The sequence below is a fragment of the Ornithodoros turicata genome, chromosome 1, assembly GCF_037126465.1.
Source record: "Ornithodoros turicata isolate Travis chromosome 1, ASM3712646v1, whole genome shotgun sequence".
NCBI lineage: Eukaryota > Metazoa > Arthropoda > Arachnida > Ixodida > Argasidae > Ornithodoros > Ornithodoros turicata.
Window position 1 is genome coordinate 165950460 of NC_088201.1, and position 72089 is coordinate 166022548.

The following is a 72089-nucleotide window of genomic DNA, read 5'->3' on the forward strand; positions in this document are numbered from 1 at the left end:
TGCGAATAGAAAAGAAGAAAAAGTATAATCCGTGCATATATATGTAAGTATTGTCTATTGACAGATGGTTGATGCAACGTTATACCTTTGGTGTTGAGCACAACTGCATTGAGCAGATCGAAGTCCCTCGGTGGCGGCACCTCGTTCATCAGCGTTCGCGTCAGTTTTTGGCCTTTGTACAGTGCTGGACAAAAGTTTACGGAACGCGCGAGCGGCGTGTTTTCTCTGGGCAGAGACACCATAGCGGCGAGCGGAAGCAGGCGAGTCCACCCGTTCAGAGGGATGGAAGAGTGCGCTTGTGGCGCCCCACCGTGGTAGCAGTGGTAACTTTGCTTTTGAGTGTAACAAACGCCAAAATGGTTTCGTTTTCGGTCTACTGCACCGTGCGCGAGTGGCTATCGCGGGAAGGAAGTCTCCCCGCTATCGGAGAGATAACGGGGCGCTAAGATGAATTGAGGTGACAACGGGCTCGCAGTGCTTAGCTTTTTTTCTTTTTTTATTAGACAAACAGAAGAAAAGAGCGTATACCCTTGAACACACACACACACAAAAAGAGGCAGGCGGAGACGATACTGTCTCAATACTTTGTCGGCCCCCTTTCGCAGCAATAACTGGGGCCATATGCACAGGAAGGGAAGCGTATAGCCGACGGACAAGGTCCACGTCTTCACGTAGCAAGGGCCACTCTGCTTCTATAAATTCCCAGACTGCGTCCTTGCTCCTTGTAGGCGTCCGTCTTTTGCTCATCCTATTCTTCAGGCTGCCCCAGACGATTTCGATGATGTTTAAGTCCGGGCTCTGCGCAGGCCACGTCAACTGCATTACGCTGAGGCGTAAAAAAAGAAAAAAGCTCGGCACTGCAGCCCGTTGTCACCTCAATTCATCTTAGCGCCCTGTTATCTTTCCGATAGGTTCCTTCCACTCGCGCTCGGTGCAGCAGACTGAAAACGAAGACATTTTGGCGTTCGTTACACTCAAAAGCAAAGTTACCACTACTACCACGGTGGGTCGCCACAAGCGCACTCTTTCATCCCTCTGAACGCGTGGACTCGCCTGCTTCCGCTCGCCGCTAGGGTGTCTCTGCCCAGAGAAAATACGCCGCTCGCGCGTTCCGTAAACTTTTGTCCAGCACTGTACGATCATGGGAGGATCAAGAAACCACGTACTGCTGTTGTCCTTCACGATTTTGTGTTCCTGAGGCCTACCACGATGAGTCCACACTTATTTTGACCTGTGTTGTGATCTCGGTCGACGGTCAACCAACTCCGGAAGAGACAGACAGTAACTATAAAACAACTTGGAAGTGACCAACCATGTTGCTTCAGGAAGTAGAAAACTTTACACACACTTCTTTTAACTACATCAGTATATTTTTAGGTTGAATTTCAGTCACCTTGTTCTGATAACTTGATTCATCTGTGTTTATAACAGTGTTTGGCGCATTATGACCTTTGTAGTCGCTGCGCCATAAAAACCCTAATTATCATCATCATCATCATCAGCTCCAGGAAGTGTCATCATTCTCTATACGTTGAACAGAGATTTTGTCACTAGCAAAAATGACAGACAAAATTGTCGCTGTGTGGTGTGCAACTGCCCCTGTACTTGATAATAGTACTGATGCCTTTCCTTCAAGAGCAGGTTGCCATGACCATCGGTGGTGGAAACATATATCTTTTTTTGCAAGTACTGCATCCGCAGGGGAAGGTGACGGTGCTGAAAAAGGGCACTTTACTTCCACGACCATGTCACCACCAACAAGTTCATCAGGGGTTACCGCAAGGAATGCAAGCTCCCGGTCAACGAAGTTGAAATATATTTATTAATGCCAATTGTGAAAAACCTTCACGACCTGTAACAGAAGAAACACAAGACAGTACATGTAAAGGATACATACATTTATTATTCTCTAAATATTTCGTTCATGGTATTTACAGTCACACTTTTTATGAACTCTTTTGTTTCAGATCCTGAAAGAAAACATAAAATTAACGTCGTCACATTGCTTACCACACGATAACTCACGTTGTGCACAACACTGACCCGAAAAAGTGGTTGTTATTATTATTATATGAAACCACACTCACATTTCAATAATACATACATTGTGGTGGCGGCGGAACCCAGTAGTCTGTAAGTGAATCTAAATCAATATCAACCTATTCATTTCAATAATACATACAGTTGATCGGATCCAATGTTGGGTAATCTGAAAAGATAGTCACATTATCAACATCCATACTCGTTTTATAATAATACATCCATTCCGGTGTCGGACTCCAATGGTCTGAAAGAGAATCTCATTTATTGTAATCGTGTCCTATAACTTTTACTCTCATTCGGGGGTTGGTGGTGGTACTGGTGTATGAGCTGAAAAAGATATTAACAATTAATAGTAACTAAACATACACAACTATTAAACAAATTCGAATAATACATACATAACGGGGGAGGCGACTCTGGAGCTGAAACAAGAAATAAAATTTAAACACTTTTTCATATTCATTATAATTTCTTATTCTTCAAATAGAACGGGCCTTGGAGTAAATACTGAAAAAGACAACAGTCATGAGAAAAAAAGAACTACGTTGCGAAACAAAAACTTACCACTATCGTCGGACATTTTTTTGGAATATGAGTCAGTCAAGTGAGGAAGAAACTTTTAAACGTGCCACATCCTCATTATCATACAACCTCCTCTCCACTGTTTCCCATTTATTACCTTTCGGACGAGCCCACCTCCTCATTTTCCTATTCGTTCCCCAAACTAGCAGCTTTCTCCCTCCCAAAACACGAGAAGTGTGGATGCTTCCATCCTGGTATGAGTACGCATACACTTCAATTTGATTCCGTTCTTCAAGTTCTGCAACCTCTGAATACGACACCGGGCCATCAGGCCACCATCTGACTCTAGCCAAGGGATTCGATCCGAGATCACCCAAATACTTGCAATAATATGTGATGTATTTGAAACCCTCATTGTCAGGGCACTTTAAACTTGTAAGTGTTGTTTTTTAAATTCAACCGGAATCAGAGTGTCACAACCAACTTTCTATTTTAAATCCTGCTCATATTTCGTTCTCAAATAAAGAAAGGAGGTACAGCTCGAAGCAGAGTTAACTGGAACGCCGCTTCGACCAGCGGAGCAAGGGGGGCGCCACCCTGGTGGCGTCTAGTAGAAATAAAGGGCGAGGAGGTCTCGACATTTCCATTCTAGTCGGAGGGGTGTTCGCTGTGTCGTGCCGAAGATTGCGCAATCAGGTTGGCGTTATCAACGCTGCACTCGTTTGTTTTGGGCGACCGTGTCTGAGGGATTGCGAAGAATCGACGATATCCCGATGGCGCGCGCCAGGTTAGCACGTGCGAACCAGTCGTCTCTCACTTCTCCTAAACTTCCAAAATTAAAATTAAGGTGAAGTTATCCAGATGAGGAAATTTTTCAGAAAAAGAATTGATGTGGGGAAAAAAAATCTAAATGAGATTTACGAAAGGTGGGAGAGGCAAATTTGGGGAACGTGCAGTCGAGGTAGGAACAAACCTCTGCCGACGAAAACTGAAGTAAGGACAAAGGTCATGGTGAATTTGTCTAGCTCTGTCATTCACTACACCAATAATAGAAAACCTTCACGGTGACTCCCTGAACTGTGTGCCAGCATGCAGACAAATATTTGAGTGCACTAATTGGCTGTTCTTCCGGGAAACTCCCGAGAAACGCGAGATGCAGAGACATGCAAAGAAGGGTCATACACAAAAAAGTACAAGTGAACATATATTTATTATGCCAATTGTAATGCCAATCAAATTGAGATATATTTATTAAAGCCAATTGTGCTGGGAATTGTGCCTCTATATAGTTCTGCCCGGGCCTGTTCTGCCTCAGTTTTTAGTTCCTCACATCTCCTCCTGCGGCCGGCCTCTTTCATGAGGGTCATTTCCAGGAATCGGATGGTCTCCACGTGTTCGAAGAATATCTCTCTGGTGATCCTCTTTGTGTCGGTGGGTATTGAACTCTCTATGTCCATATCGGCCTCTTGTAGGTGTTTGAGTCGCTGAAAGACATCAATTTTTTTGTGAGTCCTGGAGCCCTGGGGATCCTATCCCGTTCCCCGCCTCAGGGGTTGTCTGTGGCGTGGCCGTGTCAGTCCCTAAGTCAGTCTCTGGTTGGTTTGGTAGAGCCCAATGAGTATACTTGTCGAACGCTTCTTGGACTTGGCTACTTTGCCCCGCCTCATGCATTTTGTTGTTGATGTCCTGTCTTTTGGTTACTAGTTCATCTAGTCCTTCCACTGATGGGAGGTGCCTCTCCGCCATGGAGGGGTTAGCTTTTAAGTCTAGAGACTCTTTTGTCGGGTGGACTGGCTCCCCGTGGGTGCTTGCTTCCAATGTGTTTCGTATCTTTGCGTTGCAGGGGCATTGAGGGGTGTTTTGCAGGGGCGTTGGGTGCTTTCACCTGATGTCCTTACTTGGTTTCTGTGGCAGCGCGGTTTGTGTTTCCTAGTGTGGGCATTTGTAAGAAAACAGCACTGTTTGTCGGTCTTTTTTGATCTAGAAAAGGCCTACGATACGGCATGGCGGTATGGTATCCTCCGGGACCTGCACGATTTTGGAATACGTGGGCGTCTGTTTCACTGCATTTCTAATTTCCTTCAGGGAAGGACTTTCAGGGTACAGCTGGGCACATCACTCTCTCGTCTCTTCATACAGGAAAATGGTGTGCCACAAGGATCAGTACTGAGTGTTACACTTTTTATTATCAAAATGAACTCTATTGCCAATGCGATTCCACCCTCAATTATGTACTCTTTGTATGTAGATGATCTCCAGATAGCATATTCGTCTACTAACTTGGCCATGTGTGAGAGGCAAATCCAGCTCACAATTAATAAGCTTGCCAAATGGTCGTCTCAAAATGGGTTTAAGTTTTCAGCTGCAAAGACAGTCTGTGTACCATTTTCTAGGTAAGGGGGTTATTCCTGGAGCCCAAGCTAAGCATAAATGGATGCGAACTGGCAGTCCAATCAGAACACAAATTCCTTGGTGTTATTTTCGATACAAAGCTCACCTTTGGAGCCCACATAAACAGCTTAAAAGTGAAATGCTTGAAATCTTTAAATATCCTTAAAATCCTCTCACACAGATCTTGGGGTGCAGACCGCGAAACACTATACCGCGTGTACACATGTATAGTCCGATCACGACTAGATTATGGATGCCTTGTGTACGGGTCTGCACGCCAATCTGTGCTGGGGGCTCTGAATCCGGTACATCACCAGGGACTGCGACTCGTGCTGGGGGCTTTCCGTACATCACCTGTTGAAAGTCTGTATGTGGAAGCAAACGAGTGGTCCTTAGCAAAACGTCGTTTCTTTCTTGGGACTCTGTATGCATTAAGGATAAGAGGTTACTCCCAACATCCTTCTTTATCTTGCATTAAGAACACACGTTTTAGGCAACTCTTCCTAAACAAACCAGCAGTTATCCCTCCCTTTAGCATGCGAATATCAGATGAGACTGAACTCTATGGCTTTACTGCTTACAGTTATATGATCGCAGAAAACAGTCCGAGGGTGCCTCCATGGCAACCACCGCTAAAATATAACTGCTACCTTACAAAGTACAACAAACATGTGACCTCTTCCTTAGTGCTACAACAGGAATTTGAGCACCTGAAGAGTAGTTTTCGGAACCGCACTGAAATTTATACAGATGGGTCCAAAACAAGCACAGGTGTCTCCTGTGCCATGGTATCCGGTTCATGTACTAGGATGCACCGCTTAAAGAGCATCACGTCCATCTTCACCGCTGAGGTTTATGCCATCATTTTAGCACTGAACTTCATTTTAGAAAGTAACATTGAATCATCTGTCATATATACAGATTCTCTTAGTGCTTTAGGATCCATATGTAATATCCAACCCCAGAAGAACCACCTTGTGCAGCGAGCTTTGTACATAGCCAGCAGGGTCGTAAACAGAGGTCTTTCTCTTATCACCTGTTGGGTACCTAGCCACAGAGGGATAGCAGGCAATGAGCTTGCCGACAAAGCTGCCGCTGCTGCGCTCTCTGCTGATGTGACGCCATTTGATATACCTTTTCAGGACTTGAAGCCCCATCTCAACAGGACGATATACAAAAGATGGCAGGAATATTGGGACACACAGATACACAATAAACTTCACCTGGTTAAAAATAACATACATAATGTAATAAACAACAACATGTAATAAAATACAAAACGCTCTTTTACCGTTTAGTAGAGTCTATAATTTTATTAGAGACACCGGTTTTTAAAACGTCTTGTAATTTTAACGATATTTTCTGAAAACACAGTACTTGAGCTAATTTGTATCATGCACTGATTTTAACCTTATCATTCCATTTTTAACTAGTGACATTTTTAACAATGTTTTGGCGCATTGTAGCCTCCGTTGCTGCTGTGCCATTAAAATACTAATCATCATCATCATCGAGTACGGTTTGGAACAACACTATCCCGTCCCTTCATCCAAGAGAACGGGGTGCCGCAGGGATGCGTCCTTAGCGTCACCCTGTTCCTCGTGAAAATCAATTCAGTAACTAACATAATCCCACCTACTGTCTGATCTTTGCAGTCCCTAACATGTCTTGTAAGAGCAAAATACAGTCGACCCCCGTTTATCCGGACGGTGCCGTTCCTGGCGAAATCGTCCGGATACCGGGGCATCCGAATAAATGAAACGACCGAATAGAAACGTCCTGTAGAGCAAGGTTTAATTAAAACACTGAAATCTCGTCAATATCATCTGTTACATAGTAGTGTAGGTACTCGATTCCTGCAAACTTTAGCTAATTGCATAGAGTTGAGCCACGCTGTTGCGCTGCTCGAAGAATGTCAGTGCGGACGCAAAGTGTCAATGTCGGAGCCTTGTTTCTCACTGGCGTCATCGGCACCGTCTTGCTGCGTATCATCGGAGGCAACAGCAGCAATCACACCGTCATCAGTCATAGCTGCACACGCGTCATCATCCTTATCAACGTCAATGTAGTCAGAAACCGCAGCATCATCTACGACAATCGCAGTGAGCCTGTGCATCAGGGATCACAGGTGAGCTAGGGGAATGTCTAGGTAGAAAACAGCGCAGAGACGGGACACGAAGAAGTGCACACACACAAGTGCACACACAGTGCTCTGTGTGTGCACTTGTTTCTTCTTCGTGTCCCGTCTCTGCGCTGTTTTCTACCTAGTTATGTACCAACTTGCCCAAATCTCCGCCTTAACTAGGGGAATGTCTTCATTGGCAAACGGGCCGTAAGCAGCAGGCCCTCGGGTTGGAGTTTTCCCCTCTAGAACCGGACAATTGCTCGAGATATTTCCAAATAACTCGACTGGTCAACGTGACCCAACGCACACAAATAGAAAAGGGGGTCATCATGCACGGTTGTCACCCCTACGGAGGAATGTAGGTCCCTGACGTGTGACGGGAATATCCCCAACACAGCGAAAGGGGTGACGAAGCGGGGTCAGCGTCTCCTCTTACTCACGGTAGTCCGGATAACTGAAGCTAGATTACAAGAATTTTCGACTTTCGTTCCCTGGAACTCTTGTCCGAGTCCGGAAGCTGAAGTCCGGATAAACGAGAACAAAATACATGGAGGAAAATCCGTTCCCGTGCTTTTTGTCCGGATATCGCGGGATCCGGATAAATGAAGTCCGGATAAACGGGGGTCGACTGTAACTCATACTTTTCAATCACTTGTTTATTTAGAGCAATTTACAAATGCACCATCCCCCATCCTCAATCTGCCTTTCTTCTGAGTGGTGGTTGAGTGTAAGGGACAAATTACAAAAGTTGGATTGTACATGGGCACATCAGTCGTTTGAGATATTGGGGGTAAAAGATTGCTGTGGCCATAGATACCCTGCTAGCAGAGTGCAAGGCATTGGTAATGGGAAGGGCTCCGAATGACATACACAATGTGAAGAGAGTCGTTCGCTTCCGGCTGCAAAGAAGATGGAAAAGCAGGTGGCATTCAAAAGTAATCATAAACATAAGCGAAGCAAAGCCAAGCCAAAAGCTGAAGCACTGGAGCCAAAAGAGCCCGAGACTGAAAGGGAAATGAGTGTGAGGTCTCCAAAAGGTAGATAGATATTGATAGTTTATTTGTCTGCCTGTACATTATGTGTTGTTATCTATGGGACTGCTAGGACAAGCCTGTTACGCAGTCCCATAGGTAGCAACACATAATGTATAGGTAGACGAATATAATCTTGTGAGGCAACATTTGGCATCTTAAGTAAATTAAAAAACTCCTGGATATAAAACAAGAGAAAGATCAAGACTACTATTATCGATGATACATGCTGTAATATTACAAAATTTAGCTTATCTTTGGTACGCAAAACAGTTATAGAACAACACGGGTGAAATCCAAAACCCGGGTGAAATCCAAACCAAGCAAAAATGCAAAAAGTAATCGGTGAACTCAAGGACAATCATACAACAGGCTTTTTACATGCACGCAAGGAAATACACTGTAACTTTCCTCTTGAACAGAAAATAGTTATTGATCTGGCGTACTATGATCTTAGTTGTCCGTGCGCCATAAAAACCCGAATTATCATAGCCTTGGTAGCTTTTGCGCCAATAAACCCTAATTATTATCATCATCATCATCATGATCTGGCGTATATGAAATGGCAGTCTATTCTATAAGTCTGGGCCAGTGTAATACAGTGAGTGTGTTCCATATTTTGCGTGTGGTGGCAGTAGAGAAATCCCGTGGTAGCAGATATGGGAAAACAATATTACGTACAGTTACAATATGCGGCATGTCAGTAGTGCAGATTAAACTATATGTCATTAGATTAACTTTGTATTTTGTAACTAATAGGAATGAGAAAGGAAAAATAATGGAATTAGCTGCTGGAATTCTAAGTGTTGTTCGTAGTGCTAGCTTTGAAATCAGTAACAAAGACCGTACACTTCAGCTGCACAATTAAGGTGCGAGTGAACTAAGGTGTGATAGATATTTCAACATCATTGGAACAGGAAGGAACCTGATTTTTGATAAGGCATGTAATGATGCAGTCGTTTTACTTTTCAAGTGCTGAACATGACTATGCCAATTGAAGCGCTCATCGAGGATCACACCAAGAAGCTAAATATCTGACACTCTAGGAAGAATGATTAATCAGAATGTAATGGCAAATGAATCTATCGTTAGTTTCTTCTGTGGTGGATGAAAAACAATGTGCATGACTGATGTTCTGAGGCTGGAACAATGCAATTTGTCTTCGCGAAGTTGGGAACTAATCTATTAAACGAAAGCCAATTCTTCAATTTTTCAAGTAAAAGATTTGCTTTTAAGAATAGGTCCTCGGGGGTTGCACCTTCCAAAAATATGTTCGTATTATTGACATATAAAGTACGATTATTCATGTAGGAATTTTGGTACATTGTTGACAAAAACAAGAAAAAGAAACCATCCTAATCCGCTTGGGGTGACCTGGCGTCGGGAACTTGGCGCCCCCATAGCCCGGCAGCAGCCGCAGTAGCCCCCTCCTGCACTCACGGTTGGGTCGCCGCAGGAGGGAGACCCCCACGTATAGCTGTGCGTGGCTTTCCCGTGTCTGGGGAAAGGGGGATCCTGGCGGTTGAGTGGACCCGGAGGTTGCTTAGGACCCTTCCGGGCCCCTCCGGGAAAGCAACACACCGCTTTGGCCCCTGCTTCCCATAGACGGGTGATCCTGGAAGGCCCGGCCAGGACTATTCAGCCTGTCCTCTAGTACGAACTTCGATCTCGTCCCTCTCTGTGACTCCTTATGATCTTTGTTGTCAATGCGCCATTAAACTCCCAATCATCAACCCAATCATCAACCTCTCTGTGACTCCGACTTGGAGGCTGGAAAACAGTGCTGATGTCTTCTCTTCATACTGCTCTGGAAGCATATCTGGACGCTGGCAGTGTTCCCCGTAGTGTGCATCAGAAGTAGGATGAGACACTTTTTTTTTTCTTTGGGATCACACCATTGTTGAACTCTTCTGCCGGTCGCCGTTTTCGAACGTTTGCTCTTTCCCTTGTGTGTTCCCTCCTGCCGATGAACTTTTTCAGCGATGCAGAAGGACTCTTGCCTGTAACAGATTGTGCACCCCATCGCTCGACCACGTTTCGTAGAACCGAAACCGTTGATGCGGAAGCAAGGTGACGCTGGTGTTCAAGTAACTTTTTCATACTGCAGCGTTCGCAAAAGCTGAAATAACAACGGCCGAAACGGCATGAGATTTATTGCTGTGAACAGTCAGGTCGAACCTTTCCAGTCTGTCTAGCCTTTTTATGAACATGTCATGCTTGCTCTTTTCAGTTGAGCCCTATACTTTATGCATGCGCGTACTTGTCATTGTGTGAACACCTGACTTCGAGGTTCACCTTGCAAATCACATTACGTGGGCTCAGTTCCAGTTAGATCACTAGAAAAAACTATTTCCCTACTTGTCAGTTTGCTTTTTCGCGGTTTCAGACAACCGTGTTCACTACAGCACACAATTATTTATTCAGTATGGAACATCAACATTGTCCCGGACCTATGACGACCTTTTTTACTTTTACTTCTAAGTTCAGTCATTTACAACCATAGTTTTTGGCGCTCTATGGTCTCAGTCGCTTTTGCGCCAAAAACCTCCAATTATCATCATCATCATCACCTATGACGACCTGGCGGGGACAACTTGAGCTTGAGCTGGAGCTGCGCCTCCTCTTCCTGGCTCTGCTCCCTTCCAGGTTACGAGCGTGGGCAGACGCTGGCCCTGCCACCTGGAGGAAGCGACCTCCGAGGAGGTACCCCCCCAGTTGGCAGTCACGGAACTGCCACTCGATGAGTTCGAGCCCGGGTGCCACGAAACTAAGCACCCGGTGCCTCCTTTCTGAGGCCTGCTTAGCCGCGGCTTGACCAATGTGGTGAACCGCGGCCCCGACGTGCCTCGCCACTTCGGTATTGGCCACCTCTCCCTTTGCCACCTCTCCCTTTGCCATGGCCTTTACCAAGGCAGCCAAAGGGTTCACGGATGCCATCAGTGAGCCCTCTATGTTCTGCAGAGCCCGGTCCACTGCTGGGGCGTCTGCGGTCGTCAGTCCCCTGGCATACGTGAAGACGTTGCTGTCCAGGACCGCTGGCTGCGCGAACTGCCAGGGGACGCGTGGGAATTCCTCCCGGTTCTTTTTGCACCTTCGGTCTTGTCCTTCTGGATGCCAGTGGCTCTCAAAGAACGCTTCTGCCTCTCGGGAGAACGTTTCAGCTTTAGCTGATGGCAGGTAGTTGTAATCCTCCTTCTCCTGTGGAACGAAAGAAATAAACTGAGTGCCTAAGCGTTGCACAGTTCCATGGCATCGGAAAAATTGAAGACAGTGTCTAAATACCCTGAAAATTTTCACACCAACATACGACATGCTCAAAGTTTCACAACTTATAGTAACCGCGTAAGTCTATAGCTGTGCTAACGCATGACAGTGTGAACATCGCCATAAGCTTTGCGCTCACCAAGGCGCAAACGGTGATGGTGAACATAAACCACAAATCATACCATTCTTGGGTCCAGAGATTGTCAAGTCGATGTCGGTGTCCAGAAGGCAGTCAGTGTCGGGTGTCCATAATGGTGCACTAATTCACTTCAACAAATGGTGTCATAGCTTTTTCTTTTATAATTAAGCTTGCATCAATCGGAAGAGAATTTCATCCTTGCATGTAGACGAGGCTGTAGATGCCAGCATTTCAGTTCTCTAGTGCCAGACACGGCGTATACGCGTCGACGAACGTTCAGTAGTCGATACATCGCGTCTGCCGGCATGCTAATTAACAAGAATACGCCAATTAACTTGGAAGACCAGGAAAGCCTTAGAATGCTCAGATACGGGCCAACGCAACTCGTAAATAACGCACGAAATGGCAGTGAAACCGAAAAAGGTCTTCTCAGAGCGCAAGAAAAAGATAGCTGATAGGAGTACGCGTAGACTACATTGTGGAATCTGATAAAATGACTGGGTCAAGGGCTCACGTTACAGTAATATAAAAGATATGGCCTTTGTAGCTGATGCGCCAATAAAACCCGAATCAAATCAAATCAAAAGTAATATAAAAGAGCTTTTCTTCCAACCCTTCTGTCACTCTCCGCCGAGCTTTTGCTGGGTGATGAGGCTCTCGTTCCCTTTGAAAATGTTTTAAATTTTTTTAGAGAGGTGAATGTAATCAACCAGTTGTGAAGTTTTAGTTCACCAGTTTTACCTTCCAATTTACACAGAAGTGTAGTTACACAGCTGTCCTTTTAATTAAATCACTATGCTCTTAACATAACCCATTCATGTATCATCATCGTATTTGGCGCACTATGATCTCAGTTGTTGCTGCGCCATTAAACTTACAATCAAATCAAAATCACTCTCCGCCGAGCGCTTTCAGTTTCGCTGTCTCATTTGCATGTGCATTATAAGTGATAAAGAAGAAACAATTACTACTTTTGTGGTATTTGATCTAGAAACAGGTGCTACATAACAAGTAGCACCCGTTTTTAGTGCGCAGAAAGGCTCGCTTATCGCTCTTTGCGCTTTCACTTATCGCTGTCCTTGTGACGTGACCTATCTCCATAAAAAAATCACTGTAACGAAGAAAGATGAAAGTCACTGAAAAGGTTAGCCAGCTGTAGGGATCGAACCCACATCTTCTGGATTGTCGGTCCAGGGCTCTACCAATAGACGATTTCAGAAATTGCATGGATGGCCCACCAGGGAGCGCAGTGTTGCGAAAGCCTCGCTGCACCTTGGGATTTAGTTTTCATGAGTCAGAGAGAGAGAAGAAGAGCGCAAACGGTTTCGGTTTTCTCTCTCCTTCACCTCCCGCACCTTCGAGCAACAGGCAGACGAGCACGAATGTAAACCATTTCCCACGACGCATTGCGCGATGCGCGTGAGTTGGGCGACGGAGGGCCCCCGTGCGGAGCACAAGGGCAATATCTGAAATCGCCTATTGAGCTAAGCTAACACGCCTCTCCAGCGACTTTCGGGGTGCGTCATCTGAAGGGACGACAAACCAGCCACTCACTCTCACACACCCTCCTTTCTCTCTTACATTTTTGCTCACTCATACACACATTCATACGACGGAAATCGACGCAAGCGGCACCTGTTGAACAAGAGATAAACTGGTTTATCTCTAAATCACTGTATATATGCACGGTGGGTCATTAGAAACTTCAACCGCTTCATAAGGCGAGCGATATACGAAAACCAGAGGCGAAATATTTTTGTGAGTTACAAACAGCTTGTAACGCGAGCCTCACAAAGATAACTTCCGGTTTCCGTTCATATAGGAAGAATTGTTGGTTTTAATTGTAACTCAACTCAGATGCTACATGCGTTATCTACTTTTGCGGATTCTGAAGTATATGACCACGTCAACGACATTCAAGACGGGAAACACAATTCAGTCACAGACCTGTGATCTTGGGCACTGGTCGTCTCTGGTGGGGCAAGGTACCTCTGGCTTGCCCTTGGCGTGCATGCACTTTGCAGGAACGGGAGGTCGGAATAGTGCTTCCATTTCGGCACATAAATGTCGTCGGTCCCCTGTCCCGACCGGCGACTGCTCAGGACCTTGTTGTGTTCCCGGTTAAACTGTGTTCGTAAGTTTCCCCATTTCTTCATTATCTTGGGAACTGGAAATTGGGAAGTGGCTGTACCATACACAGATGTGTGCTTATGGAATATGAAACTCACTACTGAATCGGCCTTCTAATTCGTCTTGCACTCTTCTGTAGCACCTTTCCTTGACGTCCTTTCTGTGGTACTGAAGATGCTTCAAATTCCATATTTCGGGGCACTTTTGACAGTGACACCAAAATGGAGGCACTCGAAAAAACAGTTTAACTTCATCATGTTCTGCAGTAACGGACCTGCAGCAGACTACAAGTGCTCTGCCAGTGACCTCTATTCCATTCTTCATCCACGTGAAACCAGTCTCAACGAGTTCTGTGCACTGTTTTATGAAGTCCTTGAGGAACACCTCCATACAAGGTTAACTTTCCCAAGCCAAACACTGAAGAGGACCACTTCACGAAACCTCTGGATGACCGGAAGTTCATTGATGAGCAGTTGTACTGGCCAATTTGAGTAGTATTTACTGTTGACACTGGAATTCTGTCAGTGTTGAAGGCCAAGGAGATGTTGAAAGGGTTTCAAAGCAGGTTGAAAACCCCTATGAATATCCACAAAATGCTAAAAAGACTCATCCATTCGTATCCTTTTGCCAAGCGGTTAAAATATCTGTCCACCTCATCCTGCACATGAGTGCAAAAAAAGCATATCTTTGGTTTTGTGGAACCGGAAGCTTCGTTCACCGTAGTTCCTAGCGGTCCCTGTTTCTTTCGACGACAGGCTTGAAGTCCATCTTGTGTGTCTGTATACCGGTGCGAAAGGACATAGTTATAACTGACAAGAATACTAGCTTCCATCGTAATTGACACAGCATAGTGAACAATGCAGTTGCCGTGTATGTCTCGGCTGCTTGATAATCGGCTGGATGATCTGCGCCTCGTAGTATCCGCCCTGCGTTCATTTTATGACGTGTAACAGAAAGAGCCAACGCTTCCGCATTTTATTAATTTCACTCGACGCGAACGAAAATTTATTTCACTCGACGCGGCCGTGCCTCTTTGAATTGCCACTGGCTTCCTTAGTGGCGTTCTTTTGTGGGTTTCTTTGAGAATATTACGCGTGCTTTAGCTTGTTTGGCTAGTAGAGTGTGACTTGTGTAGTGTAAGCATTTTGTGTATTTAGTTCGCCGAAGGTGACCGGGAGCAACGCAGTATTGGACTGCAGGAGCGCTCTGCAGGCTGGTGACTACCTACGCAACGCACGACCTCCTGTTGACGGCTGCGCATTTTGCCGCAATAACGGTGAACCACGTTCTTTTTACATGAGCCATCCTTTGTGGAACGTGTACAGCGCTGTATCTTGTCCAATTCTTCGGAACTACAGATGTCCGGTGTGCCACAACCCGGGCGGTGACACTGCACACACCACTCGGTACTGCCCTCTTAACAGGGGCCAAGTAGTAAGCGCCTCTTCAATCTGCACGACTTCACGCCAGTGCAATGGAGAATTACGCGGAGCTCGTTCACGCAAGCAGCCTTCTGCAATCAAAATCAACAAGCTGCAGAAAATAAATTATAATAAATTGATCACTTTCATTCTCGTTGACATAAGGCAGTCAGCAAGTGTGAGATATGTTTGTCTTGTGTTGGAGACGAGTCGTTATGGTCATTTCCCTTGTTTGTTAATGGAGAGGAGGCAAGAAGTACTCTTTCCTTTCTCCTTTAGGACAACCACAACATTTTGTGCGAGCTAGAGGTGGGTTCCTTAGGATAACGGCATTTACAACTGCAGCTTTCTTCGTTCTTCTCTTTCTTTTATTGATTTTTAATTTTTATTTTACTTTATTTTTTCATCAACACTCTTGTTGTCAATGCGCCATTAAACTCCAATCATCATCATCATCATCATCAACACTCCAGGTGAACCAATAAGAAAAATCGATCAAACGACTGCTGCACCATTATTTCTGCCCACGCAGTGAGGTACCATCGTCCCCGGACGAAAGTTCCCCGGACAAAATGTCCCTAGCTGACTGCGGAATGAAAGTTTGAGTTCTTGTTACACTACCGTTGCTAGCTTCCGCGACGATTAGGGAAGCGAAAAGCATACTGTACCTGTTGTCGCCATTCACCGAGCCCACAATACCCAGCAGCGGCAAGGGCGCGTGTCGACATCACAAAAGGAGAGCGGAGGATCATCTCTTGAGGATAAACTACCTCAGCGTCCTTATCGCCTGCAGTCCTGGGCAGTCCAGACACACTCACCGACACCAACATCGCTGGTTGTCCTTGTCCGTTCACCCTCAACGGACACAACATTCGCTCAAGGCGAGGCTGACAAGCGGCAAGACACAGCCGCACACGTTGCAACGCTCTAGGCAACGGCACTGTGTATGCAATGGCATTTCGTAGGATGGGACCACCACCATCATCTAAGTCCCATTCTGATCCAGGTAATGGACAAATGCCCCAGAACGCCACCCTCATGGCCTCTGGAGTCTCAGGGTTGGACAACGCCTCAACCACGCGGTCCAGGTTTTCTGCCGACACCAGAAAAGCGTCGAGAATCTTTCGACCTGGCTCGACTCTTCTCCTCGTTCCTGCACCATCACTAACCTCAACATCCGGCCTCTTTCAAGTCCAGAGAGGTAGGCGCAGTAGGTGGACTGATTGAACTCCACCACACCAGCTGAACCGACCAAGCTTGCCAAAGGCCGGAAGTAGACAGTCAAGCTGTCAAGGAGCTGAGCAGTCTGTGGCTCAATCATTACCATCGGAAAATGGATGGTAGGATCTGGCCGGGCCTGCTGGGACCTCAGTGCCTGGTGGAGCTGGTAGTCAAATAAATGCAAAGTCACAATATACAAGTCCTGCACGGACATCTGTGACTGCTGGATGGCCTGTGGACGCAACGCTTGAATGTGATCGAAAATCATTTGAACATGAAAACCAACAAACCGCGTGGTCACAGGTACCATAACCAATTTCCTGGTAGAACTTACACCAAGCCTCTCCACACAGGCAGTAATCAGACGGAACAGCTTCTCCGAACAGCCGGTCATCCAACTGCTGCTTTAACTTAGGCATGAACTTTGAGTTCGCCCTCTCTCTATCTCTGTTTTGCCAAGCAGATGCTCGCTGCCCCCTTCTTCCTCTTTTGGCCAAATGGGCAGATAAGAACGGATCGAAGTTATCCACTGAGAAAAGCGCCTGTGTTTGCTTTGCAAGCAAGCATGGTGTGCATACTGAACCCAGTGTATTGCTTCATGGCTCTTGTTTTGTCAACTGTTTCTTCTGGTGAAGGAATGGAGGCAGTACCGCAGTTATCAAGTTGTTTGCACACGTCGAATCGAGGAGGAAGCCTTTGTCCTACTCTGATAAAAAAAAATGACTTTGTCTGAGGCTCGTCCTCCATATCCTTTGCTGACGTACGTGATCATCCCAGCTGGAGAGATGCCTACCATATATTCTAATGTGTGCCCATGCTTGTAGTGACAGTATGCCCTTGCAGCACATTTGAGGTCTACAGGCTTGGTTGCTAGTGCCCCATAAGACCTCAATAATTATCATCATCATCATCATCATTTGAGTCACTTTGGAACAGTAAGAGAAACCGTGTACAGTCACGTATAGCTCTTGTATAACTCGTACCTGTGAGAAATTGTGAGAGCACACTTGCATGTTTTCTTGGATTTCTGCTGTTGTATTATCCATGGCTTTCAGGAATTCGTTTGTTGGTATGTCCGGGCCAGTAGCTTTTCCCTCGATTATGCTCATGCGCCAGTAAAACCTCAATCCAATCCAATCTTCTCTGGATTAGTTCTCTCTAGGTTTTGATACCATCCATTCACTGGCGGTTGAGCGGACCCGGAGGTTGTTTAGGACCCTTCGGGGCCCCTCCGGGAAAGCAACACACCGCTTTGGCCCCTGCTTCCCATAGTCGGGTGGTCCTGGAAGGCCCGGCCAGGATTATTCAGCTAGTTGCCATCTCTCTTTTCATCACCTTCCCTTTTCTCTCCTTCTCGCTCTCCATTTCTTCCCTTCACCTTCTTTGGCGGCTAGGGTCAACCTTGGGCAGTTCTTTCTATCTCCTAGAAACTGCACTTGGGTATCGTGCAGTGGCAAGTGCTAGCATGCGTAGCATGTTCCCTTGTTGGGGTCGATGGTGGCTGGCACACCATCTGCACCGAATGTACAACCATCTTTCATGGATTCCAATCAATTCCCTCCCTTAAGACATGATCGGCCTCGAAAGAGGGGCCGCAACGAGGTTCAAGCCATGCATCTCTTTGAGAAAAACAAAGAACAATGGTACCCTAAAATCCTGATAATGAAGTCTGATGATGAAACAAAGTCACTTGATAAGGTATCTCCCTTCATCGTCGCTAAATCTCTTGAACACGTGATTGGAAAAACATACAAGGCCAAAAAGTTGAGAAGTGGAGAGATCCAGATCGAGGTTGAGACCAGTCAGCAGAGTTCGGGTTTGTTGTCGATGAGGCTGGTTGGTGAGATCCCGATCTCAGTGACAGCACACCGCACTTTGAATACAGTAAAGGGGGTAATCTCCTGTGATGAGCTACTTTTGTGCTCCGAATCGGAGATCGAAGAGGGTTTGAGAGATCAGGGTGTCGTGAGCGCAAAGCGGATTGTTATTCGTAGGGACAACAAAGAGATCCCCACCAGACATCTTGTTCTTTCATTCCAACTTCACAGTCTTCCCTCCGAGTTGAAGGCAGGCTATGTAAACTGCCCTGTGCGCCACTACATACCCAACCCACGCAGATGTTTCAAGTGCCAGCGTTTTGGGCACCATTCCCAAGTGTGTCGTGGGCACCTAGTCTGCCCAAAGTGTGCCGGCGACGGGAAGGAACACACACCAGAATCTTGCAAAAACAGTTTTTGTTGTTCTAACTGCCACGGCAATCACCCGGCCTACTCAAGAAGTTGCCCAAAATTCCAGGACGAAAAGGAAATCTTGAAAATAAAAACAGAACAAAATGTGAGCTACAAGGCAGCTAGAGCACAGTTGGACTTCCGGAAAAAAGGAAAAAGTTTCGCTGAGTCGGTGCAAAGGGGAGTGGCACCGCTCAGTGTATCCGTGGGGACCCAGACTCTGGGGCCTCCACTCCACACTCCCCCCAAAAAACATGAGGATGCGCAAGTGTCGCGTTCCTCCTCCCTGACCAACGTGCCAACTGGTCAGGAAGAGGTGTCCACGGCCTCCTCTAAGGTCGATGGCACACCGTCAGTTTGGGACGGGGTCGTAAAAGCCCCTTCCCAAAAAGGCACCCAAAGTATGGAGGTCGACGATGACGACTGCATGTCGCAGAAGTCATCGTCGAGCCTTCCCAGCATTCCTTCACAAGGGAAGGAAAAACGAGAAAAAGGACGAGGAAGGGGTTTCAAAGGGAATGAACAACAGAAACAACCCCCGCGAAGGGTCCAACCCCCCTAAATGGTACAAGTCTTTTCTAGTCGGTTTCACCAAGTGCTGCGCTTTCTTTTCCTCCTTTTTAGTGTGACCGTTATGAACCACTTTCTCCAGTGGAACTGCCGTGGTTTACTTTCTAACTTAGACGACATTAACGATCTCTTCGACAAGTACAATGCAGCATGTTTCTGCCTCCAAGAAACATATTTAAACACACACACACCAAATCCAATTCGTAGACACAATCTATTTCGAAGAGATCGAATAGACGCCACTCGTGCATCTGGCGGTGTGGCTATCGTCACACGAGGAACTGTTCCGTCCAAAGAGGTCCACTTGGTTACAGATTTGGAAGCCGTAGCCGTGCAGATGTGTCTGGACAGAATTGTCACCATCTGCTCGGTCTATTTGCCACCATCAGGAAGTTTTGCACAGAGGGATATAGAACACTTAATCAGCCAACTTCCAACTCCATTTATACTCTTAGGCGACTTTAATGCCCACAATCTGCTTTGGGGCAGTGCAAGAAGCGACAGCCGAGGGAAAATGTTGGAAAGGGTCTTGTTATCAACCTCCATCTGTCTTTTAAATACAGGAGCACCGACGTACGTCCACTGTTCAAGTCAGTCTTTCTCGGTCTTAGATTTATCTCTTTGCAGTCCATCTCTATATCAAGATTTAGAATGGAGCGTGGAAGAAAACCCACTTGGTAGTGATCACTTTCCAGTGGTCCTGAAATATATGTGTGCAGTCAATAGTCTAACAGCATGCCCTCCTAGATGGAAGTTCCAACATGCCGACTGGGATGCTTTCTCCAAAAAATGTGACCTGTCGTTAATCCCTGTGGAGAGGATGACGATTGAAGAGGCCAACAATGTAATTACCAACGTCATCCTCGATGCAGCAACACAATCCATCCCCCAGACTTCCGGTCGTCTACCGAAACGACCGAAGCCATGGTGGAACAGCGAGTGCAAGGAAACTCGTAAACTTCAAAATCGTGCGTGGGGTACATTTCGGAGGTACCCCACATCACAAAATCTTCTTTTGTTTAAAAAGGCGAGAGCCAAGGCCAGATGGACGCGGAAACAAGCAAAGCGGTCATCTTGGCACAACTTCGTGTCTTCCCTATCTCACAGTACCCCATCCAAAGTGGTGTGGGACAGACTTGGCAAAATCAGAGGAGAACACCGCAGTTATACAATCCCTCTTTTAGAAGTAAATGGGCAGGTGTGCGGAAGCCTACAAGAACAGGCGGATGCGCTCGGAGAACATTTTGAACGCATCTCTGATTCATCCCATTACAGTCCCGAATTTCTTAGAGTAAAAACAAATGCTGAGAAACGAAAAATTCCAATGAGTGGTGGTGATGAGTACGCATACAATCAGCCGTTCACGATGGTGGAGCTTCAGCGATCTCTATTCGCTGCTAAAGCCACTGCCCCTGGCCCAGACAGAGTAACCTATTCCATGCTGTGCCACCTGTCTGATGACTCTAAAAAAATGTTGCTCCTTTTCTTTAACCGCATTTGGGCAGAGGGAACACTACCATTATTATGGAAGACTGCGACTGTCATTCCCCTTCTCAAGCCAAAAAAGGAAGCATCCAATCCAGCCAGTTACAGACCTATCGCCCTTACGAGTTGTATTGGGAAGACGTTTGAGCGAATTGTCAATAACCGGCTGGTTCATCATCTGGAACAAAATAACTGCCTTTCTGAATTTCAATGTGGTTTTCGAATGGGGTGCTCCACTATGGATCACCTTGTTCGGCTAGAAACCACTATCCGTGAAGCCTTCGTCAGAAGACAACATTGCTTATCCGTTTTCTTTGATTTAGAGAAAGCGTATGGCACCGCGTGGCGACACGGTATTCTGCAGGATCTTTACTCTTTTGGCGTGAAGGGCAGACTCCTTAAATGCATTTCAAACTTCCTCCAGCACAGATCCTTCAGAGTGCGATTGGGAACCACTCTATCCCGCCCCTTCGTACAAGAGAATGGTGTCCCGCAGGGGTCCGTTCTCAGTGTTGTCTTATTTATTGTGAAAATCAACTCAGTGACCAATGTCATCCCACGCTCCATATCTTTCTCCCCGGCGTCGGGAACTTGGCGCCCCCCATCGCCCGGCAGCAGCCGCAGTAGCCCCCTCCTGCACTCAGGGTTGGGTCGCCGCAGGAGGGAGACCCCCACGTATAGCTGTGCGTGGCTTTCCCGTGTCTGGGGAAAGGGGGATCCTGGTGGTTGAGCGGACCCGGAGGTTGGTTAGGACCCTTCGGGGCCCCTCCGGGAAAGCAACACACCGCTTTGGCCCCTGCTTCCCATAGTCGGGTGGTCCTGGAAGACCCGGCCAGGATTATTCAGCTAGTCGTCATCTCCCTTTTCATTACTTTCTCTTCCTTGGTCTCCTTCTTTCTCTCCTTTTCCCCTTTCACCTTCTTTGGCGGCAAGGGTCAACCTTGGGCAGTACTTCTTCCTTTAGAAAACTGCACTCGGGTATAGTGTAGAGGCAGTGTTAACGTGTGGGACACGTTCCCTCGTTGGGCTCCATGGTGGGTGACACACTTCTGCACCGAATAACTTCCCTCCCTTATGGATAACTCAAACCCTAAAAAACATGATCGGCGCCACAAAAGGCACCGCACCGATGTGCAAACATTGCAGTTTTTTAATTCCTCTCCAGAACCGTATTTCCCGAAGATACTGATCATTCATGCTGAAGATGAGACAAAACCACTAGCTACTATCTCTCCCTTTCTAGTCGCTAAAACTCTAGAACAAGTAGTTGGTAAAGTGTACAGTGCAAAGAAATTGAGAACTGGTGACATCCACATTGAGGTCCAGAGCAGGCAGCAGAGCTCAGCACTATTGTCAGTAAAACAGATTGGTAGTATTCCAGTTTCAGTAACTGCACACCGCACCCTCAACACAGTCAGAGGTGTTATCTCTAGCGAGGAGTTACTGCAGTGCTCCGAAACAGAGATCGAGGACGGCTTAAAAGACCAAGGGGTGATCAGTGCCAAACGGATATCCATCCGCAGGGACAACAAAGAAATACCAACCAGGCACATCATCTTATCCTTTCAGTTGCACACACTTCCTACAGAAATAAAGGCTGGGTATGTAAACTGCCATGTCCGACCCTATATACCTAACCCGCGTCGATGTTTCAAATGCCAGAGATTTGGCCACCATTCCCAAGTATGCCGTGGGCACCTGATCTGCCCCAAGTGCGCGGGGGATGGCAATGACCATGCTCCAGAGTCGTGTAAAAACACTTTACGTTGTGTCAACTGTGAAGGCAATCATCCATCCTATTCAAGAAGTTGCCCACGCTTTAGCGACGAGAAAGAAATCTTGAGAATTAAAACTGTACAGAAGCTGACATACAAAGCAGCGAAGACACAAATGGAGTTTCAGAAAAGAGGATCTTTCTCTGAAGCGGTGCGCCGGGGAGTGGCATCGCTCAGAGTATCCGTGGGGACCCAAACCTGTGGGCCTCCACTCCACACTCCCCAAACACAAGAAAAGTCTGCGGAGAGTTCGCCTCCGCAGGCTCCCTCCACAATCTCCACGGAGGTTGATGGCGGGCTTTCAGTTTGGGATGGGCTCACTGGGAGCTCATCGCAGACTGCCACACACTCAATGGAGCTTGACGATGATGACTGCATGTCGCAGAAATCATCGTCAAGTCTTCCATGTACACTGGACCAGAGAGCTCCTTCGCAAGGGAAGGAGCAAAGAGAAAAACCTGGAGGTCGAGGTAGAGGCAAGTCAAGGGAGAAACAGAGGCTTCCCCCGCCAAGGGTCACACCCCCTTAACGCCCAATGTGCAGACTCCCTTTGCTCTTCCTTATTTCCATCCTAATTATGGGACAGGTGTTCCTTCAATGGAATTGTCGAGGCCTCTACAGTAACATTGATGATGTACACGATCTGTTTGAAAAGTACCGAGCTGTCTGCTTCTGCCTGCAAGAAACATACCTACACAAAGAAAACTTAAACCCTTTCCGTCGCCATAATGTTTTCAGGAAGGACCGCACAGACAGCGCACGTGCATCTGGTGGTGTGGCTGTAGTCCTTCCGCAGTGCATACCCGTAAAACACTTTCCACTCGTTACAGACTTGGAGGCAGTAGCAGTCGAAGTGTGCCTCGACAGGACTTTGACAGTATGTTCACTCTACCTGCCCCCATCAGTGGTAATAGAGCAAAGAGATTTCGAAAATCTATGCAATCAACTCCCCCAGCCGTTTGTGATTTTAGGCGACCTGAATGCCCACAATCCTTTGTGGGGAAGTGCAAAACTAGATGCACGGGGGAAAATGTTGGAGAGGGTCCTCCTTTCGGGGTCACTCTGTCTTCTGAATACTGGGCTACCTACCTATGTGAACTCTTCGACACAAAATTTTTCTTGCATAGACATCTCGCTATGCAGCCCATCCATTTTTCAGCTTCTTGACTGGACAGTCGAACAGAATCCCCGAGGTAGCGACCATTTTCCGCTCATTATCAAATTTCACGGTCACACTAACAACATAAGAACACGTCCACCACGGTGGAAATTACAAGAGGCAAATTGGGACATATTTGAAAGACAAGCCAATTTCCCATCTTCTGTTTTTGAGGGTTTGAATGTTGAGGAGGCAAATAAGTTGATCACTCATACCATTATAAATGCCGCTCAACAGTCCATTCCGCAAACATCCGGCCGACTCCCCAAGCGCTCCAAGCCTTGGTGGACGAGCAATTGTGAAAGCACACGCAAAGAACAAAACCGAGCGTGGGGTGTCTTTCGAAGACACCCCACTATAACAAACCTAATTGCTTTCAGGAGAGCTAGAGCGAAAGCACGTTGGACGCGAAAGCAAGCAAAGAAAGAATCTTGGAGAAATTTCGTATCATCTTTAAATGCTACAACTCCATCAAAAATAATATGGGACAGACTAAAGAAAATAAAGGGCGATTATACAAGTTTCTGTGTACCACTGTTACAAATAAATGGCACCGTGTGTCAAAGTATGGAGGAGCAGGCCAATGCCCTCGGGGAACATTTCCAACGAGTGTCAAGTTCATCCCATTACAGCAGAGATTTCTTAAAGATTAAATCATCTGCTGAAAGGCAAACACTTGATAGTGGGTTAGATGAGAGGTGTGGTTACAACTCACCTTTTTCAATGGCGGAGCTACAAAGGGCTCTGTCATCCCCTAAAAACTCAGCACCTGGACCTGATCGCATAGTGTACTCCATGCTTAAACATCTGTCGTTAACTTCATTAAATTCTCTCCTGGATTTCTTTAATTTTGTCTGGCTAGAAGGTGTTCTCCCTTCTGGCTGGAAGGAGGCAATCATAGTTCCACTGCTGAAGCCAGGAAAAGATCCCTCGCATCCGTGCAGTTACCGACCCATAGCGCTGACAAGTTGTCTGGGGAAGACCTTTGAGCGCATGGTCAACAACCGTCTTATGTATTTTCTGGAAGAAAATAATTGTTTAGATCAATATCAGTGTGGCTTTAGAGCTGCGTGCTCAACAGTCGACCAACTTTTGCGTTTGGAGACTACCATTAGAGAAGCCTTCGTCAGGAAACAGCACTGTATGTCTGTTTTCTTCGATCTAGAGAAGGCATACGATACAGCATGGCGATATGGTATCCTTCGAGACTTGCATGCACTTGGTATACGTGGCAGAATGTTCCAATGTATTACCAATTTCCTACAGGGGAGATCTTTCAGGGTACAAGTTGGGACAACACTATCTCGTCCATTCATCCAGGAAAATGGTGTCCCGCAGGGGTCCGTACTTAGCGTGACCCTTTTCATCGTAAAAATGAACTCTATAGCAAGTGTTATCCCTACATCAATCAAGTATTCATTGTACGTCGACGATATTCAGATTTCTTATTGCTCCTCTAACTTATCGGTGTGCGAACGTCAGCTACAGCTAACAATAAATAAGCTGGTTAGATGGTCTCAGGAAAATGGCTTTAAATTCTCTCCCGACAAGACAGTTTGTGTTCGTTTCTCGAAGGTTCGGGGAATGTTCCCAGAACCCACCCTTTCTATGTGCAACCAAAGTATAAGCGTGAAACCTGAACACAAATTCCTCGGTCTCATTTTCGACGAAAAACTGTCTTTCTCAGCCCACCTGAAAACTCTCAAGAAAAAATGCATTAAGTCTTTGAACATTTTAAAGGTACTCTCACACCGATCATGGGGCGCAGATCGCGATACATTACACCGGATCTATGTCTCCACTGTCCTTTCAAAACTTGATTACGGTTGTGTGGTGTATGGGTCAGCACGACCTTCTACTCTGAAAATGTTGGACCCTGTACATCACCTGGGACTGCGCCTGGTCCTTGGAGCGTTCCGGACCTCGCCAGTCGAGAGCCTTTATGTAGAAGCCAATGAATGGTCTCTCGAAAGACGGCGGTTCTACCTGAGTACGTCGTATGCATTAAGGATTAGAGGCTACCCACAAAACCCGGCGATCCCTGCTATAAAAGACACACAATATAAACAGCTCTTTTTGAACAGACCTTCAGCGGTATTGCCATTTAGTATGCGCATGTCGCAGGAAATTGAGCACTATGGCTTTTCAGAATATAACTCAATGATCCTTGAGTGCAGCAAAAAAATCTCACCATGGCAACCTTATCCAAAATGTGATAAATCACTGACCAGTTTCGACAAACGTGATACGCCAAGCATTGTATTGAAACAGGAATTTGAGCACCTAAAGGAAACCTTTGGCAGCCATATTGAATTCTACACTGATGGATCAAAAACAAATACCAGGGTTTCATGTGCTATGGTTACTGGAATAGTTACACGTTCACACCGTCTAAAGAGCACCATGTCTATTTTTACTGCTGAAGTGTATGGAATAATTTTAGCCCTCAACTACATCCTACAAAATCACATAAGATCATCAGTAATATACACAGATTCTCTCAGTTCTCTGCAGGCTATTTGTAACATACACCCCACTAAAAACCTGGTAGTTGCTCGTGCAAGGAGCCTGGCAAGCACTATAGCTAATAGGGCCTATCAGCTACTCTTCTGCTGGGTACCCAGTCATGTTGGGATACCTGGCAATGAGCGAGCTGATCATGCTGCTACGGCTGCGCTAACTAGTGACATAACCCCTTTCGAAATTCCATATCAAGACCTCAAACTATGTCTAAAAAGATGCATCAATAACGACTGGCAGACATCTTGGGACCGGCAAACCAATAATAAATTACACAGTATCAAGCCCTATGTAGGCTCTAGTTCACCTGGTATGTCCAGTCGACTATATGAAGTGCTATCCTCTCGCCTTCGTTTGGGACACACATACTTGACGCATGGGTATCTTCTACGAGGAGAAGACCCACCGGAATGCAACCACTGTGGGGAACAGCTTTCGATCATTCACATCCTGATCACGTGTCCAGCGTACCAACATCTTCGTCAACATCATTTTGCTCCCTTTTATAGAACCTTCTTGCCCCTCCACCCAATGCTTCTGCTGGGTGATGACAGCTTTGTTCCTTTTGAGAACGTGTATAGGTTTTTTAAAGATACTGGCTTTTTAACGCATCTGTGATTTTAAATACTAATGCACAGTTACTCATTTTAGTCCTACACATGTACCTTTTAACTAACTAGTCTTCAGTGGTATTTGGCGCATTATGGCCTCTGTAGCTGATGCGCCAATAAAACCCGAATCAAATCAAATCAAACCATATCTTTCTCCTTGTACGTGGATGACATTCAAATATCTTGTTGCTCCGCGAACCTGTCAATATGCGAACGACAGATGCAGGTAGCCATCAATAATATGGCCAAGTGGTCTTCATCAAATGGATTTAAATTTTCAGCTGAGAAAACTGTGTGTGTCCATTTCTCTAGGATTAGAGGACTCTTTTCACCACCTACACTGCAGCTTAACCGACGAGATATCCTTGTTCAACCAGAAGCCAAATTTCTTGGCATCACTTTCGACTCGAAGCTGACCTTCAAGGCTCATGTCCAAAACCTAAAGATAAAGTGTGTCAAATCATTAAACATTCTAAAAATAATTTCTCACAGATCTTGGGGTGCAGACCAGGAGACACTGCACAAAGTGTATACTGCATGTATTCGCTCGAAACTTGATTATGGGTCCTTTGTCTACGGCTCTGCTCGCGAGTCGGTGTTGAAAGCCCTGGACCCTGTCCATCACCAGGGGCTCAGGCTCGTGCTTGGCGCCTTCCGAACGTCTCCAGTACAGAGTCTATACGTTGAATCAAAGGAATGCTCCTTGAAAAGACGGCGTTCTTACCTCGGTACGTCGTACGCACTTAGAATACATAGTCAACCCCAAAATCCAGCCTCGACTTGCGTCAAGCACACACGCTTTAAACAGCTGTTTATTAACAAGCCCTCTGTGGTCCCTCCATTCTCCTTGCGAATTGCATCGGAGTTTGATTGCCACGGTTTCACGTCCTGTGACCTACAAGTTGTAGAGTGGAGCAGAAAGCTCCCACCCTGGGAACCACCTCCAAGGTCTGACACCTCTTTGTCAAAATACAAGAGACAAGACAGTGCCTCATCAGTACTTCAACAAGAGTTTGCACACTTGAAAGACAGCTTTGATACCCATACTCAGATTTACACAGATGGGTCCAAGTCTAGTGCAGGAGTGACTTGTGCCATGATTTGTGGCGCGCACACAAGGTCTCATCGTATAAAAACATTTGCATCAATTTTTACTGCCGAGGTTTACGCCATTATCTTGGCTCTCAACTACATCCTTCAAGATTCCATAAAGTCCTCTGTTATATATACAGACTCCTTGAGTTCCATTAACGCAATTTGTAGTCAGCACACAACAAAGAACTTGCTTGTGCAGCGAGCAAGATCTTTAGCCAGTTTGATAAGAACAAAGGGGTACTCCCTCATCCTATGCTGGGTGCCCAGCCACGTAGGCATCAAAGGCAATGAGTTGGCAGATCAAGCAGCTGCAGCTGCTCTCCAAAATGACGTCACACCTTTTGAGATGTCCGTGCAAGACATGAGATCGGCACTCAAGAAATCACTGCACAGATTGTGGCAAGCCTTTTGGAACACACAGACAAATAATAAGCTCCACTTGGTTAAACCTCACATTCAGGATGCAGGAGACCGGCTGGAAAACCGCCTGTTGTGCACTTTACGAGCAAGGCTACGTATAGGCCATACTTACCTTACACACGGTTTCTTACTTCGGGGAGAGGAGCCACCTCAGTGTGCGCACTGTGGTCAGCTCCTGTCTGTCGTACACATACTCATCACATGCACACATCATGAAATACATCGCAAACATCACTTCAAGGTATTTTATAAATACTTCTTACCTCTTCACCCAGCCCTATTGCTTGGTGAAGAGGCTCTCGTCCCTTTTACAAGCGTCTTTGATTTCCTGAGAGACGTTGGCGTTATTAGCCTTTTATAGTCGCAGAGTAATGTTTTACACGTATACACTCATCTTTTATTAGTCATCGTGTTTACTCTTAAATAACCATATCATCACCACTGTCTCAATCATACCTCAGTTTATGGCGCATTATGATCTTCGTTGTCAATGCGCCATTAAAACTCCAATCATCATCATCATCCATTCACACTATTCAAGTAAACACTTACCTCATTGTCCCAATTCCTTTTCTGTGGTCATTATATCTGCCACTACCTAAGCCTGGTGGTGTTCAAAAGTTGCACAATTTGCCTTCATTAAGGAGCGATTTTTTGTCAAACCTGTTCCTCTAACTCTCACCTTGCTTGTGTAGGATGACTTGCCCACACGTTGCACACCATGTAGCACTGCCTGCAGTGGGGCACAACCCAGTGTTCTAACGATGTGGGCAACAACATTAGACTCAAGCCTAGAGTAGCTCAAGAAGAGCTTCTCCGGGATCGCATCGTGGTCAGACGTTTGAGACAAAAAAAAAAACTGTCCACAAAGTTGCAAACGGAGAGCGACCTCACCTTGGAACGAGCTGTACTGCTTGCCAAGCAAACCGAAACCAAGAGAATCTGAAACACTCCGCCAACACAGCGTCAGCTGAAACTCTCCATGTTGACAGGCTACAAGCCAAGTCACAACAGACAAAGAACAACACACCTATGTTTTCTTTCTTATCACTGTAGTCACAAAAACAGTCACAGCTCTTTTTAAACCAATGACACATAAGACCATTCTTGTCTTAAACCAGCATAGAACATGCAAACACAGCAGGGAAAATAAATCGTGTGTCTTGGCACTATTTGGCCCGAGTCGCTCTTAGACGGCAGGAGCCTTTACCTAATTCTTCACCTGACAAATAAGAACTTATGTGCTACATTTTCCATGTTGTTCACCCTAGGGAAACATAAGTTTGATGTTCCACCTAAAGTATAGTTAGAAGAACAGCATGACCTCCTTGGAAGTATTCATCTGTATTCCCCGCAGGGGGCACCGGCTTCGGCTGGTGTTTGGTGAGTGGCGCCACCACGGACCCCAGCCCCCAGTCCTAAGGAGTTATCCGTACCGTGCCGAGGGGATTTAAGGTGAAGGGTAGAAACCTTGAACGGTGGCAGTCGGGGACTTGGTCAAGCCCCGGCTGATGGGTTGTCAAACTCCGGGACCTTCCCGTATGTATGAGTATGAAATACGGGTGACCTTTTTGGAATACTCATTGATCAAACCTACATGGGTAAATATTCTTCTTCTACTGAGATCGTGGCCGCAAAGCGTCCACGGACCGAAGCCTTAAGGACTGTAACAAAACAGTTCACTTCAAAATACATTGTACTTTCTTCTTCAGATACAGAGAAAGAGAAAAGCACACCACTGGGAAAGATGTCACCCTTTTTCATTGAGAAAGCGGTGGCATCACTGTCTAAGTACATAACTGAAATCAAACGCATCAGATCTGGCGACCTTCTCGTAAAATGCACCAATGAAATAGACTGTGAACGCATTCTAAACACACATGAGATGATGGGTAAAAAGATTTCAGCTTCCTTGCACAAAACACTGAACACTTGCAGGGGCGTCATCGCAGTATCAGAACTGATTGACGTGCCTGTGGAAGAAATCCTAGAAAACTTGAAGGACCAGGATGTCATTGATGTACGCAAAATCAAAATCCGTAAAAATGGGGAGTACATCACCACACGAAATATAGTACTGACTTTTGACAGGCCCACACTTCCAACAAAACTAAAAGTAGGCTACCTGTCAGCAGATGTCCGACCTTACATACCGAACCCGTTGCGCTGTTTTCGGTGCAACAGGTTTGGACATGCTGCAGACGGGTGCCGTGGCTCTGCCTGTTGTGCACGATGTGGAAAGTCTGACCATGAGACTAAAGAATGCAAAGGGCCAGACTGCTGTGTCAACTGTTCTTCCAACCACCCATCCTACTCGAGGTCCTGTACAAAGTGGAAATATGAAAAGGAAGTCCTGCACGTTAAGGTTACACAGAACATCAGTTACCCAGAAGCAAGGAAAAAAGTAGCTCCCATCTTTTTCGAAAAATCTTTTGCCACAGCCGTAAAACAGAAAGTGAAACTAGTAACACAGTACACACAGACTGAGCAATCACTGCTGATAGAGACAACCACAAAAGATGTCCAGGGAGGTGCACGTCCACCTCCAGTCCCCGAAACTCCAGTGGCGTCCCTAACACCGACGCCACTTCTGTCCTCACAGTCCACGGAGACCACATCCATGGACTGCGAGGACGAGACGAGCTCTGAGCGCTCCTTCGCGAGCACGAGCTCCCAAGTCCTCCAAAAGAATAGAGCTAGTCTGTCGGGTAGTGGGTCACTCCCTGACATATCTGACAAGGAGCTTGCGGCTGCGCGGAAGAAACCCACAAGGCCGCGGGTCACACCTCCAACAAAAAATAGGTGATGAAAGCTTTTCAAAGTCGGCAAAAGTTTCTGACACACTTACTACTACTTCTTAGTACTGCAACTATTATGCAGCACACGATCCTCCAATGGAATTGTCGTGGGTTCCTTTCTAACTTAGATGATGTGAACGATCTCTTCGAGACGTATAATGCTACATGTTTTTGTCTTCAGGAAACATATTTGAACAACCAAACACAAAATCCACTGCGTAGACACAACATATTTCGAACAGATCGAAGTGACGCCACCCGAGCATCTGGTGGTGTAGCGATCATCACACGACGATCTCTCCCAACAAAAGCAATTCACCTAGTTACAGACTTGGAAGCTGTAGCTGTGCAGGTGTGTTTAGACAGGATCGTCACCGTCTGCTCGGTATACTTGCCGCCATCAGACACTATTACACAAAAAGAATTAGAAGATTTATGCAGCCAACTTCCAAGTCCTTTTATAGTTCTAGGTGACTTTAATGCTCATAATCCACTTTGGGGCAGTACAAGAACTGACACTCGAGGGAAAATGTTAGAGAAATTTTTATTATCAACATCCATCTGTCTTTTAAACACAGGGGCACCTACATACATACATTCTTCAAGTCAGACTCTCTCAGCCTTAGACCTGTCTTTTTGCAGTCCATCCTTGTTTCAGGAGATAGAATGGACTGTAAAACAAAACCCACTTGGAAGTGACCACTTCCCAGTGGTGTTAAAATACCTTACTCTAGTCGACACTCTGACGACACGCCCTCCCAGGTGGAAATTTGAAATAGCCGACTGGAATCAGTTTTCTGAAAAATGTGACCTCTCTCTGATTCCTATTGATACGGTGACGATCGAGGAAGCTAGCAATCTTATTAGTAACATCATCCTCGATGCAGCAACACAATTCATTCCCCAGGCTTCTGGTCGTCTCCCAAAGCGACCTAAACCCTGGTGGAACAGTGAATGCGAGGAAACTCGCAAACTGCAAAATCGGGCATGGGGCACATTTCGGAGGTACCCCACATCACAAAATCTCCTACTTTTTAAAAAGGCAAGAGCAAAGGCCAGGTGGACACGCAAACAAGCTAAGCGGTCCTCTTGGCACGCCTTTGTATCGTCTCTGTCTTGTAACACCCCATCCAAAGTGGTATGGGACAGACTTCGCAAAATCAGAGGAGAACACATCAGTCATTCCGTCCTTCTTTTAGAAGTTAACGGTCAGGTATGTGAAAGCCTAGAAGAGCAGGCGAATGCGCTTGGGGAGCATTTCCAAAGAATTTCTGACTCATCTCATTATAGTAAAAACTTTCTTAAGATCAAAGACACTGCAGAAAAGAAGACAATTCGAATGAGTGGCGGGGACGACCATGGATATAATCAGCCATTTACTATGATAGAGCTGCAGAGGTCATTATCTTCAGCAAAGGCTACCTCACCTGGTCCAGACCGAGTGACATATTCCATGCTTCAGCACTTGTCCGAAACATCGAAAGAATGCTTGCTTCGTTTCTTCAACCGAATCTGGGCAGACAGCACATTACCTTCCGCATGGAAAACTGCCACCGTTGTTCCACTGTTAAAACCTGGAAAAGACCCTTCAAATCCAACTAGCTATCGACCTATCGCTCTCACAAGCTGCATCGGCAAAACATTTGAGCGTATGGTCAATGGTCGGCTCGTCCATTTTCTAGAGGAAAACAAATGTCTCTCTGAACTTCAGTGTGGTTTTCGTGGCGGGCGGTCCACAACGGACCACCTGGTTCGAGTAGAAACAATGATACGTGAAGCTTTCGTCCGAAGACAACACTGCCTCTCTGTTTTCTTTGATCTTGAGAAGGCATACGATACCGCTTGGCGGTATGGTATCCTACAAGATCTGTACTCTTTTGGGGTCAGGGGGTGCATACTCAGGTGCGTCATGAACTTCTTACAAAACAGGACATTCCAAGTACGACTTGGAACGACGCTATCTCGTGTTCTGGTTCAAGAGAATGGAGTGCCACAGGGATCTGTCCTGAGTGTTACTCTCTTCCTTGTGAAAATCAATTCAGTAGCCAATGTAATTCCTCGCTCCATGTCATGCTCCTTATACGTAGATGACATTCAAATATCATATTCTTCTACAAATCTAGCAATATGCGAGCGTCAGATGCAGCTAGCTCTAAACAAGCTTACCACATGGTCCCTCGAAAATGGGTTTAAGTTCTCGCACGAGAAAACTGTCTGTGTTCACTTCTCTAGGGTCAGAGGAATGCTTCCTTCACCTACTCTTAAGCTGAATGGGCAGGACCTCACTGTTAAGAGTGAGCACAAATTTCTTGGGGTCACGTTTGATAGCAAACTTACTTTCCTACCGCACATTAAGAGCCTTAAAACTAAATGCATCAAGTCCCTAAGCCTCTTAAAGGTGCTGTCACACAGATCCTGGGGCGCAGATCGTGACACGCTGCATAGAATTTACATTTCGACAGTGAGGTCAAGATTGGACTATGGGTGCATTGTCTATGGATCTGCCCGCGAATCTGCTCTCAAGATTTTGAACCCAGTTCACCACCAGGGGTTGCGTTTAATAACTGGTGCCTTTCGTACATCACCAGTTGAGAGTCTATATGTCGAATCCAAGGAGTGGTCGTTGGAGAGACGTAGGTTCTACCTCTCAGCATCATATGCGCTTAGAGTGAAAGGCTATCCGGAACATCCTGCACTCCAGTCTGTGAGGGAGACACGGTTTAAACAGTTCTTTCTCAGCAAACCCACAGTTATACCTCCTTTTAGTATGCGTGTGCTACAGGGAATCGAAACGTATGAGTTCATTGAGTATGACACCCCAATTTTGCAAGCGTGTGTGGGAGCCCCGCCGTGGGACGTACTTCCAGAATGCAATTACTCTTTAGCTAAATATAACAAACATGGCGCTCCACCATGTGTGCTCCAGCAAGAATTCAGTTATGTAGCCGAAAGCTTTGGAGATCACACTGCCTTTTATACCGATGGGTCAAAGACACACACATCCGTTTCTTGTGCAATGGTTACTGAATCTTGCACGAAGTCACAGCGGCTTCCCAACTCTGCATCAGTTTTTACTGCAGAGCTATATGCAATAATCATGGCGCTTAGCTTCATCTTAGACCGTGAGATCAAGTATTCGATCATCTACAGCGATTCACTGAGTTCTCTTAAAGCCATCTGTACAATACAGAAACAGAAAAATCACCTTGTATTAAGGGCCCGATATCTTGCGACCAAGGTAATCAAAAAAGGTCTCTGTTTAGGTTTTTGCTGGGTGCCCAGCCACGTTGGGATACCCGGCAATGAACTCGCAGATGCAGCAGCTGCAGCTGCACTCTCTTCTGAAGTGAGCCTTTTGGAGTGTCCCTCTCAAGACCTTAGGTCAGTCCTGAGGAGGAAAATTAATGTGAAATGGCAACGAGAGTGGGCTACACGAGAAAACAACAAGCTTTGGATGTCAAAAAACACAATTTTAGGAAGCATACCGAGTTTTAAAAATCGTCTCCATTCAGTAGTTTTTAGTCGTTTACGCATTGGTCACACACACCTCACACATGGTTTTTTACTGCGCCGGGAGGAACCACCGGAATGTACGCAGTGTGGGGAGCAGCTGTCTGTGCTGCACATCCTAATCACGTGTCCTGCACATGAACCTCATCGTCACTATCACTTTAAAGAGCTTTACAAATATCAGTTGCCACTTCACCCAGCCTTGTTGTTGGGTGATGAGCCTCTTTTACCCTTCATGAGAGTTTTTAACTATTTTAAAGATATTGGCTATTTAAATACAATATAGTTTTACCCAGCGCTGCTCATGCATCATGTTTTACTGTCTAAACCTTTCTAAAACTATGGTTTTAGTTTAATCTTGCTGCTTTTACATAGTCACCAACCATCCCCATTGTCTTTTCACCATAGCTTTGGCGCACTATGACCTTAGTTGTCCGTGCGCCATAAAAACCTGAATCATCATCAGCAGCTTGACGAGGGCACGCCCCTTCAATAACGTACAGCAGCATCACAACAATTGTGCAACTATATAAAGCAAACTATAATAAAGCAAATCGCAAAACAAATCGCTAGCACTGCATCAATGTGAATTCACAATAACAGACATAACAAAACAAAAACTAGATAAATCTAACGAAATTAATCAGAAATAGAAGGTTTTGGTCTTTATATCACAACTTGTATCACAAGCTTAAGTTCTGAGTACCACAAGCACTCCAACACTGCGCAGGAACAGGAATACATTTAGCCTGTGTAATGGAGCCTGTCCCACATCCAAATACACCGCCTGTTGCACCCTTATCACACCCTCCTGACAATGTCTCATAAAAGGGTGTAATTCACCATAGTTACACCCTCGAAAATTTTCAAGCCAAGGTTCTAGGGTGTAAAATAGGTGTAATACATGAGAATACACCAATTTTACACCTTTAAAGGTGTGAAAATATTTAGAGTGTACAGAGTTCTTGTTGGTGTTGCTCTAAATAGCTCGGTGGAGGCGCTTCACTATAGGGAGGCGGTGGAGCCTCCGGGCCTCCCACCACGAACACTCGAATATGGGACCCCTTCTTTTTTGCCAGGCGCCCTCGTTGCTTATGCGCCATGAAAACCCGAATCATCATCATCATCATGTCCTCGACCGGCGACGGCGAAAGGTTGCTGCTGGTCGTTTGTTCGTGCGTGTTGGGCGCCAACCCTTGCCCGCGACCCCTACAGAGTGTTTGTTGGTGTTGCTCTAAATAGCTCGGTGGAGGCGCTTCACTATAGGGAGGCGGTGGAGCCGCCGGGCCTCCCACCACGAACACTCGAATATGGGACCCCTTCTTTTTTGCCAGGCGCCCTCGTTGCTTATGCGCCATGAAAACCCGAATCATCACCATCATCATCATGTCCTCGACCGGCGACGGCGAAAGGTTGCTGCTGGTCGTTCGTTCGTGCGTGTTGGGCGCCAACCCTTGCCCGCGACCCCTACAGAGTTTTTGTTGGTGTTGCTCTAAATAGCTCGGTGGAGGCGCTTCACTATAGGGAGGCGGTGGAGCCTCCGGGCCTCCCACCACGAACACTCGAATATGGGACCCCTTCTTTTTTGCCAGGCGCCCTCGTTGCTTATGCGCCATGAAAACCCGAATCATCATCATCATCATGTCCTCAACCGGCGACGGCGAAAGGTTGCTGCTGGTCGTTTGTTCGTGCGTGTTGGGCGCCAACCCTTGCCCGCGACCCCTACAGAGTTTTTGTTGGTGTTGCTCTAAATAGCTCGGTTGAGGCGCTTCACTATAGGGAGGCGGTGGAGCCTCCGGGCCTCCCACCACTAGCACTCGAATATGGGACCCCTCAGGTAATATGGGACCCCTTGTTTTTCGCCAGGTGCAAATGAATACAACATTTTGGGGGGAATGTCACCAGAGGTGCTTTGCAGCCTTGGAGTTTGCATTCTCCTCTGTCTTCTTTGTCCAAGGGCCGGGCCAACATTATCTCTGGCACTTTTCTGTGGCAGAAGCTTTGCAGAATGACCCAACTTCTTCTTCCTTTCATATTCGGCTTGAACAGTTCCAAGTGGTTTTCCTCTTCCTTTTATGGGATTCTTTCAGTCACGGAGACACAAATTCTTGGTGTCGGGCTTGTCACCTCCTACCGGAGAGGCATAAGTTGGTCACAAGCTCTGCCGTGTCCCATAAAACGTCCTATACAAAATATCTTACACATATTGATGTCCCGATTAAAGTCTGTTAATTTTGGCTCCAGGTACGCGCGTGCCGTCTTTTCCTGCTTGCTTATAGGAGTTCCGAGTGGCCAATCATGAATGTGGCTTGCCACAGAAGCCCCCTCGCCGGTTGCTTTATCCAGCTTTATCATCCACCTACTTACCTCCACACTAAAGTCTACTGCCGCGGGCAACGGAAGCAAGAAGGCAAGGGAAGCTCTGTTCCTTCAAATTCTGTTACATGTTTGAGAGAAATTATATTTTGTTCCATCTATATACATATATACAACATATAACATTCATGCACAAACAATTATACATACAAATATTTACATATATACACTTTCTTCTCTTGCGGAACTGGTTCCTCCGCCGCCAGCAGTGCTTCCATATGTCGCCTCTTGTGGACGTGCACAGCTCTGGTGACGACGAAGGTGCCGCAAGCTGGACACGTCTCGTGTACGTGCCCCGATGGTGCAGTTATGACCTCTGCTTCCTGCCCCGCCACCACTCTTTGGCTCATCCGTATGGGACGAATATCAAGGAATCGGCTGGCCGCGGGTCCCCGCGTACTCCCTGAGGCTCCATGCCCCAGGGTTCAGTCCACGCGAGCACCGTGACCCTGTTCTGCTCCCTCTACGCCATCGTCGCGGCGTCATGCATGTCCGAAACATGTCCAATGGTAAAGAGAGTCTTCCCTTTTTTCATCTATTTGGAAATATCACTTGTGTTAGACAGGCATTGTAGATGAGGAGTATGAGGTCGATCTGTTGTTGTACTAGTGTGGTGGTTGTTTTGTAGTTCACTTTGTTTATCCCCATTGCTGTTGTTGCCTTTATTTCGGATAGTGCCTCGTAAATATCGTGTTTAGATATTGGAATGTCTGACTGCGCCACATCGTTGTTTTCTATAGGTGGGCCCTCTCTTTCATGTGTGGTTGGTGGGAAAAGAAGTTGTAGGATTTCCCTGATGGAATTCTCTCTGGTGTGCGTTTTTGTGCCGTCTTCCCGAGTGATTGCGGGAGTTGTAGCGCTTTTTTCTTTAGATCTCATTAGTTTATATGGAAGGGTGTAGGGGTTGCCCAGGGTGATATTTTGGCATGATGATTTCCAGTACTCTTGTTTAGCTGCGATTATTGTCCTTTTGTATTTTGCTGCTAGTTTGCAATAAGTGCTTCGAAGTTCTGGTTCTTTTGCTGTTCCCCTGTTATTTTGTAGGTTCCTGCGCGCCTTCTTGGCGTCCTTCTAAAGGTCTTCCAAGGTCTTGTTCCACTACCGGGCAGAGTGATCCTTTATCTTTACCATTCACGTCCAGTGATTCACATGTCCGTGTGTTCTTTCTTTTATTATAGCGAGGGCTTCATTAATAGGGGTGTTGTCTGGAGCATAGTGTTCCAAGCTTGGCGCATTATGACCTTCGTTGTCGCTGCGCCAAAAATCCTAATCATCATCATCATCAGTATAGTGTTGTGTTATTTTCATAAATACAAGATCATTGGCTATTAGTGTTCTGAGGAGTTCTTGTAACTTTTTTTCAGCATATATTTGATTTTCGGTTGCTGTCTGTATAGGTCGAAAACGATATATCGGTGGTCGCTTGCTCGTGTGAGGACCTTCCACCCCAGGCACTGTTGGTATAGCACTGCGGAAGTGATGGTGAGGTCAATCCAGGATTGTCCATTGGCACTGCAGAAGGTTGGAGATGTGTTAGTGTGATTTTGTAGCATTGTAGCTCATTTGCTTGAACGAAGTCTAAAATTTTGTCTCCCCATGTATCACTTTCTCTAGGGTCCCATAGGTTATGTCGCGCCTTCAGGTCCCCACATATCAGTAGGTGTTCTGTTGTAGGGACCATGAAGGGGCTAATTTCATCCAGGGTGGCAAGTTCGGCAGGGTGGGGTGATGCGTATATGTTCACGACTGTTGTTGTTTGTTTGTTGCTGCTGAAGTTTATTATGATGCAATCTTTTGATATGTATGTTTATGACCTTCGTTGTCGCTACGCCAAAGAAATCTCAATCATCATCATCATCATTTTGATATGTATGTAGGGAAGATGTCGAATTTGTTGCTTCGGTAGATGATCGTGGTTCTTGGGTTTTCTTTTGCTGAGATGATTGAGTAAGTATGAAGGAGGCCATGCAGATATAAATTTCCATGGAAGGGTTCCTGGATTAGCACAAGGTTGTACATTTCTTTGATGATTTGATTGATTAGAGTTGGGGCCGCCGCTTTAGATCGGTCCAGATTGATTTGCGCGCATATGAGTGTGTTGTTAGTGTCTGTTATTTGTGGTCTGTGGTTAGTGTTTTTGCTGTTCATCTTGGGTGGAGTTAGTGCATTAGTGTTGTTAGGTTGGGTGGTGCGTTGGGTTGTTTACCTGATGTGGGTGCGGCTGGTTATTGTAAGCACGCCCTAGCCTTGACCAGTTTGTTCTGGGCATTCCCTGTGGAAGAAGTGGTGTTCCGGGTTGTGGGATGTTCCATGGTGGTGGTTGGAGGCGCGGCAGGCTCTGCAGGTGGGCGGGTGCCAGCAATGTCTCTCGTGATGTTCTTCACAGTATGGGCATGTGTCGTATTGTTCCTCACATAACTTTCTTGTGTGGCTATAGGATACGCATCTGGCACATCGCCTTATGTTGAGGGCTTCTCTGACAGGGCAGCGATTCCATACCACTTTAATTTTTCCTTGTTCCAGCAGGGGGTGGTATAGCCGGTGCGGGACAGTGCTGTGTATGCCAAAGGGAGTCTGGCCATTAGGAGGAGCCTAAAAAAGAGGCTCGACCTGTCAATCACACTTAGGCGCATTTCATTGGTTACCGTTTTCCAAATTTTCTCCAAGATGGAGGATGGTGCTTGGAACGGCGAAGCGGAGATTTCGTGACAAAAAATTTTCACGGACTACTTTTATTTCATGCTGTGAGTATATATCCTCATGTACGCATCTGCAAAATCAGCTTCAACTTTCGGTCCGCCATCATTATTTACGTGAAAATGGGATGTTTCGTCGCTAACGTTAGGCCTAGTTAAGATCATGGTACCAGGAAAATAGCAAGAAGGACGACCTTTATACGTAGGATTTTGCATAATATAGTTGCATTTTATTTATACATACATCTCTTCGCATACATACTTCGCTCTTTTTTGATTCAATGTACTTACATTACGTGGTATAAAACTTCATACCGGGTGTCGTCTGCTACGAAGAAGCGGTTGTACCGCCATCCTGGCTAATCACTTCTGCCAGCAACCATTTCTGCATTTCTGAGCCTTCCCAACATGCCTCTCTCCGTGCAGATGGCGTTGATAAAAGTGGGCGCAAAATCCGTCGTTTTGGTCTGTCACCAGTGATATCTGTTTCAATCCAAATCCATCAATTTTCTCCAAAATGGTAGCGCCCAGTAAATAAGGGTGAGGTATAAGTACTGGATGGATGTAACAATAGACAACTGTATTTCCACCTGTGATTGGCTAGATACTTCAAAAAGTGGGTGGAGCCTCAGGTGTATGCAGGTCCCATTAATGGCCAGACTCCCTTTGGCATACACGGCACTGGTACGGGATGGCCACTAAGGCTGTTTGGTGTCTGTTGCGTTCTACTCTAATATGTTTGATCTTAATGTCCTGGGGTTCTGCGTGGATTTGTCTTTAGAGTTCCTCCTTCAGGGCAGTCTTCATTGTGTCGCTGTGGATCTCTGTGATCTTGACTTGTGGGGAGACATCGTCGCCCAGTCAGCAGGTTGCCATTTCCCTAAGGGTGCCTTCTCTCGAAATGGCTTCGAGGTCCTGTGGGCACGGAGACTCTACCAGGAGTGTTCCTGTGCGAAGGACCTGAGTGTGATGTTTTTTACTTCTTCGCTGATTGCTTCGTGTATCCTGACAGCTTGCACTACTGACTGAGGTGTGGCACAGTCTTTGGGTCTAATGGTAGCTGTAAGTAGTTCGGGGGGTGCTGTGGCAGGGGCGTCCTGGCGGTTATATTGGCATAAATGTTGGTGTTTGCCTCTTCAAAGTCTCTAGTTCTGCCCAGGGCTGTTCTGCCTCAGTTTTTAGTTCCTCACATCTTCTCCTCAGTTCCACCCTGCGGCCGGCCTCTTTCATGAGGGTCATTTCCAGGAATCGGATGGTCTCCGCGAGTTCGAAGAATATCTCTCTCGTGATCCTCTTTGTGTCGGTGGGTATTGAACTCTCTTTGTCCATATAGGCCTCTTGTAGATGTTTGAGTCGCTGAAAGACATCATTTTTTTGTGAGTCTTGGAGCCCTGGGGATCCTATCTCGTTCCCCGCCTCAGGGGTCGTCTGTGGCGTGGCCGTGAGGCAGCCGGCTTCGCTTCCTCTGGAGTACTGGTTTTGTGTAGTGGCTGCAGTATGCCAGGCGCTTTCGAGCTCGTAAATCAGTCTCTGGTTAGTTTGTTAGAGCCCAATGAGGAAGTCTTCGTACTTGTCGAACGCTTCTTGGCCTTGGCTCCTTTGCCCCGCCTTATGCATTTTGTTGTTGATGTCCTGTCTTTTGGTTACTAGTTCATCTAGTCCTTCCACCGGTGGGAGGTGCCTCTCCGCCATTGAGGGGTTAGCTTTTAAGTCTCGAGACTCTTTTTTGTCGGGTGGACTGGCTCCCCGTGGTTGCTTGCTTCCAGTGTGTTTCTCATCTTTGCATTGCAGGGGCGTTGGGTGCTTTCACCTGAGGTCCTTACTTGGTTTTTGTGCTCTTTCGTTTGCTGTCCTTCTCGACCGTCTGGGACTGCGTTTGATGGACACGTGGGGGCGCCCGTCGGGTACCAGAAATCACAAATTCTGGTTTAAATTTGGTATCTTCTTATCTATTGCTTCTATTCGAGCGTTGTTTTCAGTTTCTTGGTGGTGGCGATGGGCTGTTTCATTTGATGTCCTTTATCTGCGTGTTAGGAGGGCTGTTTGGTCAACACGTGGGGTCGCCCGTCTGGCACCGAAAATGCAAAATCCGGTTTAAATTCTCCTTTAATCTCCTAATCTGTCGCTTCTATCCTAGTGGGGTTTGCATTGCCGTGGTGGACAGAAGCAACATGTGGGATCCGCAACTGGAGATGATGACTGCTCTCGTGCTATACTTTGCGTTCGATGTTGACAACGACTGCTGCTCATGGAGATAGTTTGCTCCCGATACTGAAAAATTGCTTACGAAAAATTGCTTACGCCATGCTGAGAATCTTCAGCTGCTTGGCCAAGATTTAAGTTGCAGGTACCTTGAACATGCTTGCAGCTCGATCCCAGGAACTGCATTGCTTCAAAGTGCTTCACTGCTTCACTTGGGTCGATATACGTAACATCAAACAAGGGTTATGCCATGCCATGATATGGAAAGAGACGATAGTGATCGATTCAGCCTACCTGTGCCAAGCTTCTGTAGCATTCTTAGTTCCCTGGCCCGCAGTTTCCATGATGAATCCGGGAGGCAATGTCCTTTGAGATCCACATGCTTTCTAAGTAGTCATTGAGTTTTTGGATGCCCTGCAGCTGTTCAGCCCTTTCCTTCAGCCTCTGCCAAGCCATCGTCACTTGTTCCCCGGCAGGAATGCTGGGCTGACAAGTCTTTTGCCAATGAATGTCCTTATATCACTGTCATCCCTGTACCGCTCGCACGGGCCGAAGATTTGCACTTTGTGCCACATGACCTGCCCAAAATGAAAATGGCAACCTCGTTGCTGAGCCATTGGGAACTCAGCTGTCAGCGCCGTCAGTCGACGTAAGAAGTAAGCATTGGAAGGTATCTCGTGTATATCCCCTTTTAGGAAGATACTTAAAGCCAAGTGATTGTTGTGACACTACACACCCGGGCATAAGTGGTTTGGAGCCACCCGCGCTACGGCTGTGCATGGCTTTGCCTCAACTGGGGAGAAGAACGTTCTGGTAGCTGAGGCAGTGCTGAGTGTTTGGCCCGTTATGGCCACTCACTAGAGGCAGCATTCCACTTCGGCTACCGCTACCCCCAGACGGTATCTCCTGAATGACCCGGCCGGGGAATGGCCTCAGTAGCAGTTATAAATACTCTTAAATAGAGGAGATAAATCAGATGAACAAATCGTTGAAAGAAGTACCTTGAATTAGTATCTTGGTTATTTGAAACCTGTAGCACTTTCTGTGGGAAAAGCTTCTCTAATCGTATTTGCTGCACAGGCTGGAGTAACTATTCTGCTTTCCGAGACTTTCCAGATCCACCTTGCGAATTGACGGTACGCTGTGTATCTGTACCCCCTGTGGAAATGTACGTACACAATATCTATAGAACACTGGACTTCCTTGTACGACGACTTGCAGGAACTCCAGCAATGCAACAGGGAAGAGAAAATGAAAATAACTCACAGCCAAATTAGGTGGCATCTTGCCCTTTATATACAGCAGCTTCACAGAGCTGTGCTCCCATTCTTCTGGTATCTGTTTGGTTTTTAGTATGGCATTGAATACTTTCCTCAGGCTTTCTATAGGGTGGTGTTATGTGGCTTTCAGGAACTTGTCTGATATTCCGTTCTGATCTGTAGTTTTTCTACGTTAGTTCTCTCTAGGTTTTGATGCCACCCATTCATACCATTCTTAAACACTTACCTCATTGTCTAAATAGCTTTCCTGAAGTTCTTGTTCGGTTCGGTATATTGTGAACTCCCTTGCCTTGTGATACTCCAAAGTTCCACAACCTGGCTTCATTAAGAAGCAATTTTCATCCAACCTAATAGTGCTAGTGGCTAATAATGCTAATGTGCTAATTTCACCTGGTTTTGTAGAACGACTTGCCCACATGTTGAACACCACACAGCACTGCCTGCAGTGGGGTACAAGCCAGTGTTCCAACGGTGTGGGCAATGTCTTACCACAGTGAGAACTCACTATCACTAGCCAACACGTGTAGGCATCCTCAAGTGTACAGATTTTATAGTTTAGCTTTGGAGCAATGGATGACACACAAAAGGATCCACAACTGCTAGTCCACTTTCAGAAATGCACCCACCGTTCCAGTGCTTATCAGACCTTGTGCACATCACAGCTTCCTTTGTCGGTGATATCCTTGCATCGGAGACACGTAATTGCATCTTCTTCAGGACTCCCCTTGCTAAGGCATCTTCCTCCCGTATGGCATCGTAGATATGTCTTCGCATAGAATGCACATCACACAGACCAGTGCGGCTCCCTCCTTTCGCAAGTCTTTCAGCAATCCAGCATGTTAGCACCCGTGCAGAAAAGTTAGTTTGAAGTGTGTGCTCTGTGTCGTACCTTATGTCTAACTCAAATTGAGCTGCAGTTCTGCTCAAGTACAGCTTCAGTAACTTGGCGTATCCGAGCAGCATGTGTGTTGCTTGCTCCCTCAGTGGATCTAAGCAGAGTATTTCTCTCTCGTCAAAGGAGCAAGCAACCAGTGCCCAGTGATTGCCTCCAAGATTGACTTCCAGTTTGGGCTCAGCATCCAATGTTGTGGCTCCCTAGAGTGCTTGAGGCTTACTATTGCTGTGCATGTGCAACCTCCGGTGTGACTGTACTCTTTGGCTGTACTGTACTTGAGTACTGTACTCTTTGGCCGCCAAAATGTTGCTGACGCTGCTTTCATGACTATGATTGTGACGTCGAATCTTTTCCCCTCAACACTAAATAATACACCACAGTACTCACAACGTGTTGCCGCATTATGTTTGAGTTTCTTCGGCTGTAGGCTTAATGGGAGCAGGGCAACGACTGAGATTGACCACCTTGTTATGAAAACCAGTTGACACACCTGGCAGCGGCACCGGATCCTAAATATTTTTCATTTGCGAGTATCTTGGAATCGTATGTTCTGATCAGAATGCAGCAGAAGGAACTCATAACATGCTTTTGCTCGGCACGTTGGTGTCAGGATCAAGTGCTGACTCTTTATCGTGTCCGACAACATAGAGGAAATGTAAACATATGAACAAACTTGTTAAAGTTTAGAACGTCGTTCCCAGGCTTTGGGAACTCAGATACGAGCTCTTCAAAATTTCTGCACAGTCTACGATGCGACACAAACGTTTCCTGTATTGTAAGACCCATCGTACACTTAAAAGAGAAAAGAAAAAGCATCTCATGCGACCATCTAAGGTATCGAAATTATTTATCCCATAGAAGTGGTTGTCCACATTCATTAATTGTACCTTATCGACAAGCGTGAGACGCGGAACAGGAAGAGTGTTGATGTTTCCATCCTGGTATGAGTACACGTACACTTCAATTTGATTCCGTTCTTCAAGTTCTGCAATCTCTGAATACAACACCGGACCGTCAGGCCACCATCTGACTCTAGCCAAGGGATTCGATTCGAGATCACCCAAATACTTGTAACATATATATATATATTTGTTTGAGGATGCCATAGAGCTGATGCGTTGTATTTGGAACACTCATTGTCGGGGCACTTTACATTTGTAGGTGTCCTTCTTTTTTTTACAATTCAGCCAGAATCGCAGTGCCACAGCCAATTTTCTTTTTCTTAATCCTGCTTATATTGAATTCGATTTCGGACACGTCCCGTGAGATGAAAGCGCCACCTTCACCCTTATAATTCTCAAGGTTGCATGCTAACTCACCAATCGTTTCATTTAGCGCAACCATTATGTGCGCAAGACTATGAATTTCACGCGATACAGCAGGTAGAAAAGCAAAGTGGCTTCTCATCGAATTGCCACCTTGCTTGGCCATCAATACTTTCACCTTCTTATAGAATTTGAATGGTATGAGATGTTATTGTAAAATGGAAACAATATCGTGTTGGTAATGCATCAGGTATTCGAATGGATTCTCGACAAAGCCTTTATTCAGCGTCTCACTAGAGGGACGTTCCATGGCTTTCAAATTCATTTGATCTGCCCGGGCCAGTAGCTTTTGCATACATTAGTTATTTCTAGGTTTTTATGCTACCCATTCATACCATTCTAAGTAAACGCGTACGTCATCGTCTTAATTTTGGCGCTCTTTTGCATAAGTAGCCCTTGCGCCAAAAAAGAAAAAAACCTTGAACTACATGCATGCATGCATACATACATACATACATACATGCATAAATACAGCATACATACATACATTTTCCAAATTCCTTTTCTGTGATTCTTATATTGGTAACCCAAATTTCTACCATAAATAGTGTGTAACTCGAGTACACCACATTAGTGGGCCTCGAAAAGTCTACCACGACCCAATCAACCGGGTGCACGCGCCACACAGTTTATGATCCTCATTGTCGTTGCGCCATGAAACTCCTAATTATCATCATCATCAGCAGCAGCAGCAGCAACAGCAGCAGCGGCACGCGCCACACTGGATAAGGATAATCAATCGCAGCGCACTCGATCCGACGTTCACCCACCACGACGTCCTGCCTCGCCTGCAAGACACGGGAAAAAAGGACTTCCTCTAGAGCCTTGAGGTCAATGGGAAGAACATGACACAGAGCCGGCAACGCCCTATTCGGTACTGTGTTGTAACCCTTACACGCCTTCAGGAGGGGAACGCGCTGGACGGAAACCAACCGATCTATCATCTCACTATGTTCAGAATCCTTATACCAAGCGCCCACCCCATACAGAATGACGCGCTCGATGCATCTGCGGTAAAGCTCCATAAACACTGTAAAGCTTTTCAGGTTATTATTTCGAGCCAGCCTGGAGAGTGTCAGAGTCAGCCTCACCACCTTATCCTTGACCTCCACTAAGTGAGGCAGGAACGACAATTTGTCATAAATGACCACACCCAATACCTTTATCTGACGGCTGAATCTGACCCCGACATCCCCCATGGCGACCACCGGTGGCCTCCCTACATACTTATTCCCTTTGGCCACCACCAAACCTTTTGTTTTTACCCTGTTGAAGCTAACTCCGTTCAGTACACTCTACTCCAACAACGTGTCTAAAACATATTGGGCCCTGTTCTCCACTCGTCTCCGAGACAACTCTTTAACAGTTATATTCACGTCATCTGCGTAGACATACACAGACATACGCCATAGACATACGCCATCCCCAAAAGGCAGCCCCAAAATGCTGTTGGATGCGCCAATAAAACCCGAATCAAATCAAAACCAAAATGCTGTTGGCCACAACATTCCAAACCAAAGGGCTAAGTGGGGAGCCCTGAGGACACCCCACCACACCGCTGACGGAGGCTGAGCCACCATTGACCGGAATGAGATAACTACGGTCTACCAAAAATCTCGTAACTGTGTTGACCAGGTTCTCCGGACATCCTGTCTGCTGCAACGCAACCTGTACTACCGTGGGTGAAACCCCAGAGAATGCATTTGAAATATCAAGGGATAGGACAACCGCACAGTCCTCCGTCTTACGAACTGCCCTAAGCACTTGGACCATGTGTGAAAGCGCTAGGGTACATGACTTCCCGTGAACAAAACCAAACTGGTATGGTGAAAAAAAATCACATTTAGCTAAATCAAAATCTAATCTGCCAAAGAGCAGCCAATCATAAATTTTAGCCATGACGGAAGGCACACTAATCGGTCAAAAGTCGTCACATTCAGCCCGCGCACCGCTCTGCTTACGAATTAATGTTACTTTGCCAGCCTTCCAGATATTAGGGAAGTAACCTCTCACGTAACATAAGCTCATGACCCATCTAACAAACCCGTCGTGCGCAGACCGAAGGACCTGTACTACCTCAATATCAATGTTGTCGATACCGACTGCGGAGTTCTTATTCAGTTTTGAAACGGCATATTCAAACTCTGTCTCTGTAAATCCCGGATCGGGGACCATCCCACCATTATTCCCAGCTGACACCAGACCCACACCAATAGCGTTCGCCATCCTACACTTCCCAAACAAGTGTTGAAGAATCACATGACAACTCTCGGCATGGGTACTTGTCTCAGTTCCATCCGGCTTCCGCACTGGTGGGATAACGGCCCTACCTGCCTGTTTACCAGTAACCAACTTATGCGGGTCCCCGAATGGATTTGCAACAGAAATATTTTGTATTGTATTATCACAAAACTGTTCTTTAGCCTTTGTGATCATATATTTGTATTCTTTAAAGTACTTGTAATAAATACACTCGTATTTATCCCTATCATCATCCCTAGATTTCTGAAATCTCCTACGTGCCGCCCTTACTCTGTTCCTAAAACTGGTCAAGTCACCACTCCACCAACCCACCAGCCTCTTTCTACGAACAATGGCCAAAGTTGCCTTTGCGCCATTAAAACCCTAATCATCATCATCATCATCTTTCTACGAACAAAAGTACGTAACTCCCTAGCCCTGTAAACGTATAATCGGTGGTGCAAAACGACAACTAGGTCCTCCAGGTCCCCATCGTCCACTATCCTACCCTTTCTAACAAGAGGAAACCAGGTGTCCTCCCGGATGCTGCCGACCATCCTCCCACGTCCCCTACGGGTAAGTCTGCGTGGGGCAGCAACCCCACCAGCAAAAACGGTAAAGGTAATGTAACGATGGTCAGAACAGGTGGGGACGTCGTGGACCCCCCAACCGGAAACCAAATGGCTGTACCTCTCTGAAACTAGAGTTAAATCTACCCAGGAGTCCCCCATACTTCCGTGTAAAGTAGAAAGGGAGCTCCCAACGTTCATAACGGCCAGATCGTTTCCCATCAGAAAATCCACGACCGCCTACCTCCTATCATCACAACCAGTACCCCCCCCCCCCATAAGTTACATTTAGCGTTGAAATCCCATACTAAAATTACCGTATTGTTACCATACCCTCCCATGACATTAACTATCTCAATTAAGACCTCCTCAATTTAAACCGATGGACTAATAAAAACGTTTATTAGTACAAAATTTATTCCTAGGAGCTGAAGATAGGGCAACAGCCGCCAACGTCTCCGACACCCTCACAGGAAAAACATCGTACGCCCCAGTATCAACCCGAGTAGCAACCTTGGCCCCCTCTTCGGAACAGATGACCTGCATTCCAGTGAAGTTACCAAACAGCCTCCCACCTAGCAGGTAGGGTTCTTGCCAACAGTGGACGTGGACACCCTTCTCGCCCCCGAAAGCCAGCGCCGCCTCGGCAGCCGCCCGTCCGCGCCCTAAATTAATTTGTAGAAAATTAATGGTTATAAAAATAAAAACTAATAAAGTTAACTAGGCCGAATAACTCCATTTCACCCTCCTCCCCTGCTTCCCAATCTCCCATCGAAACGCCCGGCGTCGGGAACTTGGCGCCCCCATCGCCCGGCAGCAGCCGCAGTAGCCCCCTCCTGCATTCACGGTTGGGTCGCCGCAGGAGGGAGACCCCCACCTATAGCTGTGCGTGGCTTTCCCGTGTCTGGGGAAAGGGGGATCCTGGCGGTTGAGTGGACCCGGAGGTTGTTTAGGACCCTTCGGGGCCCCTCCGGGAAAGCAACACACCGCTTTGGCCCCTGCTTCCCATAGACGGGTGGTCCTGGAAGGCCCGGCCAGGATTACCGTATTTGCACGATTGCAAGACGAGTTTTTTACCAAAAAATGGTGTCGCGAAAATGGGGGTCGTCTTGCAATCGAAACCGTACGCTCCCGCCAAAAAAAAAAACGGGAGAGGGAAACGGCAAACAGAAGAGGAGAGTGAGGGGCGACCCCACGTGATGCTTGGCAGCCTTCCAGCTTTCTCCTACCTTAGTTGCTGGTTGTTTCACGTGTTCTCCGGTGCTAGTTACATTTTGAATTTCCACGTGCGTTTCATGATGGCCCCCAAGCGCGTCTTCTACTCCGCCTCTTTCAAGAGAAAGGTGATTGAAGCTGCTGAAGCCACGAAGAACAACGTTCAAGTTGGAGAGCGTTTCGGAGTTTCCGAGGCGAATGTTCGAAGGTGGCTTGGCCAACGGAAGGAAATCTTCGACTGTGCCAGCACGAGGAAAACCTTTGGTGGGCCAAAGACCGGGCGTCATGTCGACGTAGAAAAGGAAGTCTCCGAGTACGTCAGAGTGCTGCGAGGCAGATGTGTCGTGGTCACTGCGGAGATGATTCAAGCAAAGGCACGCCAGATCGCACGCGAAAAAGGCCTACCGCACTCGACATTCAAGGCAAGCAGGTCATGGGTGCAAAAGTTCATGAAGCGAGCGGGATTCTCGTTACGAAGAGGAACGTCAGTCTGTCAGAGGTTGCCTCCACACTTTGAGGAGAAACTCCGTGAATTTCAACGATTCGTGATACGACTGCGCAAGCAGCACTCCTACCCTTTGGGCCAGATCGGCAATGCCGATCAAACACCCGTATGGTTTGACATGCCGTCGAACACAACGGTCGAGGACAGAGGCGCGAAGCAAGTGAAGATTCTCACTTCGGGGTGTGAGAAGCAAAGGGTGACCGTCATGCTGTCCTGCACAGCTGACGGTCACAAACTGCCACCCTACATCATCTTCGCCAGAAGGACGCTTCCGAAGAAGGAACAGTTTCCACCGGGTGCCATCATCAGGTGCAACGACAAGGGGTGGACGACGTCCGAACTGTTCGATGAATGGCTGAAGTTGGTGTGGTTTCGCCGACCGGGGAGCCTGTTGTGTCGTCGCTCGATGCTTGTGGTGGACTCCTTTAAGGGTCACACAGGTGATCACAGCAAAGAAATGCTTCGAGCAAATGGCAGCGACTTGGTAGTCATTCCGGGCGGCATGACGTCGCAAATTCAGCCCCTGGACGTGGCGATCAACAAACCTTTCAAGGATCGCCTTCGAAAGCTCTACAGCGACTGGATGGAACAAGGAGACCATCAGCTCACTCCAACCGGGCGTTTGAAGCGTGCTTCTCTGAGCCAAGTGGTTACATGGATTCTGGATGCATGGCGGGCGATCCCCGAGAACATCGTTGTGCGGGCATTCAAGAAATGCAGCATCTCCAACGCGATGGACGGAAGCGAAGACGACCTGCTATGGGAGGATTCGGACAAGGAGAACAGTGGTGACTCTGACATGTCATGCTTTGAAATAGATGAAAGCTGAGTTCTGTATAAAGTGAGTTGGGTACCGATTTCTTGTCTGCTTTTCTCTTCTTTCTTTTTTTTTTTTTTTTTCGAATTTTACGAGTGAATATATGGGGGTCGTCTTGCAATCGGCGGCGTCTTGCATAAGTGCAAATACGGTATTCAGCTAGTCGCCATCTCCCCTTTCATTACTTTTTCTTTCTCTACTCCTTCACTGTCTTCCTTCTCCTCCCTTCACCTTCTTTGGCGGCAAGGGTCAACCTTGGGCAGTCTTTTCACTCTCCAGAAGCTGCACTAGGGTATAGTGCAGAGGTAGGTGTTAGCGTGCGGGGCACGTTCCCTAAGTTGGGCTCCATGGTGGGCGACACGCCTGCTGCACTGAACAATAATATCTTCTTATATGGATAACCACCACTCTAAAAAAACAGATCGGCGCCTAAAACGGAGCCGCACCGAGAGACCTGAACCGAATCTGCTTGATCTGTCTCCAGACCCTTGGTTTCCGAAGTTCCTAATAATTCAGTCTAAGGAAGAGGGAAAGCCACTTGCGAAAATTTCTCCTTTTATTGTGGCGAAGGAACTCGAAAAAGTAATCGGTAAATCTTATAATGCAAGAAAACTGAATGCTGGGGATATCCAGGTCGAAGTACAGAACAAACATCAAAGCACGGCACTACAGACACTGTCAAACATCGGGAACATACCTGTAAGTGTTAACGTACACCGCACACTGAACATAACCAAAGGTGTAATATCAGAAGATGAACTCCTGGAATGCACAGAATCTGAGATTGAAGATGGACTGAGTGAGCAGGGCGTGGTCTCTGCAAAACGGATCATTATGAGGAGGGATGGTAAGGAAATCCCAACCAAGCACATTATTCTTTCTTTTCAACTACATGCGTTACCTTCTAACATAAAGGCTGGTTACCTCAGTTGCAATGTCAGACCATACATTCCAAACCCAAGACGTTGTTTCAAGTGCCAGCATTTTGGGCACAGTTCGCTTGTCTGCCGCGGACACTCCACCTGCCCAAAGTGCTCTGGCAAAGACCATTCGCCAGAGACTTGCAGCAATGAGTACCGTTGTGCCAACTGCCAGGGCAACCACCCGGTGTACTCTCGATCGTGTCCACGTTGGAAAGAAGAAAAAGAAATCATAAAGATCAAAACCGTACAAAACATTCCTTACAGAGCTGCAAAGACACAATACGAATTTCAAATGAAAGGATCTTTCTCCGAAGTGGTGCGCAGGGGAGTGGCACCACCAAGGAAATCTGTGGAAACTCAAACCTGCTCGCAGGTCTCTGAGTTCCCACCCTACACTCCCCAACAGGAGGCTGGAGACACTCAGGTGACTCCTGCAGTTACGGAGGCCAGCCGTTCAACTGGCCACAAAGAAACAGCCATGGCCTCCTCTAAGGTCGATGGCACACAATCAGTTTGGGACGGGGTCGTAAAAACCCCTTCCCAAAGAGGCACCCAAAGTATGGAGGTCGATGATGATGACTGCATGTCGCAGAAGTCATCGTCGAGCCTCCCCAGCATTCCTTCACAACGGAAGGAAAAACGAGAAAAAGGACGAGGAAGGGGTTTCAAAGGGAATGAGCAACAGAGACAACCCCCGCGAAGGGTCCAACCCCCCTAAATGGCACAAGTCCTTTCTAGTCGTTGTCACCAAGTGCTGCGCTTTCTTTTCCTCCTTTTTAGTGTGACCGTTATGAACCACTTCCTCCAGTGGAACTGCCGTGGTTTACTTTCTAACTTAGACGACATTAACGATCTCTTCGACAAGTACAATGCAGCATGTTTCTGCCTCCAAGAAACATACTTAAACACACACACACCAAATCCAGTTCGTAGACACAATGTATTTCGAAGAGATCGAACAGACGCTACTCGCGCATCTGGTGGCGTGGCTGTCGTCACACGAGGAACTGTTCCGTCCAAAGAAGTCCACTTAGTTACAGACTTGGAAGCCGTAGCCGTGCAGATGTGTCTGGACAGGATTGTCACTATCTGCTCGGTCTATTTGCCACCATCAGGAAGTTTTGCACAGAGGGATATAGAACACTTAATCAGCCAACTTCCAACTCCATTTATACTCTTAGGCGACTTTAACGCCCACAATCCGCTTTGGGGCAGTGCAAGAACCGACGGCCGAGGGAAAATGTTGGAAAGGGTCTTGTTATCAACCTCCATCTGTCTTTTAAATACAGGAGCACCTACGTACGTCCACTGTTCAAGTCAGTCTTTTTCGGTCTTAGATTTATCGCTTTGCAGTCCATCTCTATATCAAGATATAGAATGGAGCGTGGAAGAAAACCCACTTGGGAGTGATCACTTTCCAGTGGTCCTGAAGTATATGTGTGCAGTCAATAGTCTGACAGCATGCCGCCCTAGATGGAAGCTCCAACATGCTGACTGGAATGCTTTCTCTAAAAAATGTGACCTGTCGTTAATCCCTGTGGAGAGGATGACGATTGAAGAGGCCAACAATGTAATTACCAACGTCATCCTCGATGCAGCAACACAATCCACTCCCCAGACTTCCGGTCGGCTACCGAAACGACCGAAGCCATGGTGGAACAGCGAGTGCAAGGAAACTCGTAAACTTCAAAATCGTGCGTGGGGTACATTTCGGAGGTACCCCACATCACAAAATCTTCTTTTGTTTAAAAAGGCGAGAGCCAAGGCCAGATGGACGCGGAAACAAGCAAAGCGGTCATCTTGGTACAACTTCGTGTCTTCTCTATCTCACAGTACCCCCTCCAAAGTAGGCCCGGCGTCGGGAAATTGGCGCCCCCATCGCCCGGCAGCAGCCGCAGTAGCCTCCTCCTGCATTCACGGTTGGGTCGCCGCAGGAGGGAGACCCCCACGTATAGCTGTGCGTGGCTTTCGCGTGTCTGGGGAAAGGGGGATCCTGGCGGTTGAGTGGACCCGGAGGTTGTTTTGGACCCTTCGGGGCCCCTCCGGGAAAGCAACACACCGCTTTGGCCCCTGCTTCCCATAGTCGGGTAGTCCTGGAAGGCCCGGCCAGGATTATTCAGCTAGTCGCCATCTCCCCCTTCATTACTTTTTCTTTCTCCACTCCTTCACTATCTTCCTTTTCCTCTTTTCACCTTCTTTGGCGGCAAGGGTCAACCTTGGGCAGTCCTTTCACTCTCCAGAAGCTGCACTAGGGTATAGTGCAGAGGCAGGCGTTAGCGTGTGGGACACGTTCCCTTGTTGGGCTCCATGGTGGGCGACGCACCACTGCACTGAACCACAACATTTCTTTTATGGATTCTTCAAACTCAAAAAAACATGATCGGTACCGAAAGCGGCACCGCACCGATGTACTAGCAACACAATCACTGGACCTCACACCAGAACCATGGTTTGCAAAGGTCCTGATCATCCAGGGAGAAAACGAGTCTAAGCCCCTGAGCAAAGTATCACCATTTGTGATCGCGAAGGAACTGGAAAAAGCCATAGGGAAGTCCTACTCCGCGAAAAAGTTGACTACAGGAGACTTGCAGATCGATGTCCAGACACGACAGCAAAGCTCGACTCTGCTTTCCCTGAACAGAATTGCTGACGTACCTGTTACAGTTTCGAGGCATCGTACGCTGAACATAGTGAAGGGCGTGATATCTGAGCATGAACTTCTTGATTGTTCAGATGCTGAAATCGAAGAAGGTCTAAAGGATGAAGGTGTTGTGACAGCGCGGCGAATAACTATGCGTCGAGACGGTAAGGAGATTTCCACTAAACACATTGTCCTTTCATTTCAATTACATAAGCTTCCCACTACCATTAAAGCAGGGTACATCAACTGTCACGTCCGGCCATATATCCCAAATCCGCGGAGGTGCTTTAAGTGCCAACGTTTTGGCCACGGCTCGCAGGTCTGTCGTGGACAGGCCACCTGCCCGAAATGCGCAGGCACGGATCACGCTGCAGAGACCTGTGAGAAGGATGTCAGATGTGCAAACTGTAAAGGTAATCATCCTGTCTACTCTCGCTCCTGTCCACGGTGGCAGGAAGAGAAAGACATACTGAAGGTCAAAGTGACACAGAATCTTTCCTACAGAGATGCAAAAGCGCAGGTTGAGTTTTCAAAAAAGGGAACCTTCTCCGAAGTGGTGCGCAGGGGAGTAGCACCACTGAGGAAATCTGTAGAGACCCAGACTTCTGGGTCTCTACCCCACACTCCCCCCACACAAGAAAAGCCTGCGGAGAGCTTGCTTCCGCTGGCACCAGCTGCTCAGGGGGGCAGCCGGGAAGTAGCGGCCACAACCTCTACGGAGGTTGATGGCGAGCTGTCAGTTTGGGACGGGCTCACAGGGGGCTCATCCCAGGCTGCCACACACACGATGGATGTTGACGATGATGACTGCATGTCGCAGAAATCATCGTCAAGCCTTCCCCCCAATCCTTCCCCATGGAAGGAACAGAGAACGAAAAAAGGAGGCCGAGGCAGGGGTAGTACGTCCCTAGGGAAACATAAGCCCCCAAGGGTTACCCCTCCCACATAATGTACAGTCTCTCTTTGTTGCTATTTACCACTACTTTCTTTATGGGACAGGTAATCCTTCAGTGGAATTGTCGAGGCCTCTTTTCAAATATAAATGACATTCACGACCTTTTTGAAAAATACAATGCAGTCTGTTTTTGCTTACAAGAGACATATCTGAATGAACAAAGTGTAAACCCATTTCGCAGACACAATGTTTTCAGAAAGGATCGTATTAACACCACACGTACATCTGGAGGTGTGGCTGTGGTCCTTCCACTATCCACACCTGCAAAACAGATCCCACTCGTGACACATTTGGAAGCAGTAGCTGTCCAGGTATGCCTGGACAGGGTCATTACGATATGTTCACTGTACCTGCCCCCTTCAGTGGTAATAGAACAGAGAGATTTGGAACAGCTCTGTGACCAACTTCCTCAGCCATACCTAATTCTAGGTGACCTGAATGCCCACAATCCCTTGTGGGGCAGTTCAAAGGTAGATAGCCGGGGAAAAATGGTAGAAAGGTTATTCCTTTCACGACCAGTCTGTCTACTAAACACAGGATTACATACATATATAAACTCCTCAACACAAAGTTTTTCATCCTTAGACATATCTCTTAGTAGTCCTTCCATTTATAATTGTATTGACTGGACCGTTGAACAGAACCCTCGTGGGAGTGACCACTTCCCCGTAGTCCTGACAATTCGTGGTTCCACAAACACTTTTCTTACACGACCACCACGATGGAAACTGTCCAAGGCTGACTGGAACTTGTTCCAAAAGGAAGCCAGTCTTGTGGCATCATCCTTAGCTGGTAGGTCTGTTGAAGATGCAAACCGTTTTGTCACCGGGATAATTATAAATGCTGCTGAGCGATCTATCCCGCAGACATCTGGCCGTCTCCCCAAGCGTCCCAAACCTTGGTGGACAGATGAATGCGGGAAAACGCGGAAAGATCAAAATCGAGCGTGGGGTATCTTTCGTAGGTACCCGACTCCAGACAACCTGATCCAATTTAAGAGAGCTCGAGCGAAAGCTAAGTGGACAAGAAAAGAAGCTAAACGTGCATCGTGGAAGAGCTTCTTGTCATCTTTGAACAGCAACACTTCTTCTAAAGTGGTTTGGGACAGAGTTAGAAAAATTAAGGGCGATTACACAGGATTCACAATACCACTCTTACATGTTAATGGAGTACCTTGCAAAAACATGAGTGAACAGGCCGATGTCCTTGGCGAGCACTTCCAAAACGTCTCCAGTTCGTCACATTACAGTAGAGACTTCATAAAAATTAAGCAAAGTGCTGAAAAAGCAACAATTCAAAGCAGTGGAGGTGACAGGTGCCTGTACAACATGCCTTTCACAATGATTGAACTCTTGAAAGCTCTGTCAATAACAAAGCAAACATCACCTGGACCAGATCGTATAACATATTCCATGCTCCAGCATTTGTCTAAAACTTCCCAAGAAGCACTACTATATTTCTTCAATTTAATTTGGCAAGATGGGCACCTTCCTTCCAATTGGAAGACTGCAACAATCATACCGCTTTTGAAGCCAGGGAAAGAAGCTTCAAACCCAACAAGCTACAGGCCTGTAGCACTCACGAGTTGCTTAGGAAAGACATTCGAACGAATGGTCAACAGCCGCCTTGTTTATTACCTAGAACAGCATAACCTGCTTGACAGATACCAGTGTGGATTCCGGGCTGGCTGTTCTACCACTGATCATCTTGTTCGCCTGGAAACCACTATTCGCGAAGCCTTCGTTAAAAGACAACTCTGTGTATCAATCTTTTTTGACCTAGAAAAGGCATATGACACAACGTGGCGATACGGTATATTGCTTGATCTCAAATCGTGTGGAATACGCGGCCGCCTCTTCCAGTGCATTTCAGACTTCCTCAGTGGAAGAATGTTTAGGGTGCGACTTGGTACAACCCTTTCCCGCCTGTTTGTACAAGAGAATGGCGTTCCGCAGGGATGTGTCCTGAGTGTCACCCTGTTTCTTCTCAAAATGAACTCTGTTGCCAAAGCTATACCCGCGACTATCACATACTCACTCTATGTCGACGATTTACAGATTTCATGTTCATCCTCGAACTTAGCCACATGCGAAAGACAGTTGCAACTTGCCATTAACAAACTGAGTAAATGGTCCACTGAGAACGGCTTCAAGTTTTCAGCAGACAAAACTGTGTGTGTGCCTTTTTCAAGGCGGAGAGGGGTGCTTCCAGACCCATCTCTTTATATGAACGGGATATCTCTTGCCATCAGGCCAGAACACAAATTCTTAGGCCTGATTTTTGATAGGAAACTCACGTTCTTGCCACATATAAGTAGCCTGAAAGTGAAATGTACAAAATCTTTGGCTCTGTTAAAAGTCCTCTCACACAGATCTTGGGGAGCAGATCAACACACTCTTCACCGTATTTTCATCTCTGTTGTCCGATCAAGGCTAGACTATGGAAGCATCATCTACGGATCGGCACGGCCCTCCACATTGAAACGTCTGGACCCCATACACCACCAAGGGCTACGACTAGTCCTCGGGGCCTTCCGGACTTCACCAGTACAAAGCCTATATGTTGAATGTGATGAGATGTCCCTCGAGAGGCGACGCACTTATCTCGCTATCCGTTATGCGTTGAGGACGAAAAGTTACCCTCAACATGCGGCGCTTCCATGTGTCAAAAGTACACGTCTTAGACAGCTGTTTCTTAACAGACCCTCTGCTACATGTCCCTTGTCCATGCGTATTGCACACCAGGTTCAATGTTATGATTTCAATGAATACAATTCCTTGGTATCCGAATCTGGCAAAGATCTTCCTCCATGGTCAGCACCAACACAGTCCAACTGCTCATTAACCAAGTACAGGAAAACCGATACTTCCTCAGTTGTGCTACAACAAGAATTTCAACAACTGAGGAACAGTTTTGGTGATCATGTGGACCTTTACACAGACGGATCAAAAACAAGCACAGGCGTATCGTGCGCAATGGTAACGACGACATCGACAAGGGCACATCGTCTAAATCTTGTGATGTCGATATTCAGCGCTGAAGTTTATGCTATTATTTTGGCGCTTAACTTTATCTTGCAGAACCATATCACATCATCAGTCATCTACACTGACTCTCTTAGTGCCTTGCAAGCGATATGTAGTTTCCACAAAACAAAAAACTTCCTTATTCAACGTGCAAGACACTTAGCATCATTGATCACTAGCAAAGGATACAAGTTAACCATTTGCTGGGTGCCCAGCCATGTGGGCATTGCAGGAAACGAATGTGCTGACCGGGCTGCAGCTGCCATCCTGCAGTCCGATGATGTTACTCCTTTTGATGTGCCGTTTGAGGATTTAGTTCGCGTGCTAAAATACAAAATGAAGGCAAAGTGGCAGCAATTTTGGAGAACTCAAGACAATAATAAACTCCGTCTCATAAAAGGTAAAATTGGGAGGTGTATTTATCCTCTTGAAAACCGGCTTCAAGAGAGAACACGCTGCCGGCTAAGGATAGGACACACACATATCACACATGGGTTCCTACTTGAGGGAGAGGAGCCGCCGCATTGTATGAACTGCGACACACAACTTTCCATCATACACATTCTCATAGAATGCCCATTGTACAACACTCATCGCCAACGGTACTTTCAACACTTCTATAAGAACTTTATTCCTCTTCACCCAGCTCTTTTACTGGGTGATGAACCTCTTGTTCAATTTGAGAACGTTTTTAAGTTTTTTAGAGACATAGGTATTCTCGACAAGTTGTAAATTTTTAATCCCCTTTGTTCTTATTCTAATTCCGTTATTTTATCTATGCTACCTTGTGGTTTTAAGTACATCATTACAGTTTTAACTTAAGTTACATTACATCACCAAGCTTGGCGCATTATGACCTTCGTTGTCGCTGCGCCAAAAAAATCCCAATCATCATCATCACCCTCCAAAGTAGTGTGGGACAGACTTCGCAAAATCAGAGGAGAACACCGCAGTTATACAATCCCTCTTTTAGAAGTCAACGGGCAGGTGTGCAGAAGCCTACAAGAACAGGCGGATGCGCTCGGGCAACATTTTGAACGCATCTCTGATTCATCCCATTACAGTCCCGAATTTCTTAGAGTAAAAAGAAACACTGAGAAACGAAAAATTCCAATGAGTGGTGGTGATGAGTACGTGTACAATCAGCGGTTCACGATGGTGGAGCTTCACCGATCCCTATTCGCTGCTAAAGCCACTGCCCCGGGCCCAGACAGAGTAACCTACTCTATGCTGTGCCACTTGTCCGATGACTCAAAAAAATTGTTGCTCCTTTTCTTTAACCGCGTTTGGGCAGAGGGAACATTACCATTATTATGGAAGACTGCGACTGTCATTCCCCTTCTCAAGCCAAGAAAGGAAGCATCGAACCCAGCCAGTTACAGACCTATCGCCCTTACGAGTTGTATTGGGAAGACATTTGAGCGAATGGTCAATAACCGGCTGGTTCATCATTTGGAAGAAAATAATTGCCTTTCTGAATTTCAATGTGGTTTTCGAACGGGGTGCTCCACTATGGATCACCTTGTTCGGCTAGAAACCACAATCCGTGAAGCCTTCGTCAGAAGACAACATTGCCTATCCGTTTTCTTTGATTTAGAGAAAGCGTATGACACTGCGTGGCGACACGGTATTCTGCAGGATCTTTACTCCTTTGGCGTGGAGGGCAGACTCCTTAGATGCATTTCAAACTTCCTCCAGCACAGATCCTTTAGAGTGCGATTGGGAACCACTCTATCCCGCCCCTTCGTACAAGAGAATGGTGTCCCGCAGGGATCCGTTCTCAGTGTTGTCTTATTTATTGTGAAAATCAACTCTGTGACCCCCGGCGTCGGGAACTTGGCGCCCCCATCGCCCGGCAGCAGCCGCAGTAGCCCCCTCCTGCACTCACGGTTGGGTCGCCGCAGGAGGGAGACCACCACGTATAGCTGTGCGTGGCTTTCCCGTGTCTGGGGAAAGGGGGATCCTGGCGGTTGAGTAGGCCCGGAGGTTGTTTTGGACCCTTCGGGGCCCCTCCGGGAAAGCAACACACCGCTTTGGCCCCTGCTTCCCATAGACGGGTGGTCCTGGAAGGCCCGGCCAGGACTATTCAGCTAGTCGCCATCTCCCTTTTCATCACTTTCTCTTCCTTGGTCTCCTTCTTTCTCTCCTTTTCCTCTTTTCACCTTCTTTGGCGGCAAGGGTCAACCTTGGGCAGTCTTTCACTCTCCAGAAGCTGCACTTGGGTATAGTGTAGGCGTACCTGCTACTGCGTCAAACGCGGTCCCCTGGTTGGGCTCCGTGGTGGGCGGCAGGACCCTTGCATCGAATTGTATTGTCACCTTTATGGCATCCTCTTCTTTAAAACCCCGAGATCGGAATCGGAAACGGTTCCGCACCGAGTACCAGCAAATTGATTTAAATACCTCAACACCCGAACCATGGTTTGCGAGGTTTCTCGTTGTCCACTCGAATGATGACACAAGACCACTGTCAAAGGTGTCTCCTTTTGTAATAGCGAAAGCACTTGAACAGCTGATAGGTAAAGAATACAATGCCAAGAAACTGGGCTCTGGAGATATCCAGGTCCATGTTGAAAAGCGAGAGCAAAGCAGTGCGCTTCTTTCACTGACAAGCATCAATGGGATATCTGTCACAGTAAGTTCTCACCGGAGTCTCAACATTGTTAAAGGAGTAATTTCTGAGAGCGACCTTCTTGACTGTTCGGAATCGGAACTTCAAGAAGGCCTACAACAGCACGGTGTGGTAGCCGTAAAGCGAATAGTCATGCGTAGGGATGGGAAAGAAATCCCAACAAAGCACATAATCCTTTCTTTCAAGCTCCACAAGCTGCCAGAAACAATCAAAGCCGGTTACCTCAGTTGCAATGTGAGGGCTTACATCCCAAATCCGAGTCGCTGTTACAAGTGCCAGCGGTTTGGCCACGGTTCTCAGGTATGCCGTGGGCAGCCCGTCTGTGCTAAGTGTTCCGGCAAAGACCATTCGTCAGAGTCGTGCAGCAATGACTTTCAGTGTGCCAATTGCAAGGGTAACCACCCTGTTTACTCCAGATCATGTCCTTGTTGGAAGGAGGAGAAACAGATCCTCAAGCTGAAAACTGAGCAAAATATTACATACAGTGCAGCAAAGGCACAATTGGCGTTCCAGAAGAAAGGAACCTTCTCTGATGTGGTGCGCAGGGGAGTGGCACCACTCAGAGTATCGGTGGAGACCCAGACCTCTGGGGCTCCCCTCCACACTCCCCAACACAAAGAGAGGGACACTGAGGGTTCTCCTCCAGTGGCCTCTCAAACGAACAGCCAGGGAGATGCAATGTTAACCTCAGAGGAGGTTGTTGCATCCCCTTCCGTTTGGGACGGGATTGCCATGGGCCTGTCTCAAAACACGAGTCAGAGCATGGATCTCGATGACGACGACTGCTGCTCTCAGAAGTCGTCTTCGAGTCTACCAAGTCTTTCCATGGGCAAGGAACAGAGAGGGAAAAAAGCTGGCCGAGGACGAGGAGGAAAAGCCAAGGAACAACAACAAAGGGTTCCTCCACCGAGAATACAAGCTCCTTAATCCCTCCGCATTCATGGGCAGTTGTTCCACAAGGTTTTTACGCATTAGAGTAGTCGTTCAGTCGATATTCTTTTTCCTCTTCTGTGCATTTCTTATGGGTTCCCAGAGCATTATTCAGTGGAACTGCCGGGGTTTGCTGAAAAATCTTGATGATGTCCATGATTTGGCAGACAAACATCATGCTGTCTGTTTCTGTCTCCAAGAAACAAATTTGATTCCAGACACCCCTTTCCACCTCCGACGGTGGAACGTTTATCGTAAGGACCGAACAGACACGGCACGTGCTTCCGGAGGTGTGGCCATTCTCACGGCCAGAACACTTCCCACGAGAGACGTTCCACTTTCCACAAATCTTGAGGCCATTGCTGTACAGATCTGCACTGACCGTGTAGTGACGGTATGCTCTTTATACCTACCGCCATCAGTCAGGGTCGAACAGAGACAGCTTGAGGATCTTATTAATCAGCTCCCATCGCCTTTTCTACTACTGGGAGATTTCAATGCGCATCATTTGCTCTGGGGTTGTTCCAGAGTTGACACCCGAGGCAAAATGTTTGAGAAATTATTAGCATCCTTGCCAATCTGCCTGCTCAACGCAGGAAACGCTACTCATGTTAATGCTGCTTCGCAGTCCTTTTCAGCCATAGATATTTCGCTGTGCAGTCCATCTGTATTTCAGGACATTTCATGGACAGTGGACGAAAACCCCTATGGTAGCGATCACTTCCCTGTCCTTTTAGAGATCAATCGACCATCAGGTGCTATTAGAACCCGCCCACCTCGTTGGAAGATACAGTTAGCAGACTGGAACCTCTTTAAACAAGAAGCCACACTTTCTGTAGAGTCCCTCCTTGGGCTGAACATTAATGACGCAAATAACTATGTAACAGACACACTTGTAAAAGCAGCAACCAAGTCCATTCCACAGTCATCAGGTCAACTGCCCAGGCGTTGCAAGCCTTGGTGGTCAGAGAACTGTGGAAATACACGAAAAGAGCAGAACCGTGCTTGGGGCAAGTTCCGGCGGTATCCAACCCCAGCAAATCTACTGGCGTTTAAGAGAGCTCGAGCAAAAGCGAGGTGGACGCGCCGACAAGCAAAGAGTGAATCGTGGAAGGGTTTTGTCTCCTCCTTGAATAGCAATACCCCAACTAAGGTTGTGTGGGATCGATTAAAGAAAATAAAGGGCAGTTACACAAGCTTCTCTATTCCTCTCTTGGAGAGGAATGGTACGGTGTGCCAAACTTTAGAAGAACAAGCAGATGTGTTGGGAGAACACTTCCAGAGTGTTTCTTCCTCCTCTCATTACACTAGGGATTTCTTAAAAGTCAAAGATGATGCTGAGAAATTCAAAATTACATATGGCACCAATGACAGACATGCTTTTAATAAACCATTTTGTTTGATGGAGCTGCTGCGTGCTCTGTCGTCTCCAAAACAAACAGCACCAGGGCCAGATCGAATCACGTACAGCATGTTGCAGCACTTATCAAAAACATCACTAGAAGGTCTTCTGCACTTTTTCAATTCAGTTTGGAATCAGGGTGAACTCCCATCTCGTTGGAAAGTGGCGACAGTCGTTCCACTTTTGAAGCCAGGGAAAGATCCTTCCAACGCATGTAGCTACAGGCCTATAGCCCTTACAAGCTGTTTAGGCAAAACCTTCGAGCGCATGGTTAACTACCGCCTGATGTACTTCCTCGAAGAAAATGGATGTCTCGACAGGTATCAGTGCGGATTTAGAGCCGCCCACTCAACCACTGATCATCTGCTGCGGCTGGAAACTGTCATCAGGGAAGCATTTGTCAGAAAACAGCATTGTATTTCCATATTTTTCGATATTCAAAAAGCGTACGATACAGCATGGCGATATGGCATCGTTCGCGACTTGTACAATTTCGGTGTACGCGGCCGTATGCTCCGCTGCATCGCAAATTTTCTACAAGACAGAACTTTTAGAGTCCAGTTGGGCACTTCACTCTCACGTTCTTTTATTCAGGAGAACGGTGTCCCACAGGGTTCCGTTCTGAGTGTCACACTCTTCATAGTCAAAATGAACTCTATTGTGCACGCTATTCCGCCATCCGTCATGTACTCACTATACGTTGACGATGTTCAGATATCTTGTTCGTCTACAAGCATTTCAAGATGTGAGAGACAACTCCAGCTCTGTGTGAACAAATTAGCAAAATGGTCATCTGAGAATGGATTTAATTTCTCACCTGAGAAAACGGTTTGCGTACCCTTCTCAAGAGTAAGGGGTATGTTTCCTGAGCCAGAACTTAAAATGAATGGCCAAGATATTACGGCCAAATCTGAGCATAAATTTCTGGGTATACTTTTTGACCGCAAGCTCACTTTCAACCCTCACATAAGGAACCTAAAAAGTAAATGTGGGAAATCGCTGAACATTCTCAAAATCTTGTCACATAGATCCTGGGGTGCAGACCGTGAGGTTCTGCGTCGCATCTACACATCTTGCATCCGTTCCAAGCTTGACTATGGATCTGTCGTGTACGGCTCTGCACGAAAGTCCGTCTTGAGAGCTCTAGACCCTGTCCACCACCAGGGACTGCGACTGGTCTTGGGAGCGTTTCGCACATCGCCGGTCGAGAGTCTCTATGTGGAGTGCAACGAGTGGTCATTAGAAAGGCGGAGATTTTACCTTGCCTCCACATATGCACTAAAAGTACGAAGTTATCCACAGCACCCGGCTTTCTCTTGTGTTACTCAGACACGCTGCAAACAGTTATTTCTTAACAAACCGTCATGTACACCTCCTTTCAGCTTGCGAATCCTGCAGGAAATTGAAACACACGGTTTTTCAGAGTACGATTCTACGCCTGTAGGAACTAGTGGGAGGATTGCTCCGTGGCAACCACCGCCCGAACACAATACATCTTTATTGCAGTACAAGAAACACGAAACTCCCACAGCCGTACTCCTGCAAGAGTTTCTGTCTATAAAAGAAGGTTTTGGGGACCATGTCGCATTTTACACAGATGGTTCCAGAACGGACACCGGTGTCTCATGTGCAATGGTTACAGACACATCTTGTAGATCGCATCGATTGCCAAACACAACTTCCATTTTCACCGCAGAAGTCTATGGCGTAATCTTGGCACTTAATCATATACTACGACTTTCCATCAGGTCATCAGTTGTGTATACTGATTCACTTAGTTGCCTGCAGGCTATATGTAGCCTGCAACCACCAAAAAACCTCCTCGTTCTTCGAGCAAAACACCTGTCTAGCCGCATAATTAACACAGGTCTTTCCTTGACACTTTGCTGGGTGCCCAGCCACGTCGGGATACCCGGTAACGAGCTCGCGGACACAGCGGCTACCAACGCACTCTCAGGTGACATAACACCCTTTGACGTACCAGCTCAGGATCTGAGGTCTGCCTTGCGTAGAGCAATTAACTTAAAATGGCAACATGACTGGGACACACAGACAAATAATAAATTACATTTGATCAAGTGCAATGTAGGTAAGCCTGCAGTAGTTTTCAAAGAGAGGCTTTATGAAGTAGTCATGTCTCGTTTGCGTATCGGCCACACATTTCTCACACATGGATTTTTAATTCTCCAGACGGACCCACCTCAGTGTGTGCACTGTGCTGAGCAGTTGTCTATTCTTCACATTCTCATCAGCTGCCCTCTCCAGGAACATCATCGCCAAATTCATTTTTCTGAGTTCTACCAGTATAGAATTCCTCTTCACCCAGCCCTTTTGCTGGGCGATGAGCCGCTTGTAAGTTTTAGCAGAGTTTACAAGTTTTTTAGGGACACTGGATACCTAAGAGATATCTGAATTCACATATATTTTTTTTATGTTTATATCAGTTTTAAATTCATCGTTATCTTTTAACTGGTAAAGAGATCATATATCACAGTATTGGCGCATTATAGCCTTAGTTGCTCATGCGCCATAAAAACCCGAATCATCATCATCATCATCATCATCATCAACTCTGTGACCAATGTCATCCCACGCTCCATATCTTTCTCCTTGTACGTGGATGACATTCAAATATCTTGTTGCTCCGCGAACCTGTCAATATGCGAACGACAGATGCAGGTAGCCATCAATAATATGGCCAATTGGTCTTCATCAAATGGATTTAAATTTTCAGCTGAGAAAACTGTGTGTGTCCATTTCTCTAGGATTAGAGGACTCTTTTCACCACCTACGCTGCAGCTTAACCGACGAGATATCCTTGTTCAACCAGAAACCACATTTCTTGGCATCACTTTCGACTCGAAGCTGATCCCACGCTCCATATCTTTCTCCTTGTACGTGGATGACATTCAAATATCTTGTTGCTCCGCGAACCTGTCAATATGCGAACGACAGATGCAGGTAGCCATCAATAATATGGCCAATTGGTCTTCATCAAATGGATTTAAATTTTCAGCTGAGAAAACTGTGTGTGTCCATTTCTCTAGGATTAGAGGACTCTTTTCACCACCTACGCTGCAGCTTAACCGACGAGATATCCTTGTTCAACCAGAAACCACATTTCTTGGCATCACTTTCGACTCGAAGCTGATCCCACGCTCCATATCTTTCTCCTTGTACGTGGATGACATTCAAATATCTTGTTGCTCCGCGAACCTGTCAATATGCGAACGACAGATGCAGGTAGCCATCAATAATATGGCCAATTGGTCTTCATCAAATGGATTTAAATTTTCAGCTGAGAAAACTGTGTGTGTCCATTTCTCTAGGATTAGAGGACTCTTTTCACCACCTACGCTGCAGCTTAACCGACGAGATATCCTTGTTCAACCAGAAACCACATTTCTTGGCATCACTTTCGACTCGAAGCTGACCTTCAAGGCTCATGTCCAAAACCTAAAGATAAAGTGTGTCAAATCATTAAACATTCTAAAAATAATTTCTCACAGATCTTGGGGTGCAGACCAGGAGACACTGCACAAAGTGTATACTGCATGTATTCGCTCGAAACTTGATTATGGGTCCTTTGTCTACGGCTCTGCTCGCGAGTCGGTGTTGAAAGCCCTGGACCCTGTCCATCACCAGGGGCTCAGGCTCGTGCTTGGCGCCTTCCGAACGTCTCCAGTACAGAGTCTATACGTTGAATCAAAGGAATGCTCCTTGAAAAGACGGCGTTCTTACCTCGGTACGTCGTACGCACTTAGAATACATAGTCAACCCCAAAATCCAGCCTCGACTTGCGTCAAGCACACACGCTTTAAACAGCTGTTTATTAACAAGCCCTCTGTGGTCCCTCCATTCTCCTTGCGTATTGCATCAGAGTTTGATTGCCACGGTTTCACGTCCTGTGACCTACAAGTTGTAGAGTGTAGCAGAAAGCTCCCACCCTGGGAACCACCTCCAAGGTCTGACACCTCTTTGTCAAAATACAAGAAACAAGACAGTGCCTCATCAGTACTTCAACAAGAGTTTGCACACTTGAAAGACAGCTTTGATACCCATACTGAGATTTACACAGATGGGTCCAAGTCTAGTGCAGGAGTGACTTGTGCCATGATTTGTGGCGCGCACACAAGGTCTCATCGTATAAAAACATTTGCATCAATTTTTACTGCCGAGGTTTACGCCATTATCTTGGCTCTCAACTACATCCTTCAAGATTCCATAAAGTCCTCTGTTATATATACAGACTCCTTGAGTTCCATTAACGCAATTTGTAGTCAGCACTCAACAAAGAACTTTCTTGTGCAGCGAGCAAGATCTTTAGCCAGTTTGGTAAGGACAAAGGGGTACTCCCTTATCTTGTGCTGGGTGCCCAGCCACGTAGGCATCAAAGGCAATGAGTTAGCAGATAAAGCAGCTGCAGCTGCTCTCCCAAATGACATCACACCTTTTGAGATGTCCCCCCGCAGGGGGCACCGGCTTCGGCTGGTGTTTGGTGAGTGGCGCCACCACGGACCCCAGCCCCCAGTCCTAAGGTGTTATCCGTACCGTGCCGAGGGGATGAAAGGCGAAGGGTAGAAGCCTTGAACGGTGGCGGTCGGGGTCTTGGTCAAACCCCGGCCGATGGGTTTTCCTTAAAACTCCGGGACCTTCCCACATGTATGAATGTGAAGTGTGGGTGACCAATGGGAACATTCATTTCCTTAACCTCTTATGGTAAAACATTCTTCTCCTTCCTTGATCGCGGGCGGAAAGCGTCCGCGGACCGAAGTTTTCAAACAGGTGTTCGACACCTTCCAAGCTAAATACATAGTTGTCAGTAGTGTGAGCACTGATACTGAGAAAAGCACTCCACTAGGGAGAATGTCGCCGTTCTTCATTGAGAAGGCGGTGGCATCCCTGTCAAAGAATGTGACCGAAATCAAGCGCCTTAGATCGGATGACTTGCTTCTGAAATGCACCTCGGAAGCAGACTGTGAGCGCATACTGAATACACAGCAAATGCTCGGAGTCAACATAACATCAACCTTGCACAGGACTCTTAATACTTGCCGTGGTGTGGTGTCGCTAGTAGAACTCATCGATGTTCCTTCAGAAGAGATTCTGGAAAATCTAAAAAACCAGAAGGTGATTGATGTAAAGAAAATAAAAATCAGGAAAAACAATGAATATATAACGACACGCAACACAATTCTCACGTTCGACTGCCCGACTCTACCAGAAAGACTGAAGGTAGGATATCTGACTGCAGAAGTGCGGCCATATATTCCTAACCCACTTAGATGTTTTAAATGTAACCGCTTTGGCCATCCTTCCGATGCGTGCAGAGGGTCTGCATGCTGTGCTCGCTGCAGCAAACAGGACCACAACTCCAAAGAGTGCGGAGGGCCTGATCACTGCGTTAACTGCTCAGGTGACCACCCTTCATACTCTAGGTCTTGCCCAAAGTGGAAGTTTGAGAAAGAGGTTATGCACATCAAAGTTACACAGAAACTAAGCTATCCAGAAGCCAGGAAGAAGGCATCTCCCTTCCTGTTCCAGAAATCCTTTTCATCTGTCGTTAAAGAGAAACCAAGGATGATATCATGTGCAACACAGACAGAAGAGTCAACACAAAATGAAGAAACACATACACCTCTTTCTCAAACACCACCTCCCGTAACAGTAACAAAAGTTTCGCAATCCTCTTCCGTGGCGTCATTTTCACAGACGCCGCCTCCGTCATCGCAAACTGTGGAGGCAAGCTCCATGGAATGCGATGACGACACGAGCTCGCAAGGCTCTTTTACGAGCGTGAGCTCACAAACACAAAGGAAGCCTAAGAGCAGTATGTCGGGGAGCGGCTCACTCCCCGATATATCACCTAAGCAACTTGCGGCTGCTCGGAAGAAAACTCCGAGGCAGCCCATAATGCCCCCAAAGAAGAAATAATGAAATGTTCTTTACACAGTACACACTTTCCAATGACGAAGACGCCTCTTGTGCACACCTTTTTCATTTTCTATACTATGGCGATCCTTCAGTGGAATTGTCGAGGGCTTCTCACTAATCTTGATGATGTCAATGATCTTTCGGACAGGTATGATACACTCTGTTTTGCGCTACAAGAGTCTTATATTAATCCACAACAGATACATACATTCCGGAGATGGAACCTGTTCCGAAACGATCGGGTTGATGCAACACGTACATCTGGAGGTGTTGCTATCCTTACACCAAAAACCCTCCCTACAAAGCACCTTCCACTGAAAACAGCACTTGAGGCAGTTGCAGTTCAAATATGTCTTCAGGGGGTCATAACTGTATGTTCCTTATACCTACCTCCATCAGCTGTGGTAGACCAAAACACACTGGAAACTTTAATTGACGAGCTCCCACCGCCTTTCCTCTTACTGGGAGATTTTAATGCCCATAACTGCTTATGGGGAAGCTCGAGAGTCGACAGGCGAGGAAAAATGTTGGAAAAGATATTACTTTCTAGAGCTATCTGTCTTCTTAACAAAGGAAGTCCCACTTATGTAAGTAGCGCTAGTCAGTCTTTCTCCGCTATCGACCTCTCTTTGTGCAGCCCATCAGTGTTTCAAAGCATTGACTGGGCAGTGGACCAGAATCCTCGGGGTAGCGATCATTTTCCTGTAGTTCTGAAAGTGCATAATGTACCAACCACCCTAGATACACGTCCACGTCGGTGGAAACTGTCACAGGCTGATTGGAATCTCTTCAAGGAAGAAGCCAATCTCCTAACACCATCTTTCCAAGGGTTAAGTATAGAAGATGTCAATAATCTTATTACGGACACCATTATAAATGCTGCTCAACAGTCCATCCCACAAACATCCGGTCGCCTCCCGAAGCGCTCCAAGCCTTGGTGGACAAGCGACTGCGAGACTACACGCAAAGAACAAAATCGGGCGTGGGGTGTGTTTCGGAGGCACCCCACCACACCAAACTTAGTCGCATTCAGGAAGGCACGTGCAAAAGCACGCTGGACACGAAGACAGGCAAAAAAAGAATCTTGGAAAAGTTTTGTATCTTCTTTGAATTGTAACACTCCTTCAAAACTTATATGGGACAGGCTAAGGAAAATCAAAGGAGACTACACAAGTTTCTCTGTCCCATTACTGCAGGTAAATGGCGTAGTTTGTCAGAATTTGGAAGAGCAGGCCGATGCCCTTGGGGAACATATGCAACATGTATCCAGCTCAGCTCACTATAGCAGGGATTTTTTGCAAATAAAATCATCTGCTGAGAAACAGACTATTCCAAGTGAGGGCGGTGACAAGTACCCATACAATTCACTCTTTACAATGACTGAGCTACAAAGGGCTCTATCATCCAGTAAAGTTACAGCCCCAAGTCCTGATCGCATTACCTACTCCATGATCCAGCATTTATCATCCACATCTTTAGAATCCCTTCTTGATTTCTTTAATCTTGTCTGGCGAGAGGGTTGTCTTCCGTCTGGCTGGAAGGTGGCAACCGTTGTCCCATTGTTAAAACCTGGAAAAGACTGCACAAACCCCTCCAGTTATCGACCCATAGCACTCACAAGTTGCCTAGGGAAAACTTTTGAGCGCATGGTTAATGATCGCCTGATGTATTTCCTTGAGGAAAATAAATGCCTAGATAAATTCCAGAGTGGCTTCAGAGCTGCGTGCTCGACAACAGATCATCTGTTGCGGCTAGAGAGTGCCATCAGAGAAGCATTTGTCCGAAGGCAGCATTGTGTGTCCGTATTTTTCGACATTGAAAAGGCCTATGATACCGCCTGGAGGTATGGTATTCTGCAAGATCTGCACACTCTGGGAATAAGCGGCCGCATGTTTCGCTGTATTGCCAATTTCCTTCAAGGACGATTATTCCGGGTCCAGGTTGGATCGACACTTTCTCGCCCATTCATACAAGAGAACGGTGTACCTCAAGGATCCGTCCTAAGTGTAACTCTATTCATCGTAAAGATGAACTCTATAGCAAGTGTCATTCCTCCTTCAGTCAGGTATTCATTGTATGTAGATGACGTCCAGATTTCTTGTTCCTCTTCCAGCGTCGCTAGGTGCGAACGTCAACTCCAACTCACAATAAACAAGTTGGTCAAATGGTCGCACGAAAATGGTTTCAAGTTTTCTCCAGAAAAGACAGTATGCGTCTCTTTCTCTAGGGTACGGGGACTGTTCCCCGAACCAACACTTAAAATGGGCAGCCACGACATTAACGTAAAGCCTGAGCATAAATTCCTTGGACTTATATTTGACCGGAAATTGACTTTTCTTCCTCACCTCAAACACGTACCTCAAGGTAAAGGCCATTAAATCTCTAAATCTTCTAAAAGTGCTTTCTCACCGGTCCTGGGGAGCAGATCGTGACACACTCAAGAAGATCTACGTCTCCACTGTTCTATCCAAATTGGATTATTGGTGTGCTGTGTATGGTTCAGCACGGCCATCTACACTCAAAATCCTCGATCCAATACACCACCAAGGACTGCGTTTAGTACTCGGAGCATTTAGAACTTCTCCGATACAAAGTCTATACATAGAAGCGAATCAGTGGTCTTTAGAGAGACGCAGGTTTTACCTCGCGCTGCTTCATATGCACTTAGAATCAGGGGTCACCCCGAGAACCCAGCATATCAATGTGTGAAAGATACACAATTCAGACAGCACTTCTTGAACAGACCTTCAGCCGTGCCTTCTTTTAGCGTTAGAATGTCACAAGCAGTCGAACACTATGGCTTTCCAGAATACAACTCTATGATTCTTGAGACAACTAAGAAAATCCCTCCATGGCAGCCCCCTCCAAAATGCAACGTATCCCTTTCCAGATACAACAAGCGTGATACTGCTAACAGTGTACTCCAGCAGGAATTTGAGGTGTTAAAGGATAGCTTTGGCAGCCATGTAGAGTTGTACACTGATGGCTCAAAGACCGTTTCCGGGGTATCGTGCGCTATGGTCACTGGCACAGTTACAAGGTCACATCGTTTGAAGGTCACCATGTCT

The 72089-nt window shown here is 46.7% G+C and overlaps 2 protein-coding genes and 1 long non-coding RNA gene across 3 annotated transcripts; 2 read left to right on the top strand and 1 right to left on the bottom strand.

Moving 5' to 3' along the window:
* The first annotated feature begins 17898 nt into the window (after positions 1-17898).
* On the top strand, positions 17899-22874 carry LOC135389012 (uncharacterized). Its single transcript, XM_064618928.1, has 2 exons — positions 17899-18103; positions 21736-22874. Exons 1-2 carry the CDS (start codon positions 17899-17901, stop codon positions 22872-22874), a joined length of 1344 nt encoding a protein of 447 aa, XP_064474998.1.
* A 7023-nt stretch (positions 22875-29897) lies between these two features.
* Positions 29898-30956, top strand: LOC135389016 (uncharacterized). The gene has a single exon (XM_064618942.1). The coding sequence runs from the start codon at positions 29898-29900 to the stop codon at positions 30954-30956; it is 1059 nt and encodes a 352-aa protein (XP_064475012.1).
* A 19896-nt stretch (positions 30957-50852) lies between these two features.
* Positions 50853-52171, bottom strand: LOC135372620 (uncharacterized). The gene is made up of 3 exons (XR_010416034.1): positions 51504-52171; positions 51277-51396; positions 50853-50950 (listed from the first exon to the last, which is right to left on the bottom strand). It is a non-coding gene; the product is annotated as an uncharacterized LOC135372620 (long non-coding RNA).
* Positions 52172-72089: the final 19918 nt, after the last annotated feature.

Excerpts from the sequence above, each read along its gene's own strand:
- LOC135389012 (XM_064618928.1), top strand. The coding sequence starts at position 17,899 with ATGCATCTCTTTGAGAAAAACAAAGAACAATGGTACCCTAAAATCCTG. Across the intron at positions 18,104-21,735 it reads GACCAGTCAGCAGAGTTCGG|AACCGTATTTCCCGAAGATA; the intron begins GTTTGTTGTCGA and ends ATTCCTCTCCAG.
- LOC135389016 (XM_064618942.1), top strand. The coding sequence starts at position 29,898 with ATGTCACCCTTTTTCATTGAGAAAGCGGTGGCATCACTGTCTAAGTAC.